Source organism: Perognathus longimembris, chromosome 17 (assembly GCF_023159225.1).
Source record: "Perognathus longimembris pacificus isolate PPM17 chromosome 17, ASM2315922v1, whole genome shotgun sequence".
Taxonomy (NCBI): domain Eukaryota; kingdom Metazoa; phylum Chordata; class Mammalia; order Rodentia; family Heteromyidae; genus Perognathus; species Perognathus longimembris.
This window is the reverse complement of record NC_063177.1, coordinates 34,774,289-34,846,377: the sequence shown is the minus strand read 5'-3', so window position 1 is coordinate 34,846,377 and position 72,089 is coordinate 34,774,289. Positions and strand designations below refer to the sequence as shown.

Genomic DNA, 72,089 nt, shown 5'->3' with positions numbered 1-72,089 from the left:
AGTCCCTTCCTCATGTTCCTCACACTCTTCTTCCTTATTAAAATTGTTCTCAAATACCAATGGTTTTTGCAAAGCAGGGTGTGACTGCTCTGTTTTCTTTGGCAAAAAAAAAAAAAAGTCCATTCTGCCTGCCTGGAATCGCCATCTTGCTCCTGTCTCCACTGAATGCATTCCCCAGGGTTATATTTAGACATCACTTCATTTCCAGTCTTTATAGAGGGCTAATTTAGCCATTATCCAAACACACCATGGCATTATTTCAAACCACGCCAAGGAGGATCCTTTGCTGAAAAGTCCCACATCAAAAGTAGTTCTTCCTTGATCCTTGTTCTCCCTCCAACTCACCATCCTAAGAAGAAATAGCCTGTTGCCCCTGCTGTGGCAGATGGTAAACCCAGTACTGATGTAATGACCCTGAGAATATCTCATATCCCAGTGGAAGAGGAGCGGGATTACTCACTCCTCCCCACCTTGGGTCTGAGGGAGTCAATCACAGATCCTCCCTCCACTTACCAACCGAAGAAATGCCAGCTCACTGTCACAGTGTGACAGACCTCAAAATGCCTTCCATTCACTGATTTGCACTCAGCAAAGAAGTGCAATTAACCTCAGTCCTTTTTGCCCAACAGTCACTCACATACCCAAGTCCAAAGAGTCCATACCTAATTTCTTTCTTCTGAAGACTGTTTGTTTTTTTAAAATTTTTATTTATTAATTAAATTTTGTTGACAAGGTGTTGTGCAAAAGGGGTACAGTTACATAATAGGACAGTGTGTACATTTCTTGTGATATCTTACACCTTCGTTTTTCTTTCCCTTCCCTAGATCAGGTAGACATATATACAATACCCAGTGACCAAAAACATATACAGTAGCCACGTGGCATACGCCAAAGGAAATTCACGTAGAACTTTAAATATAACGTCAACAATAGAGTTTGCTTATCCTTGTCTTATATGATCATACATATACAGTTTTTGAGCTATTGTGATCCACTGAGAGGTCTATTTTAGACCTTTTTATGTTTAGTAGTTGTTTGGTTTTAGTTATATAATGTAAGGTAGCTAACCCAAACCTGTGGGAAAGAACATTTGACAAGAAGTTTTTTGTTTCGCAGACCTGGTCTCTGGTGTCCCCCCACCACACACACCTTAACAGTCATAAATCAGGGAGATCATGCCCCTTTGTTTTCTATGTTCTAGGCTTGTCTCGCTCATCATTGTTCAAGTTCTGACCATTTCCCTACGAATACCAATATTTTATCATTTCTAATCGCTATGTAGTATTCCACTGTGTATAGGTACCACATTTTTTGGATCCATTTATCTGTAGAGGGGCATCTGGGTTGTTTCCATATTTTGGCTATTGTGAATTGTGCAGCAATAAACATGGATGTGCAGATGTCTTTTTGATATCCTGAGACCTGTTGTTCAGGATAGATGCCTAGGAGTGGTATGGCTGGATCATAGGGTAGGTCTATGTTGAGCTTTTTGAGGAACCTCCATACTGTTCTCCAAAGTGGTTGTACTAATTTGCACTCCCACCAACAGTGGAGAAGGGTTCCTCTTTCTCTGCATCCCCTCCAGCATTTGTTGTTGCCTGAGTTCAGAGTACAGGCCATTCTAACTGTAGTGAGGTGGTATCTCAGGCTTGTTTTTATTTGCATTTCCTTCTCTGGAGACTATGTTGAGCACTTGGATGAAGGTTGTTTGGTTTGCAGGTTTAGGAATCCTAGGGCTTTTCACATGTCTGTGTCTCTCAGGCCTTATGGTCCAGGCTTGGAAGTGAGTTTGGGGTCATCACAGATTCTTACATAAGGAAGTGATCATTAAGATCACCAAGTTGGGGCTGGGAATATGGCCTAGTGGTAGAGTGCTTGCCTCATATGCATGAAGCCCTGGGTTCGATTCCTCAGTACCACATACATGGAAAAAGCCAGAAGTGATGCTGTGGCTCAAGGGGTAGAGTGCTAGCCTTGAGCAAAAACAAGCCAGGGAAAACTGGCCAAAAAAAAAATCACCCAGCTGTACTGGTGTAATGACTCAAACCTGTAACCCTAGCTAGTAGGGAGGCAGAGATTGCCAACCTAAGCAAAAAAGTTTGCAACATACCACTTAAACCAATAAAAGCTGAGCATGATATGCAGATATAGGATGAAAATCCAGGCTGGTCTAGGCAGAAACATGAGAGTTTTTTTTTTTTTTTCTTTCCAACTTGAGGCCTAGGCTCTGTCTCCGAGCTCTTGCACTCAAGCCTAATGCTCTACCACTTTGAGCCACAGCACCACTTGTGGTTTTCTGGTGCTTAATTGGATATAAGAGTTTCACAGTCTTTCCTGTGCTGGCTGGCTTTGAACCATGATCCTCAGATCTCAGCCTCCTGAGTAGTTAGGATAACAAGTGTGAGCCATGACACCCAATACAGATGGGTAATCTTTTTTTTGCCAGTCCTGGGGCTTGGACTCAGGGCCTGAACACTGTCCTTGGCTTCTTTTTGCTCAAGGCTAGCACTCTACCACTTGAGCCACAGCGCCACTTCTGGCCATTTTCTATATATGTGGTACTGAGGAATCGAACCCAGCCACATGCGATCTTTTTTTTTTTTTTTGCCAGTCCTGGGGCTTGGACTCAGGGCCTGAACACTGTCCCTGGCTTCTTCCTGCTCAAGCTAGCACTCTGCCACTTGAGCCACAGCGCCACTTCTGGCCATTTTCTATATATGTGGTGCTGAGGAATCGAACATAGGGCTTCATGTATACAAGACAAGCACTCTTGCCACTAGGCCATATTCCCAGCCCCACATGCGATCTTATTAGAAAAAGAAAGCTAAAGTTGGGAGAATGATGGAAGGGGTAATATTGATTAAGACACATTGTACTCATAAGGTGATATGTTGAATTGAAACTCTTTTGTATAACTACTAAAAGATAAACATTTATATACAGGTCTGGGATTATGGCCTAGTGGCAAGAGCACTTGCCTCGTATACATGAAGCCCTGGGTTCGATTCCTCAGCACTACATATATAGAAAAGGCCAGAAGAGGGCTGGGGATATGGCCTAGTGGCAAGAGTGCCTGCCTCATATACATGAGGCCCTGGGTTCGATTCCCCAGCACCACATATACAGAAAATGGCCAGAAGTGGTGCTGTGGCTCAAGTGGCAGAGTGCTAGCCTTGAGCAAAAAGAAGCCAGGGACAGTGCTCAGGCCCTGAGTCCAAGCACCAGGACAGGCAAAAAAAAAAAAAAAAAAAAACCAAAAATTTATATACAAAAAAGTAAAAAAGAGGCTAGGAGTGTGGCTCAAGTAATAGAGCATCTGCATGTATGAATAAGGTCCTTAGATCAAATCTCAGTACCATTAACCACCCCCCCCCAAAAAAAAGCCCACTAGGCTTTGCCCTCCTGTTTTTGAGAGCCGATCCTATATTATTATTTTGTACTTATTGAATGACTATGTTACCCCTCGAAAGGGATGATTCTCTTCTCATGAGGCGCTCACAGAACTAAGAAAAACTCGAGTTTGCAACTAATGTTAAATGGGATAAGAACTGTGATGTCATGTGCAGAGTGCAGGAGTGACAGTGGACAGCCATATTTGTTTGGGAAAGAATCATTCATATGGCTGGGAATGTGGCTTAGTGGTAGAGTGCTTGGCCTAGCATGCATGAAGCCCTGGGTTCCATTCCTCAGTACCACATAAACAGAAAAAGCTACAAGTGGTATTGTGGCTCAAGTGGTAGAGTACAAGCCTTGAGCAAAAGAGGCTCAGGGACAGTGCCCAGGCTGATATCAAGCCCCAGGACTGGCAAAAATAAAAACCATTCACAGTTGATGGAGGTGGGTTGAAGGATGAATGGTTGGCTCAGGAAGATGCACTGGGATACAGGACTAGAACCGCCTTTTCTTAGCCTGTCGCTTTTTCTGTATCTTGAGATGATGTGCTGGGGAGCTGGCATCCTGAATTCTCAGCTGCCTGAAGGAGCAAGGGACTTGAATTGGGCATCAACACAGAAGCCTGGGAAAGGCCATTATGTTTTTCAAGCTTTGTTCCCATAGCCATCCTCAGGACCAGACTTGCTGTGGGATGGGAGAATGCCAGGAAAGATAGGAGGAAGAAATGAGAGACAATCTCCCATGTAGACAGAACACAGTAAACAGCAGCAGGAAGACTGGAATCTTTGTAGTATTGGCATAGGGAAACAAAGTCTAGGCGGTTTCATTGTTCCATTTCTCCTGGGTGAAGAGGAGGAGAGGTCGTTTCCATTTCCCTTTCCATTTCCATGCACCCTGCGGTAGAGCCTGCTGAATATGAACAATTGCTTCTTGACTGTGTGTGGCTCAGACACAGCTTACCAGACTGCCTGGTCTCTGCCATCTGGCATAGGTGCTCAGAAAAAGCAAACATCTTAGCACAAGACAAACCTAACTTGGGAGGAAAGCTGGCAGAGTTCAAAATACAATTATAAAACGAGTAACCAATAAAAAGAACTTGGGCTAGCTGTCAGTGGCGCATGCCTGTAATCCTAGCAACTCAGGTGGCTGAGCTAGAAGGTTCATGGTTTAGTCAGACCTGGCAGGAAAGTCTGTGAGACTCTCATCTCCAATAAATTATATGTATATGCCAGAGTACTAGCCCTGAGCACAGATGCTCAGGGCTGGGAATATGGCTTAATGATACAGTACTTGCCTTGCATGCATGAAGCCCTGGATTCCATTCCTTAGTACCACACAAAGAGAAAAAGCTGGAAGTGGTGCTGTGGCTCAAGTGGTAGAGTATTAGCCCTGAGCAAAAAGAAGCCAGGGACAGTACAGTGCTCAGGCCCTGGAGTCCAAGCTCCAGGTCTGGCAAAAAAAAAAAAAAAAAGTTCAGGGACAGCACCCAGGTCCTTTTGTGTTCAAGTCGGGGGGGGGGGGGGGGAAGGAAGATACCAACATGAACGAGCAAGCATTGAACAAGGGCTGGCCTCAGCTCTGCCTTGAACTTGAACTTGCGGTATGGTGTGGTGGTCATTTGTCTCCAGAGATTATGCAACATGGACTTTGGACTTGGGGTTTTGTCTGCTGACTCTAGGCTGCATATCAGTGTATAACACAGGAGTGAAAGGCCAAAGCTGAGCCCAGGACTGCCTGAACACTTAGGGAGATGCTTGTGTGGTATGAACTCATGATAGGCAGAGGAGCCATCTGGTGAGGCCAGGCTGGTTTGGGACAGGCAGAGGAGACAGAAGGTTCTGTACATGGCTCTGATCACTACACTTAATGAGGCTCATTGTTTTTCTGTGTCTATGTTTGTGTCTGTCTGTCTGTCTCCCTCCCCCCTCTCCCACCATGTGTATCTTGGTACTGGGACTTGAATCAGGACCCAGGCATCAACCCTTAGCCTTTTCTGCTCAAGACTGGTTATCTACTATTTGACCTATCTGAGCCACATCTCCACTTCTGGCTTTTTTGGTGATTAATTGCCAATAAGAGTCTCACAAATTTTCCTGTCCAGGCTGGCTTCGCACCATGCTCCTCAGATCTCAGCCTCCTGAGTAGCTAAGATTTCCTGTTGTTTGTCCTCTCGTGGTTCCACTCAGCCCACCCATACGGTGGAGCTTTCAGACTCTAAGCAACTGGCTACCTGAGCTCAAGTCCTCAGTTCTTCCTTTGACCTTTTCTTGGATCGTAAAGAGGTGGAAAAAGCCACTTCTCACTCAGGACAGTGGGTGTGGGTCTCAACAGACCCAACCCAAACATATCCCATGCATACTTCTATTCATTCTCTTTGCCTTGGCGACCCCTGCAGAAAGAGGAGGTAGTCCCTACTGTGGGTAAGGAAGATAAATAGAGGAGTCTTAATTTGTAACTAGCTGATGTTTGAAGTTCTAATTTTGTAGCTTTCCAGGCTGAGTACTATTTTGTGGTCTGAGATTGTCTGGGTCGTTATTTGCTCACCCAAGCCACATGGCTCACCCCAGCTTGCCTCCAGTCCTGCTCTGGAAAAGTCCCACTGCCTCAAGTCCTCAGCAGGCTGGCCTTCTTCCAAGACATAGCTGGCCTCTCGTCCATGCGGGGCCTGCCGGCACTAACGAACACCCAGGAGCACCCTCTCACCTGAGCCCCGAGGGAGAGGGAGAGAAACCTTCGCTTTGAATCAGTGCAGCAATCAAAACAGCTCAATGGCTTCCTAAAATGATTTTTCAAAAATAGGGCTGGGATGTAGCTCAGTGGCAAAGCGCTTGCCTAGTAAGTGCAACGTCCTGGAACGTCCTGGGTTCAATCTCCAGTACCAAAAAAGAAAAGACAAAAAAATACAGTTAAAAAACAACAAACCAAAAACAAATTCACAAAAAGGCAGAGAGATGGATGGGTGTGAGGGGGGGAGGGGGAGGCAGAGAAGTCATTTCCACCCTGCTGAATGCTGAGTATTCTCTTAGTTGTTCAATAGTCTCAACTCCAAGGAACCATTCCTCATTCCTCTCACGGCTTTCTCTAGCATTTTTCGGCTTGTGATCCTTCTCGGGGCTTGACCTGGGTATTTCACACCTGGGAGGCTGCAGGGGATGGGGGACACAGACCCCATCCTAGACATCACATGTCCGTGTATTCAATAGGGAGAGCTCACAGGCACTGTCATTGGGTTCATCGGTGGTATCTGTCCCCCACCTCACCCCACCCCACCCCCAGTGATGCCCACATCTTATGGTTACTACTCTTCTCATCAGCTGACAACATGCAAGATGTGATTTGCCATCATCTGTGGCAATTAACTCTCCCTGGGCATCAAGAGGGTAGTACTGCTCACCTGTCCTGAGAATTAAACCCCAAATACACTTTTCTCATTTTGGAGTTTTGTCCAGATGAATGAGTGCAGCCTTGGGGGACCCTAGTCCTGAGGTCAGTCCTCAGGAAACAGGTGCTTTGGAAGTGGGGGTTTGCTGGCCACTGTCCCTGTACGGCTTCAGTAGTGCCTCAGTCTCTTTGTTCCCCCCCCCCCCGGCCCCGCCCCGCCACGCAGGCCTGGGGCTTGGGACGTAGGGCCTGAGCACCGTCCCTGGCTTCTTTTTGCTCAAGGCTAGCACTCTACCTCTTGAGCCACAGCGCCACTTCCGGTCTATTCTGTGTATGTGGTGCGGAGGAATCGAAGCCGGGGCTTCCTGTGTGCTAGGCAAGCACTCTACCACTAGGCCATATTCCCAGCCCCCTTAGGGTTGTTATAACAAAATATCTTAGGCTGGATATTTTATAAAGAAAAGTCCATGCCAGGTGTTGGTGGCTCACGACTGCAATCTTTGCTACACAGGAGGCTGAGATCCGAGGAAGCCAGCCCAGGCAAGAAAGTCTGCGAGACTCTTATCTCCAACTAATCGCCAGAACACCGGATGTGGCACTGTGACTCAAAGTGGTGAAGTGCTAGCCTTGAGCAAAAAGTTGTTCAGGGACAGTGCCCAGGCCCTGAGTTCAAGCCCCAGGACTGGTCAAGAAAAAAAGTCACCTGCTTCTCACATTTCTGGAGGCTGGTAGGTCCACAGGACTAAGGCCCTAGTGGAGTTGGTGGCTGGGGAGGGCTGCCTGTTGCTTGCTGTGCACAGTTGGTGCTAGGTGCAGTGGCTAGCAGCCGCAGCTGCACCGGCCTGGGCTGGCCTCTGAGGCCTCGGGTTCTCAGGCTCTGGGTCCCAGCCCCACTTCCATGAGTCACATGAAACAGATGAGGAATTCCATGCTCACTGGGTGATGTACTTCCACAAGCCAGATAGAGGCGAATCACGTGAAGGGATGAGCACACTTCCCTGGGGATGATCTGGTTCCAGAATCCAAAATCATGGATGCTACTTTGCAGCCACGCAGACAGTTGAAATGTTCGCTAGTGCTGCTCTCATCCTAGAAGTTGTTAAGGAGGAAGCAGGATCTCATAAAGAATGACTCCCATGCCATTCAGAAAAAGACCACCTTTAAATGAACTAGGAATCTCCACTAGAGGCCTTGGGCCTGCACACTGTGTAAAGATGGGATACCCACAGTTTTATCGGAACTGCACTTGATTGTCAACAGTCACCTGGAAATGCATGCAGATGATCTTATCTGAATGAAGTTTCCTTTATTTAGTATCAAACCACATAATGGCAACTTGGGACTATTCATTATTTATTTTGGTGTACGTATTGGGGCTTAAACTCAAGCTCTGGGCTTTTATTTTTCCCCTCAAGGCTAGTGCTCTACCAGCTGAACACAGCTGAGCCACAGCTCCATTGCTAGCTTTTTGGTGGTAATTTGAGTCAAAAGTCTCACAACTTTCCTGCCTGGGTTGGCTTTGGACAATCTCAAATCCCCAAAGTCAGCCAGCAGGCTGGAACTCTTGGGCAGGAGCTGATGCTGCTATTTAGGGCAGAATTTCTTCTTGGGCGGAGGAAATGGTTCAAGCTGTAAAGCACCTTTTTGTCCAGAAAGTACAAGGCCAGAAGTTCAAACCTGAGTACTGCCCCATCAAAAAGAAAAAGTAATTCTTCTCAAGAACCCATAGAGTTGATATGACTTTCCAACGGAATTGATGAGGTCCACCCAATTATCCAGGATAATCTCTTTACTTAAAGCTAGGTATAGATGGTAATCACATGAACTAAATAGCACCCCAATAGCTCCTAGATTAGTATTTGAGTAAGGGCATTATTGTCTGGGCAAGCTGACAGAAGCTTAGCTTAGGTCCAGTGGCTGGAAAAGCACTCTCATACCCAGAGTGGGTGTCAGCTCTTTTCACGGGAAATTGTTGCCTCATCCAGAGGGGTGACATGCAACCACCTTTGTTGACATACAACTCTCAAGAAGATAAGAAAAGCATTTATTCTGAGCCAAACAAGAGTGACCACGCTCCAGGAAATGGATTCAAGTTACTCTGAGTAACTTGCTCAACCACAAATGAGGTTATATGAGTCTTTCCTCCCATTTTTGGGAGGTGCAGGTACTAGGGCTTGAACTCAGGACTTTGTACTCTTGGTTGGCTTTTTTCTTTCCAAGCTTAGAGCAACGACTGGAGGCACATCTCTACATCCATTTCCCCCTGATTAAGTTTCACAGACTTTCCTTCCTGGGCTGGCTTTAAACCAAGATCCTCACATCTTAGCCTCTTTGTAGTTGTTGTTGGTTGTGGGGATTGAACTCTGGGCCTGGGCACTCTCCTTGAGCGCTTCAGCTCAAGGCTAATGCTCTACCACGTAAGCCACAGTGCCACGTCTGGTTTTCTGGTGGTTAATTGAAGATAAGAGTCTCACTGACTTTCCTGCCTGGGCTGGCTTTGAACTGTGATCCTCAGATCTCAGCCTCCTGAGTAGCTAGGATTACAGCTTGAGCCACCTGTGCCCAGCCATTCCAGGAATTTTATCTACAAGTTTTACCTTAATGTTTGGCCAGATATAGACATAGGTAGTAAAAGGCTATTTAAAAGGATTAAAGGTAGCCCAAAATAAAATTTTAGCTCTTGACCAACATTTCATCTCCATACTCGGAATGTTCTTCTCAGTCAAGTCTATAGGATTTGCTTTTTGTTGTTTTTGGACTGGACTTTGAATTCAAGCTTGGCTTTTTTCCCTCAAAGCTGCTGCTCTACTATTGAGTCACTGCTCCACCTCTGGCTTTTCACTGGTTAATTAGATTTGAGTTTCTCAGGTTTTCCTGCCTGGGGCTGTTTTTTAACTACCATCCTCATATCTAGCCTCCAGAGTAGTTAGGATTACAGTCATGAACCTCTTTAATACAGATGCAGCTTCTTCAGAGAATTTGTTCACCCTTTACCTACCACGTGCTCTTTGATCTCACAGGAGTGTTGGAGCCTTATCTGGGCGGCATGTAGCTTTTGCTCTTTGTTACCAGCTGCTGGTTGGCAGTAGCAAGATGAGTCTTGGTGAGTGAGTCCATGCTATTGGGCCCAGTTAAAGCTTTTATTCCCTACTTCTGCTGATCTCTATTTACCTACTCTGTGGCTAGTAACACAAAAAGTACAGACTGTAAGTTCTAAAAAAAAAAAAAAGATCTATTTTGGCACATGATTTTGGAGATCCTACATCAGGTGACTGTAAAACTGGTGATAGCCTCACCGCTGGCCAAGTCCCAAGGCAGAGCAAGAGATCACATATCAAGAGACAGTGAGAGAGAGAGAGAGAGAGAGAGAGAGAGAGAGAGAGAGAGAGAGAGAGAGTGTGTGTGTGTGTTCTGGTTTCTCTTTTAGTGTAGCCAAGAGGACTCAATTTTAATGACTACATCTAGTCTCCTAAAGCCCCTCCCCTTCATTGTCAGATTAAATTCCAATGTTATTTTATTTCATTGTGCTGGGGCTTGAATTAAGGGCCTCATGCATCTTGTTGGACTCTTGTTCACAGCTAGGATCCTACCACTTGAGCTGTGCTTTCAGTTTTGGATTTTTGCTGACTAATTGAGGATAAGAGTCTCAAGGATTGATGTCTACCTGAGCTTGCTTTAAACAAATCTTTAGGCCTCAGTTTCCTGAGTAGCTAGCTTTCCCATTGTTTTGTTTTTGGTGCCAGTACTTGTGCTTGAACTCAGGGCCTGGGCACTGTCCCTGAGCTTTTTTTGTTCAAAGTTAGCACTCTACCACTTGAGTCACAGCTCCACTTCTGGCTTTTTCTGTGTATGTGGTACTGAAGAATTGAATCCAGGGCTTCATGCATGCTAGGCAAGCACTCTACCACTAAACCACCTTCCCAGCTCCAGTGGTGCCCTTCTTAATACCCCATAATGCTGGTTAAACTTTAACTTGAGTTTCAGAGGATGCAACCATAGTTACACCATAGCATGCATGACTCAGGAGCCAGAGGCAGAAAAGTAGTGAATCTGAGGCTAGACCTGGTCTGTACAGTAACTTCAAGACCAGCCCAGGGTACGCAGAGACCTTATCTCCAAACAAAAGAAAGCACAGCTCCAGTGGATCACGCCTATAATCCCAGTTTGTGACACTTCATTATGGTAGTCCTAGGAAATTGATATAGCCCTTACTCTTTTGTGACCAACACTTTGATTTTTTTCTGAGATTTCTGCAAGTTTATACGTTTCCACACTTGGAATTTTCCCTGTGCCAATTTGGCCAGCCATTACAAACAGGTGAGGCTGAGAATTTCCCTGGTCAGCAAGTTCTGTGTTTTTTTTTTTTTTAAACAGATTTTTCCTCAGTTTATTTCTCTTCTTTATATTGTTCCGAGTAGTAAAAAGACATTAGGATTTCCCCAAGTACTTTTTGCCTAAGTTATTTTTTTTAATAGAGTCTTATATTTTTGTTTGAGTTGGCCTGAACTGCAATCCTAATTTAGCTTCCTTACACAGCTGGCTTGACAGACATGAGCCATCACACCCAATTTTTATTGATTGTGATGGGGTCTTGCTTTTTTAAAAAAAATCAGGCTGTCCTCAAACTGAAATCCTCCTAATTTCCACCTCTCGAGTAGCTAGGTTGCATGTGTGAGGAACCATACCCAGCTCTGTAAGTTCTGTTTTCCAACGAGCAGCTACACAATTCTGCTAGGCTGGCTGCCACCACCTAACAAGGAACTCCTTTCTTCCAGCTCCCATTAGCCCTTTCCTCCCTCCTGAGCTCTCACTGGGGGTGTTAACGCTGGCTTCTACTAACTAGTCTCTCTGTGGAGATAAAGGTTTCTCTAAGGCAATTGATGATTTCTGCAAATTTTACAGAAATGATAATTCTGACCAGCAGTGTCTTACCCAGGGCCCTCTTCACGCCAGACAAGCCTTCTCCATTGGGTTCCAGTCCCTTGTGTCTGTATGTTGGTTTGTTCAAGTCAATCTAGGCATTTTCGTATCAAGATTCTCAAGTCTTCCAGCCCTCTGCCCACTGCCCAATTCCAAAGCCATTCCCACGTCCTTAGCTATGTTGGGTGCCCACTTTCATGTTCCCACATCTGTTGTTGTTGTTTTTTTCCAGACACTACAAGGCTTTAAAACAACCCAAGGCCCTGTGATTTGCACACTTGCCTTCAGTTGGTAGCTAAACACAGCCTTTCATTGTCTTCTTCTCATGTATCAGTGGTGACTACCCAGAGCCTGTTGTCTTCTGAATTCCTATTTCCCAGCACTCAAAACCCCGTGATCATGTACTTTCAGGGCAGTTCCTCCTGCAAGCTCCCCACCAGTGTGAATAGTCACACCACTTTAGTACCCTAAGGCTAATCAAGAGTTCAGTTCCCACTGGTGATGGGGTCCTCATTACCAACTGCCAGGGAGTGAGCCAGATCTAGAATCCCATGTTAGAGCCATTCCCAGTACCAATCACTCCTGATGGCCCTAAGCACTGATTCCAGCACTGTGAAGGAAGAGGCCTGGACAGGGGATTCCGGGCTGAGCTGTGAAGGTCACAATAAACCATTGTGATCTCACAGTTCAGAAGGTGGGGGGGGGGGTCTTCAAAGCAGCCCCAACCCATCACTGGATGTGGGCTGGTATTGGGGAAGGGAGGCTGCTCTCTTTCACTGAAAGCAATTCCTAGGGGTGACAAGGTAGAGAGAGCTGCTTGTGGCAATACTCAGGAGCCGCTGGATGGGTGTCTTCATCACATTCCTGGGCATCACTACTATGCCTGCAGCAGAGTACAGCAGAGTATGTACAGTACACAGGACCACCTCCTAGTGACTCATATCTGTTCTTTTCTACAGGTGAACAATAAATTACCACCCAAACATAGTCAAATACTATAGTTGCTGTTGGTCACCAATCTGAGCCCAGAGTACGTATGCGTTTAGCATTGGGGCTTTCATCAAGCTCCTGGCCCAGAAGCACCTCAGGGTTCTGCCATGGCTGGAAAGCCCACTTCCAGCCTCACTCGTGGACTGCTGGCAGGCCTCAGCAAGTCTTCCAAGTTCACTCATATGCCTGCTGGCAGCCTTCAGTTCCCGGCACATCTGCCACAGACTCCTCCTAAATGTCCTCATGACATGGAAGCTGCTGCTTGGAGAATGAGGCATGCAAGAACTTTATTTTATTTTTTATCAGTCATGGGGCTTGGACTTGGCCTGGGTGCTGTCCCTGAGCTCTTCAGCTCAAGTCTAAGTGTTTACCACTTGAGCCACAGCGCCACTTGTTTTCTGGTGGTTATTTGGAGATAAGAGCTTCACAGACCTTCCTGCCTGGGCTGGCTTTGAACCTAGGTCCTCCAATCTCAGCCTCCCGAGTAGGATTACAGGCGTGAGCCACCCCACCGATGTCCCCCTCCCCCAAGAGTTTTATTTTAAAGTTTGAGATAGATTTTTTTTTTCTGGTCCTGGGGCTTGAACTCAGGACCTGGGCTCTGTTTCTGAGCCTCTCTGTGCTTACAGCTAGTGCTCTATCACTTGTGCCACAGTGCTACTTCCAGCTTTTTCTGAGTAGTTTATTGAAGATAAGGCTCTCAGATTTTCCTGCCTGGCCTGGTTTTGAACCAAGATCCTCAGATCTCAGACTCCTAAGTAGCTAGGATGACAGGCATGAGCCACTGACTCCTGGCTAAGATAGTTTCTTTCTTTCTTTTTTTTTTTAAATATAGCCCAGGCTGTCCTTGAATTTGAGATCTTCCTGACTTAACCTCCCAAATGCTAAGAATTATAGACATTTACCAAGAGTATTTTTGCAACTTAACATTGCAAATGATGTCTCATGCTTTCTGCCATTTTGTATCCGTCAGAAGCACGTCACTGAGTTCAGTTCACGTCAAGGATGTGAATACCAGGAGATTAGGACAACTGGGAAGATTGTTGAGAAGCACCATTATAATGAAAGTGTCTGTCTAAAATCTTACTGCCAAACACTAAGCAGAACCTTTTAGCTGCATTCTTTGAGCCTCATAATGACTTTAGGGTAGGTGCTATTAATATTCTCTTTTATAGACATGGTGTGTTTAAATTGTCTAAGTGTTTAGATTGCTTGCAGACATGGCTGCAAGGCTTAACCCAGATTTGTCTGTGAATAAGCTTGTAGATTTCAGATCATTTTGCCAAACTATCTCCTTCAATCCTATCTTGGGAAAGATCATTTGAATAGAGCAGGGAAGATAAACTTGTTCTCAGGGCAAACTGTACTAGAGTGCTATAATGCCAGGCATTTCCTAACCCAAGAGTTCAGGAACAAAGTTGGGAACGTAGAAGAACAGGCATGAAAGGAACCTTGAAATGGTTGTGTTGCCTGTGAAACCTGTTGTGGCTATGTGAAAGTCCTTTTTCCAGTCCACAGCCACTACCTATGGGCAGAAAATAGAGAAAGCAGCAACCTAGAAATGAACAACTAATAGGCCAAAATGTTTAGTTTCTGGTACAAGGGACTGAGTAAAGGTATAATAAGCTTTTAGCAACTGTTAGACCTAAATGTGAAGGCTATTTCAAGGTATCTATTGTTGTGTAACAAACTGCCCCATTTTGGTGGCTTAAAATATGAATGGATTTCTCCTGATCCCGTGGGTGGGCTGGGCAGTTGGTTATTCTGTGGGTCTCAGCTGGGCTCCTAAGCATGAAATTAGCTGTTGGGTCAGTTGAACTGGAGGGTCTAAGATATCCTTACATAGGTCTGGGGCTTGACAGGGACAGCTGGGAACTCTCCCTGCATACTTCCTCTCCTTCAGTGGTCTAGCCTGGGCTTCTTGGCTATCATGTTCCAGGAGAATAAAAATGGAAGTTTCCAGGTGTCTTGGCAGACAGACTCCAACATTCTATTGGTCAAAGCAGTCACAAAACCAGTCCAGTAAAGGGAAGAAAGAATGGCTACTTGTCTTACTAAGAAATTGATGGAAAGGACAAGGATATAAAATGGTGTGGACCAAGGAAGTGTTTCATCTAAATCATTACTGTCATGACTTGCCATGGAAACCTGGAAAAGAGTGGTTTATGCTTGAATTGCAAACAAGTAGTTGCAGCGGTCTTCCGTGATGCTAGCAGCAGGCTAGTGAGGAGGATTTGAACTATCTCCCCTGCGGGGCACTGAGCTGAGCAATGGCCATCTGTGCAGGAGCCTTGGAAATCTTGGATGCATTCAGAAATAGTGTTGAGGCTTAACATATTGGAAAATCCAAGCCTGGTGCTGCATTACATCCCTGTAATGCAGGGTTACTTTGGTGGCAGAGAACAAGAGGATTGTGGTTCAAAGTCAGCCTGGGCAGAAAAGTTTACAAGAGCTGTTCTTACCCCATATCTGGGTACAGCTGGGTTGCCTGTCATCCTAGCCATGTGGGAGGTTTCAGATAGGTAGGATTACAGTTTCAAGCCAGCACGAGCCCAGAAGTGTGTGAGACTCCATCTGAATGGAAGAAGCTGGTCATGGTGGCAGGGCATGTACATGTCATCTCAGTTGTATCAGAAGTCTAAAGTAGCTTAAAATAGCCAGACTGAAGTCTAGGAATGTTCCTGGGCAGGAAGAGACACCTTAACCCCTCCCCCCACCCATAAGAAGAAGAACACTTGCCCAGCAAGTACAAGGTCCTGAGTTCAAACTCCAGAACATATATGTCTAAAGTTTGAAAGCTGCTGATTTAGTGTGTCCTGGAATAAGAGTAGGGATCTATTTCGTACCAGTGGAATAAAAAAAAAAAAAACGTGGGGCTGGGGATATAGCCTAGTGGCAAGAGTGCCTGCCTCGGATACACGAGGCCCTAGGTTCGATTCCCCAGCACCACATATACAGAAAACGGCCAGAAGCGGCGCTGTGGCTCAAGTGGCAGAGTGCTAGCCTTGAGCGGGAAGAAGCCAGGGACAGTGCTCAGGCCCTGAGTCCAAGGCCCAGGACTGGCCAAAAAAAAAAAAAAAAAAAAGTGCTAACATTTATCTCTAGTCAGAGATACAAGATGATAGAGAATAAAAATGGCAATACTATGACCTGGTCAGTTTTGTTCCAGTCTAAGAGGTTTCAAACAAAGAGAAACTTGAACAATAAGGTTTCCTTCCTCTAGGCTCAACTCCCTAATTGGAATCCTTAGCAGGAATAAACCAGGGTAGATGTGAGCTGGAAAGGCTTGCGAAAGAAACAAGTTTATCTTCCAGTTGGCACAGCTCTTGCTCAGAGGCCAAGCTTCACACTGCAAGGGATCACAGCACCTGACACTGTTAGAGGATTGCTGCCTCGTCTCTTACTCAGTTTCCTCCACTGGCAAGCATGCTCTATGAGAGGAAGCGCACTGCCTCATTCACTGAAGAATCCCCACTTGTTACGTCAGTCTTAGCTACTTAATACACATGTGTGGAAGAACTGAATGAAGGATGAGGTGAGGTAGGTGGGAGCAGGAGTGGAGCCCCCTCCCCAATACTTACAAGCATTGCCACTTACTGCTGTATTATAGCCATCTGTGTTTTTCTTCACATCAGTTTAGAACCTAGCTCTGATGCTTTCCCCTTGTGCTCTCCTCAAGCTTATTTTCCGACCATTCATCTGGGCTGAAAGGTGTCACTGCAAGCAATCAGTGTAGACCCAGCAGCACTGCAAAGGCCCAAATTAGTCTAACTGTGATATTCATAAAGGATCGAGCAAAGTTTTGGGGGTTCAAGTAGCCTGTTATCATTGCGAGAGACCCCAACCAATAATACTGGTGATGTTTGTACAATTGTTCAGCTTTACATAAAAAGAACATTTCATGAAGCAAAGAAACCTTAAAATGTGAACAAGATGAGAGAAATAAAGACACACAAGGATATGGCTTCTTCTTTTTTTTTTTACTTTGAACATTAGCATTAAGTTGGTTACCGTACACATCCAAAGGCCCAGCATCTCAGAAAAAAAAAATCATTAAGCGGCACACCTTGTACCAGAGTCTCACAAGAATAAAATATACAATGCTACATTGAGTGGTTAAAAATACACAAAAAATAAGTTTTAACAATCTATAAATTTTTCATACTTAAAATCATGATTGAGTTGAAATTAAAAAAGTGCATTTCAATTGCTAAGAAAAAGTAATATTGTTATAGTTAACACAGAAGGGGAAATCAGCACATGGAGGGATCTGACAGGATGCTGGAAAAGTGATTCAGGGAAGCCAGGCAGCGTGGGCAGGCGCAGAGCCTGAGTCTGCTCAGTTCCCTGGGGCCAAGAAGCCCTCTCTCCCGGGTCTTGCCCACCTGCCTACCTACCTGTCACCTCCCCAACCCAAACTCCTCTAAACGTCTTTGCAGCATGACAGATACCTGCCCTACACTGAGTCCAACGTGACCTTCGCTTGCATCTCCGCTTGCAGAGAGGTAGGATAGGGATGCTGCCCCGTTCTGGACTTGAGATAAGTTGCCCCACCACCTGGCCTTAATCTTTATGACCTAGCAGACAGGGACCAAGCAGCTTCTGTTTTGTCAAACTCCTTTGGACAAATATTCAACATTCAATGACAAGCTTTGTAAACCTAATGCTAAACAAGCAGACTGTATTTTCTTATAAGAAATGAGGGAAAGTGCAAGTGATCTCAGTACTGTTGGGGAAAACAAAAACAAGTTGCACCTGACCACCTGTTATCTAAAGGGGTCACAGCTTCTGTTTTTTCCTCTGTTGAGTGTTGGAGTTATAGGGGAGATACCACTTGTGTGTCTGGTATTGCTCAGGGTGACTCTTGCTAGAGGGAAAGGGGCCTGGCAGGAACCAGTTAGGGAGGACCTTCCAGGTGTAAGTGGTCCTGAGGCTTCCACTTGCTGTTTGCCTTTAGTTGATGACTGATCTATACACACTATGCTGCAATAAATGAACAAAACTCAGGGTTCTGAGAGCTGATGGAGGCTAGGAGGCCAAAGACAAGAAATTGGTGGAGAGGGAACACCCTGGTCTCTGTTCTTCCTAGCCTGAGGAGTGCCAGGCATGGGGACCTCTCTGGCCAGACTGGAAGGACTTGCTCTCTAGTGACTTCTGCACAGGAAGCAGACAGGGTGAGAGCAGTCCCTCCCACCCACCCCCTCCCCCAGGTCTTCCCTCCCTTCAGACCTGGGGATGAGGAAATAGGGTCACCTTTCTGCTCTGCATTTAGCACACAAGGCATCCCTGGAGGCAAGGTCCTGGCTTTTAGTCTAAGTCATCAATGTTAACAAAGGCTAGTTAATTAAGCTGCCTGACCCTTAAGGACACCAGGCTTTCATATCAATCTTTGCTTGAGTCATGATGACTGAACAATCCCTAGACTTAGTAATTAGAGAAAATTAGGTGATCAACACACACAAATGCACATTGCATCATCGAATAATGGTAGAGATGAAGAAGAGAGGGAAAAAGCAGATCTTTCTTTACCAAGTAATGGCTTCTAAGGTTACTGACTACAAAATGAACTAGAAAGAAAAAATAAAGTATGAGTGACCTTGGTAAAGAGATCAGGGCTGGAAACCTGGATTAGGCTATCTGAGTTTAAGTTCTGAGATTGAAAGAATTCTGTGAGACTTAAAAAGAGAAATACAGGGCTGGGGATATGGCCTAGTGGCAAGAGTGCTTGCATCCTATACATGAAGCCCTGGGTTCGATTCCCAAGCACCACATATATAGAAAATGTCCAGAAGTGGTGCTGTGGCTCAAGTGGCAGAGTGCTAGCCTTGAGCAAAAAGAAGCCAGGGACAGTGCTCAGGCCCTGAGTCCAAGGCCCAGGACTGGCAGAGAGAGAGAGAGAGAGAGAGAGAGAGAGAGAGAGAGAGAGAGAGAGAGAGAGAGAGAGAGAGAGAGAGAGAAAGAAATACAGGACTGGGGGCTTAGCTCAAATGGTAGAACACTTACCTAGCAAGTATGATACCCTGGGTTTGATCATCAATACTACAAGAAAAAAAAAACTGGAAGGAAGGAAGGAAAGAAAGAGAGAAAGAAAGAAAGAAAGAAAGAAAGAAAGAAAGAAAGAAAGAAAGAAAGAAAGAAAGAGCCAATATTAAGCTCAAGGGGCTGCTGGTTAGAAATGAAAAGAGCCTGGAGTAACTTGCAAGGCATGATCAGTTAGCAGCTGCTGTGGAGAAACAAAGCAGGAAAGGACTTAGAAAAGTTTCTGATAACATTGTAGGATCAAAAGTCATATTTTAGTATAAAAGAAACACTAAGTGATGGAAAGAGATCTGTAGATGAGACTACATAGTAAAGAATATTAGAGTCCAGGGCTTGGAGGAATGGCTTAAGTGGTACAGTGCTTGCCTAAATAAGAAAGCATGAGCCCCTGAGTTCAGTACTCAGTACAGCCAAGGGATAAAATATATTGATTCTACTGGAACAGTAGAAACAGAATGATACAAAGCCACTAGAATCAGGTGATGTTATGTTTTTGTGTATTAAAGAGAAATGGGTAACAGCAAAGGAAAAACCCGGAAGTCTCAGGAGAATGATCAGAGAGGGTGAGAATATGTTTTTCATCCCAAGGTCAGATGAAGCTCAAAAATGCAAAGGGAATCTTCTGAAAAATGTCTTACTAAAATAGGATTTAGCTGCATGCTGGTGGCTCATGCCTGTAATTCTAGCTACTCAGGGGGCTGAGATCTGAGAATTACAGTTTGAAGCCTGCCTAGGCAAGAAATAAAAGCCGAAGTGGAGCTGTGGCTCAAGTGGTAGAGCATCAGCCTTGAGTGAAAAAGCCAAAGGACAGTGTCCAGGCCCTGAGTTGAAGCCCCAGTACTGACACTGACACACACACACATACACTATTTATAGGCACTCTTTAAAAAATACTTCACTAATACTTACACGAGAGAACTTCTATTTATTATTTTTATTTTTTGCCAGAAATGGAGGTTTAAATTCAGGATCTCGAACTTGCCAGGCTGGCACTCTACTACTTGCTTTTTGCTGGTTAACTTGAGATGCAATCTTTTGGACATTTCTTCTTGGATTGGCTTTGAGCCTAAATCCTCCAGGTTTTAACCTCCTGAGTTTCTACGATAACAGGGGTTAGCCATTAATGCCTGCCTAAATTTTCTATTTTTGTTTTGTAAGATTGAGATTCGAGCACAGTATGCCCATTGGCTTGCTCTCTACCAAATGAGCTACATCTCCGGCCTCTAAAATGATTATTTGTAACAAATAAATTTTGGCAATTTAAATTGCAGAAAATATAATTATAAAAGTGTAAGTGAATTTGAGGTGCTCAAGGAAAGTCATAGCCCAGCAAGGTAACACTGGCCTGTAATCCCAGCACTCTGGAGGCTCAGACAGGAGGATCACATATTTAAGGCCTGCTTGGGCTACACAATGAGCCCCTGTCTCATTCTCCTCTTTCTCTCCCCTCAAATTAATTACTTTTGAAGTCTATTCTTATTGGTGACAGGTTTATAAAATGTATTTACAAACCTAAGAACATATAATAATTTAGGACCTCACAAGAGAAAAAAGAAGAGTGAATTTTCTTAAAAATATTTTCTTTAATTTTAAGTCTAAAGATGACAAGGAACAACTAAACTCATTGAGTTAAAACCATCTTTGGAATATATCTTAGAAAAAAAGAAAAAAGATGAATTAGAAAAAAAATCCAGCTGGGTAATAGTTTAGTATTTCAAATCTTTTCAACTTGATTTAATTAACTGAAATTTTATAAACCCTAAGTACAAATTGATTTTGTAAAAGAAAAACACATTATGTCTTTACAAGTGAGAATAAAGACCAGAAGTTCTTTACTGCTCTCTTGTGGCCAAAGCAAGTACTGCAGATAGAATAGATGTACAGCCCATGTCAAGTGAATAAAATGCACGTTAAAACTTTTGGAAGAGCTGGGAGAGCTGGCTCATGCCTGTAATCCTAGCTACTTAGGAGGATGATTTCTGAAAATTGCAGTTCAAAGCCAACCCAAGCAGGAAAGTCTGTGGGATTCTTATCTCTAATTAACCACCAAAAAGCTTGAAGTGGAACTGTGGCTCAAACGGTAGAGCAAAAAACTAAGGGATAACCCCAGGCCCTGAGTTCAAGCCACAGTACACGTATTACCGAAAACAAAACAACAACAAAAAAATCCTCACCAATTTCTGTAACAGAAGTCTACCTTTCACATTTTGGAAACTGGTCTTCACATTACAGAGAGCCAGTGAAGCCTTCAAATGGCTTGAATATACTCAATCAATCATATCCAGTCTCAGATTTGCACTGTCCCATATACTACTTGTTGCCAGACAAAACAATTAAGAATTTATTAACAAATGCCTTCTTAGACTCTCACCTTGTGTGGTTACTAGTTTTAAAAACCTGAGTAGTAATAGCTTTAAGGGCAGAGGCTGAGATTTTTAAGACTAAAAGCAAAGATTTTGACTATGGTCAAAATACTTAATAGCATCCACTATGCCTATAGAAGATGGAGTCCAATTTCTTCATTGGAAAGCATTCATTTGCTCTTGCTTCTGGAGAACTTAGGAATAGTTCAACTGTCCACAGCACCAACTTTAATTTTGACTGTAAAAGATTACTTAATTGCTAAAGTAAACCTCACCAGTGTGGTGCGCATGCAAAACACACTTCAACCTCCTTTGATAATATCCTTCGTACATTATCTATCAGCCATACTGTGAATAAGATGAGAACACTAGAAAAGCAAGTAAACAGAGGTTTTCTTGAGGGGCAGGGGATGGATAAGACAAGCAGATAAAAAATAAACAAACCAAATTTTGTTAAACCCAGAGGGTGCTTTAAAAAAATCACTTGGCTGGGCTGGGAATGTGGCTTAGAAGTAGAGTGCTTGCCTTGCATGCATGAAGCCTTGGATTCAATTCTACAGCATCACATAAACAGTGGCGCTGTGGCTTAAGTGGTAGAGTGCTAGCCTTGAGCACAAAGAAGCCAGGGACAGTGCTCAGGCCCTGAGTTCAAGCCCCAGGACTGGCAAAAAAATCACTTGGCTAAGATGAAAGTATGGGTACAACCTTGAAAAATGTTTCTGGAAGGATGACATACAGCAGCAGCATTTGAGAGGCTTAATGGAGAAGGGCAGGCAGCCGGAAGACTTCAGATGAGAAAAAGGGTGTTCAAAAGACTCACACAATGAATTTTCATTTTTAAAGGAATGGCTAATTCCTGGTAAAAGAAAACAAGTATAAGAGTCAGATAAGGATAGAATCAACTCTAGAGATCCAATATGTGAAGAAATAAGATATAAATAAAAATGAAAATGTAATATAAAAGTTACATGGAGGGCCAGGCGCTGGTGGCTCACACTGTAACCTAAACTACTCAGGATTGCCACCTGAAGCCAGCCTGGACAGGAAAGCCCATCAGACTCTTATCTCCAATTAACCACCAAAAAGCTGGAAGTGGAGCTATGGCTTAAGTGGTAGTGTGCTAGCCTTGATCAAAAAAGCGCAGGGACAGTATCTGGGCCCTGAGTTCAAGCCCAAGGATTGATACACACTGACACACACATCGACACACACATGATTACAGAAAGGGACGAATCATGTTCAAAATTCTTGTCCAAGGTTGTAGCTAGTCTGTGGAGTTAAACCAATTGGAATGAGGGTGAATTCCTATATTATGTAGAATAAAGCAGCCAGAGGTAGGATAGAACCCAGGGAAAGAATGTTGCCCGATGCTGGCTTTTTGAAGGCACTCAGAGACAGAGTGAGAGACTGTAGCTGCAGTGAGAAAGCAGATTATGAGACAAAGGTGATTTCTCACTTCCCTGTCCTAAAGAACTAAAAGTGACTCCAGGAACATTGTGACAACAAATGTATCATCAAGTAATACATAGAATCAATATGGTAGAAAGAAACCTACTTGGTAAGTGATTTCTTATAATAACATAGCTTCTAGGAGACAAGGTAAATTTGCTTTCAAGATACGCAATTCTGTAAAGTAGCTCTGGCTTAAATATAGAATTAGGTAAGTGGTGCATTATCTGGTTCTTAAAACAAATTTGCTGAAGCTAAAACTTCAAAGTTGGGACAATTAAGGAGTTTAATTTCCCTTTGGGTCTTGCAAAACCTATCTTCTAAGACAAAAATCTGATTAGAAAGTCTATAAAAATTCTAGAGTAAAAAAGTATAGAAGTGTGAAAGTGGATCTAGTGATGACAACTCTATGGCTTCCGTTGAGAGTGCAGAGTATCTGTTTGCTTTTTGAGGTAGTGCCCAGGGTTGGGAGGTCAGCTTTATTTCTCATGAATGCTACAGATGAGGAGAGCAGGTTAGGTAGGGCACTGTTATTGCATAATAACACCACTGTCCCTAATGGCTTACGGCCTTTCTCCTGATAAACAATGATCTTTTGGGGAAATTTCCTATCTTGGTTTAAGCAATGGAAAAATTAAAACCCAGTATTTACTTAGTCAACTTTATAGATGGAAGAGTCCAAGTGAGCTGATGACTTTTAAAAGGTAGCTAGCTGATAAGATGCTTCATGTAACTCTTAACTAGTCCTTACATGGTCGGCACCAGCATGGAGAAATTCACCATGTGGATCTGCAATGCAGTACAAGTTTATCTTTTTTCCCCTCAGTAGCTCAAACAGAAGGGCTTTTCTTACCATAGCTTTTATTTATTTTTAACACATAAAAGCTCACCTACCCAGAGTGTTTACTAACCCAATCTGAAAATGTGGTAATGCAAATAAGATATCTGCAAATGTGGTTAAAACAATTTTTTTGGTGGTACTGAGTATTGGATTCAGTGCCTCTAACTTGCTAGGCAGGCACTTAACACTTGAGCCTCCTGCTCTAGCAAAAGGATTTCTAACTCTGCTTTCTAATCTCAAATTTAAAACTTCCAGTGAAATAAAAAATGTAACTAAATATCCATATCAACAAAAAAGAAAAATTGAAATAGAAATTCAAGAAAGTAAAAAAACTCGAAAGTTTTACAAATATCTCTTCAGAGCACTTTGCTTGGGTTTAATGTGCTAGGGACAATTAAATTCTAACCATAACATAAAGTTACTACCAACAAAGGGAGTTTTTAAAAAGATGACATGACCACAGAAACATGGTCAGCCTCTGATTCAGAACAGGTAATGTGTAGAATAGATTATAAAAGAATAAGGAAATGATTTCCAAAAGTTTCTTTGAACATATTAAAGTTTTATGTGGCAATCTCCCTCCTCTCTAAAAATATAAGTCAAATCATAAATATATGTAGATATGAAGCCCCATGTTCTAAACTTTGTTTTCTTCGTTCAAATTTTAAAACATAACTCACTATGAACCTATCTAACTCAATTTGAGAGAGCAACAGTCTTGCATTAAGGCCAAACAGCTTATATTTGAATGACACAGCTATGAGAAAAGAACCGAAGATTTAAAAACAAACCAACCAACAAAATGTAAATCAACTCTCTAGAAAGCCCTTGGGAGAATTTTTCTCAACTAAGGAATTTCAGCATTAATACAAGCCTTTGAAGACAATATAAAATGAAGTAATGAGAGACAGCTTCAATTTACTATTCTACATAATGCTGAAATGTGGCCTTTATTGTCTTTCAAAGACGTAAGTACAGAAAAAAGCTGAGAACTCAAACTCATCTATAACTCATTCTCCCCAACCCCCAATAAACACATATGTAGGCTCTGAAGGATTCATGGGTGCTGTAGTATATGTGGGGAAATATACACCACACAAAGCAACTTTTCTTAATAGAGCACCCCAACCAAATTTTCAACCCTGAGTTTGAGTCTTCAGCATGTTAAACCTGATATACATACATATTTAAGGCTTAATCCTCTAGCTCTTACATTTAGAAGCATTGCTGTTCTGACTATTCATAATGTGTTTCACTTTTCATTATATTATGACACTGTCCAGGAGTCATAATCTGAGCAGCTTTCCTGAAGACCACAAATCCCAAGTTAGGGAAGGTATAGTAATCCAGGAAAAATAAAATAAAAGGAAGTTTCTAGATTGTTCCACAATATGTTTCATCAAGAATTACACTGTGTGACAATGGACAATGCTCATTAAAAAAAATTCCTTTCTCCTTTGCTTCTCTTAAGAATGGTGGTTATAATTTGCTTAATAATGCTTTTCCTGTGAAGCAGATATTTTCTTATGGCTATAGTTACTTGAGTAAAAAAAGAAATCAAAGATGTCTACCTGAATTTTCCAGTGTATAATTATATTACACCTCACAAATGGTTGATATAATGGCCTCAACTCTAGAATCCAGAATTCTACCCAGTATTATAAATTTATTTAGAACAAAATAAGGTATAACCAATTAACTAAATTATAATTTCCATCTTTTAAAAATTGTTTTAATATTGCAAGCCTGACCAGGAAATAACGATATGTCAACATGAAAGTGTGGATTTACAACTTGTTATAGAATGCAAAGGAGATCGTGGAGGTAAGGGGAGGCAACCTTGAAAGTTATAACGGTCCTAAGTAAGGAATTAACTTCCTATCAGGTACATGGGGCTCAAAGGATGTATACAAATATTTAAAATGCCATTCATTAAAACTTACACTCAAGACCAGGAAGAAGGGCTGCGGATATGGCCTAGTGGCAAGAGTGCTTGCCTCTAATACATGAAGCCCTGGGTTCGATTCCCCAGCACCACATATACAGAAAACGGCCAGAAGTGGCGCTGTGGCTCAAGTGGCAGAGTGCTAGCCTTGAGCGGGAAGAAGCCAGGGGAAGAAGCCAGGGACAGTGCTCAGGCCCTGAGTCCAAGGCCCAGGACTGGCAAAAAAAAAAAAAGACCAGGAAGAAAAGTTTATCCTGAGATACTTTTCTGCCTTGCTGCATTTTTTCCTAGGCATTAGGGAAGACGACAGCAAAATTAGGAAGAAATCTGGAATCATTAAACTAAAAAGTTAAAGAGAGTGTGGTACTTACACAAAGGGACCCTATCCTCAGTTGAGAGAGTGTCACTTCCCCTGCTAGAGTTAATCAGTAAGAAAGTACTTAATGTGAATCCTAATTTGTTACTTTGAGAAGCCAGGGTTCTCATTTAGGCAATGATTCTAAGAGTCTGGGAAAAGCTGGGCAACCGGTGGCACACACCTGTAGCTACTCAGGAGGCTGAGATCTGAGGATCAAGGTTCAACACCAGCCCAGGCAGGAAAGCCCATGAGACTCTCATCTCCAATTAACCACCTAAAAGCTGGGAGTGGAGCTATGGCTAAAAGTGGCAGAAAGCTAGACTTGAGCACAAAAATCCAGGGTCAGCGCCTAGACCCTGAATTCAAGTCCTAGTACTGGCACACACCACACACACATTAAAAAAAAGTCTGAAGAAAGAGAAGCTAAAGAATTTGAATATTCAAAAAGAGGGGCTGGGATGAGGAGATAAGTGACCTCATCTTAGAACTTAGTTCTCTGAGGTGAAGAAATAGAAAATTTGTAGCTATATTGAGTCTGGATAAATTTGGTTATCTATAGGTCACCGTTATGTTAGTCCTTCCATTTAGCCTTCTGATGATCAATTCCTACTTGCTCCTGGTGATGTCTGGAAGTTCCCCAAACTTGAACAGTAAGCAGCCTAGAGGTATGGGTGGTGCTGCTCTCTTTCTCACCACAAGTACTGGTGTCCTGTTAACTATCTGCAGGGACAGGGCAACAAAACAGGAGCTTTCCTTCACTATAATTTAGCTGCATTAAAATAGCTCAAAATTGTGGATATTACCCATATTTTATATACTACAGACCTTTTACAATGCATAACCAATTTGTCTTCTCATCTAAATGTCTCAGCCACTGCCAGCTTAAATCATGTTTGTGATTTCAGTCTGCCATGTTAACTTCTTGTAGTAATTCTAGGAAAATAACGCAACCTCAACACAAGAGACTCCAATCTTTCTTTCCTAACAGTTAAACATGAACACAGTTCCTAAGGGAAGTAAGAAGCAGATGTGACTGAAAGGAAAACATCTCCACTACTTCCTTCTTCAGTGAACTACTTCACACAGATTCAAACCAGCCAAGCCTTAGGTGGCTTTCCCAAAGGGGCCCAACTCCCTGTCAATCAGTCCACTTAATGCACGAGCAGAGCCAAAGGGAACCCAGAGGGTAGCAGCACATCAGTGAGCCTGACCAACATCTGAGTGCTGAGCAGAGATCTTTACATGACTGAGTACTCACACCAAGTCCTAAAAGCAAAACTTCATTTCTGCAGTAACCTGGTCTGGAGACCCTCTTAGATACACCTAGCCTCTGAAGCACCTTTGAGTTGTACGGATTTAAGAATAACTTTGAATTATAGAAGTTATTATATGCATCTTTAAGAATCACATTTTGATGATTATAAAATTTTTTCCTATTTTACAACATAGGTTCAGCTACACTGAAAAAAATTACACTGCTTATTGAAATACATTTCATTTTAGAAACAGACTACTAATGAAGTCTATTCAAAAACTCTAAAATAATTTCTGTAGTAAAATAAAGAGTGTGTTAAGAGAGCTACACAAAGAAGAAAACTTCCAGCTTTCTCTATAATGCTTGATATACTGTGAAACATGGCCAGCTCAACTCTGTAGCCAGCACCAAAGCTGAAAAGAATTAGTTACAATACACAGTGATACAATTAATGCTCTGGATTAATCTCACAGCCTTCCCGATTAGTACAAAGGAAAACCAGGCCTATCCCCTCTTTGAGGAGAAGTCCGGGATATAAAAGCAAGCATATCTCATCAGCTGATATGAAATTATAAAACCCCACAAGTCTGAGTATCTAAAATTTATAAAAGTCATCAGAAAATGCAAGCAAATTGGGCTTTAGTGCCATGGTTCCCCTGGATTCGAGGACAGTTCCCCTAAGAGTTACAAGGTCATCTTCTGGTTCATTTCCTTGGGTCTGTTGACGCACCAAGGCGATGGCAAAGCCCTGAAGGAGTTGGAGGAGCGCCTGAGAACCGTGGCTGCTCACCAGCCCCCTCTCGGCCAGGAGACTCACCGTGGGAACGCTGGGAGACTGCACTTAAGGAGGTGGTGTTAGTGGTGCTGTGCTGAACTGTTCTTCTCGGCCAGGTGCCGCAGAAAGCTGTCCTCACTCTGGCCTCTGTGGTTTAAAGGCTCACTCTTGAAGAGAGCTGGCGGTGGGGGCAGGTGGGGGACTGGAGGGATAGGAAGGTGGTGCGGGTGGTGAGGGTGAGGGTGGATGTGCAGGTGTGAGAAGGGGTGGGGGACAGGCCGAGGGGGAAGAGAGCCCACCGGGTTCACACTGGCCGGAGGGGCTGGGCTTGGTGGCGTGCTCACTGTGGAAGGGACGGAAGGGACAGGAGCAGCTGGGGCAGAGGTAAGTGGGATCTGGGCCGCAGGCGGCACGTTCACGGGACTGGTTACCCGAAAGCACTTCTCCTTGTGTGCCTTGAGCATGTTGGAGAAGCGGAAGCGCTGGCCACACACATCACAAGGGTAGGGCTTCTCGCCTGTGTGAGTTCTGCGGTGCCTCTTCATGTTGGGGCGGCTGGTGAAGCTTTTGCCACATATTTCACAGATAAAAGGCTTCTCTCCTGAGATGAGTGAGCACAGATACAAAAACCCATTGACATACTGGGAGATAAGTATGCTTTCCTGCCATCCTGGTGTTAACAAAAAGGTTACAGATACTCTTCCCCACAGAATTTTTTTTTTTTTTTTGTCAGTCCTGGGGCTTGGACTCAGGGCCTGAACACTGTCCCTGGCTTCTTTTTGCTCAAGGCTTGCACTCTGCCACTTGAGCCACAGTACCACTTCCAGCTTTTTCTGCTTATGTAGTGCTGAGGAATCAAGCCCAGGGCTTCATGCATGCTAGGCAAGCACTACCACTAAGCCACATTCCCATCTCCTCCCCACAGAATTTTATATTCCAGTCAGGAGCTCCTCCAACTTGGGAACTAACAGGTCAGAGTAGACACAAGCACTACTTGATACCATCTACCATCTTGATTTGATTCAAAGGAGGGAGGGAGGGATGAGGGGAAGAAGAGGGGGTGGGGGTGGCTAGTGTGGCTTGCTTAATGTACAGCTTGTCCCAACACTAACACCTGCTGCTGAGAGTTGTTCCTATCACCTCAAAGGCTGCTCCCTTTCCTTCTAATAGGTGTGCTTGCTCCACTGTGTATGGAGTCTTACTGTGCACCAGGCTCAAGGCTAACCACTTTACATCTATATTAATGTTGGTGAACCTCACAGATGGGGAAGTCAGGAGATTTGCTCAAAGCTACCTGCTAGCAGAGAGAGAGAGAACTGAAAACTCTGAAGTCTAGTGCTGACATGTAAACCACAGCAAAGAACAGTCTAGGTCTTGCATATAATTTAATTTATAATACAATTTTGTTGAGGAAAGGAATACACTGACCAGAGGATTAAGTGTCGGAACTAGGATTGCTCCTGCTGCGATCCTAGCTACTCGGGAGGCTGAGATCTGAGGATTGTGGTTCAAAGCCAGCCTAGGTAGGAAAGTCTGTAAGATTTTTATCTCTAACCACCAAAAAGCCAGAAGTGGAACAGTAGCTCAATTAATTGGTAGATGGTCAGCTTTGAGCAAAAACAAAACCTCAGGGAACAGTAGGTAGGCCTCGAGTTTAAGAACCACCTCCAGTTTAAGACCATGTACTGTTTTGTAGAGTTTTAAATTATCTTTCATTAATAAAGAACTGGTAATCTTCTCACCTATCAGTTCCTTTCCTTGAGATCTACCTGGTTGAATACAGTGACAAACCTGGAAACTGACAACCAGGTCCTAGAATGTTGCTTCTTACACTTACAATGTCTGGTAGGTCCTATTATTTTATTACTTGCTACATTAAGTATGCAGTCTGGAGTCAGACTGCTTAGCAAGTTATTTTAATATGAGCTGCGGTTCTTTGTCTGAAAAATAACCCACCCAACAGTTTGTTGGGACAGAAAACACAATTGCTTAGAACAGTACCTAACATAATAGACACTCACTGTGTTTTAGCTGCCGTTCCTCTCATTATCACTTTTGTTATTTATTGGACCGGTGGCTCTGTGAGGACAGAAACCAGGTCTTCATTCATCCTTGTGTTAAGACACCTGGCACTGTGCCTGATACAAGTATCCAGGAAGTATTCTGCTTTGAATTCACCCTGTGTCCATACCATCCTAAGAACCCTGCCTGATGCTTGGTCAGCTTCCCTAGATAGGACATGTCTCACTTCTCTTTAACTGCAAGAGAACAGCTCAATCAATGTCAGTTCCCACAATGACTTTACTTCTCATCCAAACACATTGCTGTCTCTAAATGTTACTTTAACCAATCTGAAGGGACCTCCCTTTTCTTTTCTAAAGCTAACTCCTCTCCTGTATTTCTCACATACTACTACCAGAGGCTAGACAATTCTGCTAGTAAGTGGCACAGCCAGATTTATCTAAACTCACCACCCAACGGCTTTCCAAAGGTTTGACATTACAAAGAGTATTAAAAAACAGATGAGGCTAAGAATGTGGTTTCGTGGTAGAGTGCTTGCCTAGTATGCATGAAGCCCTGGGTTCCATTCCTCAGTACTACATAAACAGAAAAAAACAGAAGTGGTGCTGTGACTCAAGTGGTAGAGTACTAGCCTTGAGCAAAAGAAGCTCAGGGATAGTGCCTAGGCCCTGAGTTCAAGCCCTAGGACTGACAATAAATAAATAAATAAAATAAATAAATAAAATAAATAAAACAACAGATAACACACCAGGAAGAAGTATTTCAACACTGATGTTAAAGAAGGTCCAGTAGCCAGGTGCTGGTGGCTCACGCCTATAATTCTAGCTACTCAGGAGGCTGAGATCTGAGGATCACAGTTCAAAGCCAGCCCAGGCAGGAAAGTCTGTGACACTCTTATCTCCAATTAACCACCAGAAAACCAGAAGTGGCACTGTGGCTCAAAGTGGTAGAGCACTAGCCTTGAGCTAAAGAGCTCAGGGACAGCAGCTAGGCCCAGAGTTAAAGTCCCACGACCAACAACAACAAAAAAAGGTCCAGTATACTCAATGTACTAAGAACTACTATAGACTAGCTGTCAGGGGCTCAAACATATTATTCTAGATACTCAGGAAGCTAAGATCTGAGGATTGCTGTTCAAAGCCAGCCCAGGCAAGAAAGTTCATAAGACTCTTATCTCCAATTAACCACCAGAATGCTGGATGTGGAGACGTGGCTCAAGTGGTACAGTACTACCAATAAGCAAAAGAAGTTCAGGAACAGCACCCAGGACCTGAAGCCCCAGAACTGGCAAAAACAAAAACAAAAACAAAAACAAAAACCAACTTCTATACATAGTAAGCAAAGCTGGCATCAGTGACTCATGCCTAGCTATTTAGGAGGCTGAGATCTGAGGATCACAGTTCAAAGTCAGCCCGGGCAGAAAAGTTTGTGACTCTTATCTTCAGTTAACTACCAAAAATGTTGAAAGAGGAGCTGTGGCTCAAGTGGCAGAGTGCTAGCCTTGAGCAACAAGAAGCCAGGGACAGTGCTCAGGCCCTGAGTTCAAGCCCTAGGATTGGCAAAAAAAAAAAAAAAAAAAAAAAAAGCAGCAGCAGCAGCAGCTCAGGGACAGTGCCCAGGCCTGAGTTCAAGCCCCAGCACTGACCAAAAAAAAATTAGTTAAGTGAAAATTTTCAAAATTGTAATTTTCACTGTGTATGTATATATGTATATAATCCATACATATATATGTATGGATTATATACACATATAAATATACATATTTGTATATACACAGATGTATATACACATATACATTATATAATATTAAGTTATATGTTTTATTTTAGATAACATACAATAATATATTATATATGTATATATTTCACTTAGAAAGCACACTTGTGGTTTATGTTTTACGCAGACCTACAGATGATTACCAACAAGTGCCTGAGACAAAGCTGTACCTTTCCCAATAAATCCTTACCAGTGTGTGTTTTCATGTGTTCGTCAAAGTACTGCTTCATGTTGAAGTCCTTGCCACACCACTGACACATGAACTGCTTGTGCCCAATGTGGATGCTCATGTGGGAGCGGAGCTGGTACTTGTACTGAAACCTCTCATCACAGTTCTGCATTAGACACAGTGGAGATACTTGAATGCCAAGTACAGACACTTTACCACTCTCTAACAGAGTTTATTTTTCATACTCAAAACGTAATCTGCTTCAGTCAACTATTTTGGCTTTGCTGTTTCTGCAGTTAAGTTATAAATAAAAGGGAAAATTTCTCATATAATTATCATTTTTTAAAGCATGTTCCACTTCTCTCAGTCACTGAGAAAAGAAAGATAAGTTATTAGATGATATCCCCAAGTTAACCTAAGAGAGTTAGGTGTGTGGTAAATAGAATGTTTGTCTTCCTAGCAGTGAGAGTGCATGAGGAGTTTAAGTGGCAGGCAGCCTTGTGTGTTGTGTCCTAGAACCTTGCTCTCACTGCTGCACTATCTATTTACAGGTTGCTGATTCTGTTTCTACTCTGTGTGTGACATGTTCCTTACCTCACATCTGAAGGGCTTCTCTCCAGAATGCTGCAAGGAATGCACCTTGAGCGACATGCTACGTTTGAATGACTTTCCACAGGTTTCACATGTAAATGGCATGTCTTTCGTGTGTGCTGTAACATAAAAGACACTTGTACTCAAAATCTCAAACTGGAAAACACATATGTCATGTTGTAAGGCATTATGCCATGTTAAGCTTCTCTTCCCTGATCTGTGACACTTTAATAGCAATGTTCTGAAGGGAAAAATAAATAGCAATCTTGAAAAGAAATCTGGGTGAGGAAGATTAAACCATTCAATTTTGTGATGCCTAACAAAGACATGCTGTATTTAGTCTCAACATGTCAAAACTAAGTATTGCAATTCTTCATTTCTTGCCCAAGCTAGAGCATACCAAACACCAAAGAGAAAGGGAAAACTATAGGTGTGAGAGAAGCAGAAAAAACTTACCAACCATGTGTTTCCGTACGTGGGCCATGGTGTAGAATTTCTTCTCACAGATTTCACAGGCAAATTTCTTTTCTGCATATCCATGGACAATCTTGATATGTTCATGAAGGGACCAGAGTTTCTTGAATGATTTGTTACAGGAAACACACTAAGCAGGATAAACAGAAATAATCTTTATTTGCTAAGGCTTGCATAGAGCCATACTGACCTCATGTCAGATGAAATGGGTTTATTTTAGATTCATGTCACAAGGCCAGAATCCCAACAAATGTTATCCATCCACGGAGTCCAGATTCCAACACCAATATATGTGTTCTAGTTTCCAAGATACACTTTTAGACACCCTTTAGGAGTATGAAAACAATAGCAAAAACTAAAACAAGATAAAAGGGAAAATTCTACTGATATCAAAGAAATGCTTTCTATTTATTAAGTTAGTACTGAACCTGCAAAAACAATCAAATTTATTCAGTATGTGGATTACCACATATGGCTACCTCATAAATATACATCACTATGCAGTTAACAGGTATTTGTCAGAGAACAAAAAGTAGTTTTAAATTAGCATAAATAAAAATAAAGTGAAACAATATATATGTACACACACATATAATGCTTATCTAAAGGAGTATAAAATGTTTTCATTCCTTAGAAAATGCATTTGGAGACTTCATTAAAAAATGTATATGTAATCAAAATGTACTTTATCTTCCTAAATTTAATTTACTCTGGCAGCAGATTATATACCATAAACTATTAGCCTCATTCTCCTTTTCCCCTATACCTCAGCTATAGATCTCTGTTACATAAATGAGTGGGAAATATAGTCACACTGCTTACTCCCTTGTGAATTATTATGGATCATTAATGTTGAGCATAAGGTTGATTAAAACATAACATTTCTGATTAAAATAAAGCAATACCAAGAATTCTTGGTAACCCTCCAGACACTGGAGTCCTTAGGGGATGGATCAGTATTCTTTGTAAGTGAAGCTCTCTGATTGCCACCATCGTTGTAGAAAACAGAACTCTGAGAACAGTTGAAAAGCAAGGCTCTGGTTGGACACTGCTTCAGAAAAGGATAAATTAGTTCTATGAAGCATCTTTATTTTTGTGTGTGTGTTGGTCCTGGGGCTTGAGCTCAGGGCCTGGCCACTGCCCATGAGCTTTTAGGCTCAAGGCTAGAGTTCTACTACTTGAGCCATAGCTCCATGTCTGGATTTTTGGTGGTTAACTGGAGACAGGAGTCTCATGGACTTTCCTGCCTGGGCTGGCTTTGACCCTTGATCAGATTGCAGATCCGAACTCAGATCTCTGCCTCTTGAGTTGCTAGGATTATATATTTGAATCATCAGCATCAGATTATAAGCCATATTTTAGGAAGATTTTTGATTTTTGTTAATAATCAGAATTATTGGGATCTATATACAAAAACAAAGCAAATGTTTTTTTGTTTTTTTTAGGGTTTTCATTTAGCAGAACCTCAGAACCTAAGCACCAAGTTTAGACATATGACAAGGAACAGCAAAGAGGTCACTTTAAAAAAGGGGATTTGTTAAATGTTTTTATAACTCAAAGCAAATTCAAGTTAAAAAATGAAAGAAAAAAAAAAAAAACCCCAAACAAAAAAATCACCAATAGCTACAGATCAGGAAGACCTTTTCAGTTAGGAGTCATCACGGAATCCAAATGTGACCCCTAGGGCGCAGCATTGCATCATGCTCCTGTTGGCTTGCCGGGCTGCAACAATTCATGCTCAGAGCAAGGGCGCTGGAGAACATGGGTGCCAGATTCAGTCTTCTTTTATTTACTTGGTGAGTGGAGATCAAGTCACAATTGACAAGTAAAATTAGCAAATGTAGTTTGTTTAGAAAATCTTTTTAATATAAGGAGTTTGTCTTAAAAGCAATAGAAGATTAAAGATGACTACCAATATTAGCAACAAACACTCCAAAAAACAAAAGTAAAACAATTTATCCTTTAGAAAGTTAGCTTAAAAATGTACAAACATTCCTATGGTACATATTTTAAGGAGATATTAACAGGTTTACCTTTTGTGAACATTCGTGACTATGAAACCGTAAGTGCAAACCAATACAGCCATAATCCACTTAGCATAATGTAATTAGTCCATTTCTTACCCTATCACAATACAGTTCATTCAAGACACCAGCCTGGTTTGAATACCATGGTTCTTTACCTCAACAACACTGTGCAGTAGCATTATAAAACCCTACTGCCAGGTGAGCAACATTTTCAACCAGCTCAGCCTCTGTTTAAAGTCGGAATATTCCCATGGGCTCAGCCTCTTGACCAATTTAGGGTTGCCATCTCTCCACTGGTGACAGCAAACTCACTCCTGGAGATCTTCCATTTCCACCGGTCTGAGTCATTACGGTTTGTGTCCGTAATCAGCTGCACTCTATAGAACCTCATATCCTTTTAAATAGAAAGGGGCCTTTCTCTACTCCTGACCTTTACTTAACATCTCCCATTTTGACAGAGAAGATGCCAGAATGAATAATCCTGTGTGTCCTACAACACTGAATTTCAGTGCAAAGTTGGTGCTGACTTTACGTCCTGGTCAATAACTTTCACAGCTCCCCCTTTCAGTGTGCCTGGATTCCCACTAGTCCAGCGTCAGTTAAGTATAATGCTTTTGAAATACAATGTTAAGCCTTGGTTTTGAAAAGACCCAAGCAGCAGCTTCTAAAATGAGAAATTGGTGAAATCTGTCCCTTCCGCCTCTATCGTATTTATTCTCTTGGCAGACACCAGGTGAATCTGAACAGCCAGGTTCTATCCTGGAAAGTTTGCCCTCTCGGTGGTGAGACCTACCTGAATGTTTTTTTCACAGTCTGTTTGCTGGTGAAGGGCCAGCTCACTTTCCAGGACAAACTTCTTGCCACATTTATCACAGATCTGCATGCGCCTGTGAGTTACGTTCATGTGCTTCTCCAGGTACCAGCGAGTATTAAACACCCTGGGGCACTTCTCACAGGTCAGAGTCTCTTTCTCTTCACACTTAGCTTTCTGGACTGGTGCTTTGGGCTCCTTTGTGGCCCGCTTCTTACGCTTGGGTGGCTCTACACTCTTCCTACGCCCCCTTGTAGTTCTGGGAGTAGGGGAAGTGGCAGCTGCTGCAACAGAGGCAGCTCTCCGTGTTCGCCTTTGTGTAACGCTGGCTTTCTCTACTAGCTTCTCCTTTTTCTTCTGCCTTTCGTTCTCTCCATAGTCATTGCTGTCATCAGTGGCCTCTTCCTCACTCTCTTCCTCTTCCTCCTCGCTGCTCGTCTTAAGAACAGGAGTCTCTTTGGACTGAGAAGAGACACCCTTTTCCCCTTTAGATACATTTAATGTTTGATTATTAAGGTTTACCTCCACTATGATCTGCTCCCTTTTGTAAGAGACTTCCTCCTCCTCCTCCTCCTCCTCCTCCTCTTCTTCCTCTTCTCCTTCTGTGTCATCAGAATTCTCCTGGTCTTCTTTGACAGCACGCACATCAGACACTGCTCTTGTCTCCCTGAAATATGGCTGTTCTTCTGTCTCGTGGAGATGTGGTTTGCTCATCTTGGTGTCCACTAACACAGAATAAGGGCTACCTGATTCCCTTTTATACACTTTGGTGGACAGGTCAAGTTCTTGGTTGGCACCATGATAAAAAGTAGACGGGATCTGACCACGATGGCTATCTTCTTGTGCCATCCCTGCTACATGCACAGCACAGTTTTCAACCAGCTCCTGAGAGGAACTGGCCGTGTGGCTCATTGGTAAGCAGCCCCAAGCAGTTCAGACTATAGAGAAATAGCTTTAAAACAAGGTAATTATTAAGACTCAAATCTCTTTCCATCCACAGAACTTAAGTGAAAAAACAAAACAAAACAAAACACTCCCGGAGCCTGTGTGCAATTCTTGAAGTGTCACAGCACCAAAGCATGTCAAACAGGATTGGTATCACGATAAGAACAGAGCACGGCTAATTTTCTTCTGAAGAGCACTGCAAGGGACTTGAAATATCTTATCTACAAAGAGAAACAAAGAGAAAACAATATCAGATACCTTCTGATATTTTCCTCCTGAGTTCATACATTTGTCACAATGTAGCTTAAAATGATTAAAATCCTTACATATAAACACTTTATGCTACATAAAGAGTTCAGCATTTTCTGTTAAGATGTGAATTCTATGACAGGAAGAGCCACATCTGTCCAGTTCACCAAAGTATCCTCAGAGCTAAGCATACTGACTACCATATAGTATTTATATGACAAATTATCTACTGTGACATGACATTCATTATCCTAGATGCTACAGGATATAGAGATATGGCAGAATATATGGTCTCTGCCCACAAGGCATGTATAGTCTCATACAAGATGCCATGTACCACATCAGAGCTACATAGGGGCGGCATTCTTTCGGCATCAGTCACCACCATGCCTACCACAGTCCATGAATCAAGGTGATGAGACCAGTACTGCAGACCATGGAAGCAAAGCAATTCATTGCCATAACCAATGAAGAATAAGAAAACATCCCTGGCCTTGAATTGAATAATTTTAAAACTTAGGTGTATATATAATTGTTTTCAGGTATACGAGTGATTTTAAAGTTGGTAAACATTTTAAAACCCATTGTAGGGGCTGGGGATATGGCCTAGTGGCAAGAGTGCCTGCCTCATATACATGAGGCCCTGGGTTTGATTCCCCAGCACCACATATACAGAAAATGGCCAGAAGTGGCGCTGTGGCTCAAGTGGCAGAGTGCTAGCCTTGAGCAAAAAGAAGCCAGGGACAGTGCTCAGGCCCAGAGTCCAAGCCCCAGGACTGGCCAAAAAAAAAAAAAAAAAAAAATTAAATAAATAAATAAATAAATAAATAAAACCCATTGTAGCCGGTGCAGGTGGCTCACGCCTGTAATCCTAGCTACTCAGAAGGCTGAGATCTGAAGATCACAGTTCAAAACCAGCCTGGGAAGGAAAGTCCATAAGACTCATCTCCAATTAGCCACCAGAAAATCAGAAGTGGCACTTTGGCCCAAAGTGGTAGAGCATTAGCCTTGAGCAAAAGAAGCTCAGGGATAATGCCCAGGCCCTGAGTTCAAACACCAAGACTGACAAAATATAAAAAAAAATTTTTTTAAATGTAAGCCATTGTATCATAATTCACTAGGTTCCCTCAATAACTGGGTGACTCTTCATCAGTTCATGTGCTGAAGTCTCAGTTCTGAGAAACCATAACCATCAGGTTGATATAGTTCCAAGAAAAATAAAATCATCCATTAGAAAAAAAAGATTAGGACACACCATTTGTTTTGTGACAAGCCTCACATTGCTGCTAAGCCAACCACTTAACTGTTGAGTCACATGAGTACTACTGCAAACATGGACCCTGAGTAGCTGAAAAAAGGAGACTGGAGTTCACTGAGTGCCCGCCACATGCATGGGCCCTGTAAAAATCCTATTATTTATTTTTTTCTATTTAATATTCCACTATAAAACTTTGAGGTTGATTTTCATTTTAATCAATTTATTAAATTTTTTTGGTACTGGTCCTGGGGCTTGAACTCAGGGCCAGGGCACTGTCCCTGAGCTTTTAGCAATCAGTATTTATTGTTTACATTACCACTGTGTGTGATAACTATTCTTTGCTATTCCTTTAACTTTTAACTATTCTTTAACTATGCCTTTGCTATGCTATTCTCTTCCTTTGTCCTTACAAACTGATTCTTCTTTTACTAGACGAGTACTTTACCACTAGGCCACATTCCCAGCCCCTGATTCTTCTTTTAAAAAAATTTACTTTTGTGTTAATCAAAAGCGCATGGTAATAAATGCCATCATGTTTACTTGACATCTGTATAGATATATTTAATAGGTTCTTGTATTTATAAATGAAGAAATTACAGCTCAATTTTGTAGAATGTGAGACTTTTGGAAAGTCATACATACATAATATTATAACAAAGACATCTATATTCAAAATCAAGTGAAAATAAATCTGAGACCAATAAAGCAGAGCTATGTAATAAATATCAGGAGGATCATTAGAAAAGAGCTGTGGATTTGGCTAGGGCACATGGAGGGGACTAGAAAGCAGTAAAAGGAGACAGAAAGCCAGACACAGTTGGGCATGCTTCTGATGCCAGCTACGTAAGAAGCTTGAGTGGGAGAACTGTGAAACAGAGGCCAGCCTGGGCAAACAGACCTGTAAAAGAAAGAAGGAAAGAGAGAAAGAAAAAAAAAGGAAGGAAGGAGAAATTATACTTCCAAAAGAAACTATGATATAAGCTAGATGCCAGTGGCTCATGCCTGTAATCCTAACTACTCAGAAGGCTGAGATCTAAAGACTGTAGTCTGAAGCCACACTAAGTAGGGAAGCCTGTGCAACTCATCCATAATTAGCCACCAAAAGGCGAGAGGTAGAGCTTTATGGTTCAAGTGGTAGAGTGCTAGCCTTAAGCACAAAAGCTCAGGGACAACACCCAGGCCCTGAGGTAAAGCCCCAGGATCCATTAAAAAAAAAAAAAAAGTAAAGAAAGAAAAAGGAACTGCAACATTGACCTCTGGGTTTCCAAATATCTTTGTCATGAAACAGACTAAGAAAGGTCTTCATTTTCCTAAGGAAGTATAATCCTCATTGTCCATTTTTGGTAAGCAAATGATGACAACTGGAAAAAAAGATCAAGAGGATGAAGCTAGTGATCATGGGAAAACAGAGGAGTAAGCAGCTTAAGAAACAAAATCAGGGCAGATGCCAATGGCTCATGGTTTGAAGCCAGCCTGGGCAGAAAAATACAAGAGACTCTATATCCAATTAGTCAGCAAAATACAACCCTGGAGACACATGGCACAAGTGGGAGAGCAATCAAGCCAAGTAAGAAAGAGATCCTGTGTTTAAGCCATATTACTGGAGCACATACATATATAAAGGGGGGGAAAAAAAAGAGAAACAAAGTCAGTTCTATTCAAGAACATCTCTGTTCTTGCAAGTGCCTTCTTAATGGCTGATCTGAGAAGCTTCAGAACTTGCTACAGTCCATTGGCAGCTATTATGGTTCCAGTTCCTACTCCTTTCAAATGAGTGTGTAAGGTCTTGTTGCTATTCATTAGCATTGGGAACAGCCAGTCATGTACTAATTTCTTTCTTAACTCTCTAGATTAAGAAAGAAGAGCAACATTTAAACTGGGCATTGGTTATGTGTGTCTGTAATCCCAGCTATTTGGAAGGCGTGGGCAGAAGAATTGCAAATTCAAAGCCAGTCTGGGCAAAGGTAGAGGTGAAGCTCTGTCTCAAAAACAAACAAAATAAGCTGGGTGCCAGTGGCTTATGCCTATAATCCTAGCTACTTAGGAAGCAATGATTGTGGTTTTTGGCTAGCCAAGGCAGAAAAGTTTATTAGACTAATGGGTGGGTGCAGTGTTGTGTGCCTGTAATTCTAAACTATGTGGGAAGTTTAGGTGGAAGGATTATAGTTCCAGGCCAGCTGAAATGAAGATGTCCCCGAGACTCCATCTCAACAGAAAGATGTTAAGTGTGGTTGTACATGCTTGTCATCCTAGTTACACTGGGGACACTTAAAACAGACATATCATGGTATGCCTAGGCAGGAAGCAAGACCTTATTTTAAAAATAAAAAGGACTGGAAGCATGGCTCAGTAATACAGTGTCTGCCTAGTGGCTTGAGGTCTTGAGTTCAAACCCTAGGACCACAAAAAATTGAATTTTTAAAAAAGCGACTGGGTGGTATAGCCCAATTGGTAAAGTACTTACTTACCTAGCACACACAAGGCCCTGGAATAATCTTCAGTACTGAAAGCAATCTTTTAAACATTAATTATGCATCTATTCTTTTTATTTTTTGTGCCAGTCCTGGGGCTTGAACCCAGGGCTTAGGTGCTGTCTTTGTGCTTTTTCGCTCAAGGCTAGTGCTTTACTACTCTACCACTTGAGCTGTACTTTCACTTCTGGTTTTTCTGATGGTTAACTGGAGATAAGAGTCTCACAGACTCCTGCCCAGGCTGGCTTTGAACTGCAATTCTCAGATTTCAGCTTCCTGAGTAGCTAGGATTATAGGCGTGAGCCACCAGAGCCCAGCTTATACATCATCTCTTTATGAGTAGATCACCAACCATCATATTTTTCCATAACTTGTACATTCTGGACTTTAAGCTCAAAAGTACAATCTTCCCATCCTCAGCTTCCCAAGTATCAAGGATTACAGGCATGAGTCACTGGTGTCTGGCTTATTCTGGCTGTTTTTAAGGGCACTAGATTTTATTTGAACCAAGACTTTGACATATTTTGATGGAAAAGATCACAGTAATACACAAAACAATTTTTATTTTTATAGAAGCTTTGCCTAAGACTGAAGGTGATAGGCATGTCTCAATTTCATTGCACTCAGAGAACAGATTAGACAGGCTTAGAAATAAATAACTGAAAGATAAACTATAAAGTTAGCTCTGCTTTCAACGATATAAAAATATAGGGGTGTGAGAATAATATATAATGCTTATCTAAAATATAGTCCAGTGACATATGTCATTTTCAGTTTGCTTGTTGTAAAGTAGATGCTTGCAAGTTGGTGCTGGTAGCTTTGCTAGTGTATTTAGGTTAATATTGTGAATATCATTGGCAATGAAAGACACTGTTCTTGTTTTGGCTTCAATTTTGTTTTCTGTTGTTGGATTCTGCTGTTGTTGTTTGAGATAGGGTCTCACTATGCAGCTCAGGCTGCCTTGGAATGCTCTACCCTCCCAAATTCTGAAATCACAGGCATAGGCCACCACCCCTGGCTCTGGGATTGAAGAAGATTTATAAGTATGCTGCTGATCTTGTGTCATAGAACCTGTTTTTGCTGTAAATTCTGTTTCTGTAACCTTTAAACAAATCATTTAGCTGAGTTTATTTAGGTGAAATACAACCCTTTAAATTTTGAGTCTTAGTTTGTCAAAAGTGGTTACTGCAACCAAAACTTTGAAGCCAGAGTTGGGTGCTGGTGAATCACACCTGGAATCCTAGCTACTCAGAAGGCTGAGATCTGAGGATTGTGGTTTAAAGATACCCCAGGCAGAAAAGTCCCTGTGAGACTTTTACCCTCAATTAACCACTCAAAAACCAGAAGTGGCACTGTGACTCAAGTGGTAGAGTGCTGGCCTTGAGCCCAAAGAGGCTAAATGACAGTACCCAGGCCCTGAATTCAAGTCCCACAACTGACTGGAAAAAAAAGTTCGAAGCCAGCCTGACCTAGACAGTAAGTTCTTGTTTAGAAAAAAAAAGGCTGTACACCAAAGAACACTGTCAAGAAAGTGAAGACAATATAGAGAATAAGGGTCTAGTACCCAGAATACAATTCAAATAAAAAGACAAATTAACCAAGAAAAAAATGGGAAGGAATTTGAATAGGAATTTCTTCCAAGAAGAAATATAAAGAACCAACAGGTACAGGAAGAGATCTCAACATCATTAGTCATGAAAGAAAAGTAAGTCAAAACCACAATGAGACACTACTTTGTAACTACTAGGATGGCTATAATAAAAAAAATGTATAATAACAAGTGTTAACAAGAATATGGAAGAATTGGAAGCTTCACATATTATTGTTAGGAATACAAATGGTACACTTTGGAAAACTGTTTGGCAGTTCACCAAAAAGCTAAACAAAGTAGTAACATATAACCCAGCAATTCCAATTCTAGGCCTGAAAATATAACAGTATGTTTATGCAAAAACTCAATCACAAATGTTCCCAACAATAATTTTCATAACACCCAAAAGGTGAACACAATGCAAACATATGTCAACGAGTGAATACATATATAAAATGTACAAGTATACAAACTAAGTCAACCACAAAAAAAACAAGTACTAATACATGGCACCAGGTGGGTATTCTTAAAACATGATGCTAAATAAATGAAAGAAGCCAGACCTAGATCTCACAACTGAATGCTCCTTTTTAGAGGAAAGATCCTATCTATTTATTTATTTATTTATTTATTTATTTATTTATTTATTTATTTATTTATTGCTTGCCAGTCCTGGGGCTTGCGCTCAGGGCCTGAGCACTGTTCCTGGCTTCAATTGCTCAAGTCTAGCACTCTGCCAATTTGAGCCACAGCGCCAGTTTTGGCTTTTTGTGTATATGTGGTGCTGAGGAATCAAACCTTAGGGCTTCAGGTATACGAGGCAAGCACTCTTGCCACTAGGCCATATTCCCAGCCTGAGAGATCCTTTTTAGATGAAATGGCCAGAATAAACAAATCCATAGACAGAAAGCAACTACCGGAGCTGGGATAGGAAAGTATGTTAGTTAGTGCTAATGGATTCCAGGTTTCCTTTGGGACAATAAAAATATTTGGGAATTGCTGGGTGCTGGTGGCTCACACCTGTAATCCTAGCTACTCTGGAGGTTGAGATCTGAGGATCAGTGGTTCAAAGTCTGTGAGACTCTTATCTCCAATTAACCACCAGAAAAACAGGAAGTGGTGCAGTGGCTCAAGTGGTAGAGCACTAGCCTCAAGCTGAAGAGCTCAGGGACAGCACCTAGGCCCAGAGAGTTCAAGCCTCATGACCAACCAAAAAAAAAAAAAAAGAAAAGAAAAAAAAAAAAAGGAAAAGGACAGAAAGAAAAAAGAAAAGTTTGAGAATTAAGTCCTGGTGATGGTAATATAACTACAAATGTAGTAATAACTTCTAGGCACCAGTGGCTTACACCTGTAATCCTAGTTACTTAGGAGGTTGAGAACTGAAGATTGCAGTTCAAAGCCAGCTGGGGCAGAAAAGCCTGTGAGATTCTTAGCTCCAATTAACCACCAGAAAAACCAAAGTGGAACTGTGGCTCAAGTGCTAACCTAAAGCACAAAAGTTCAGGGACAGCACCCAGGACCAGAGTTCAAGCCTAAGAACCAGAAAAGAAAAGAAAAGAAAAGGCATTCTTGCTAGGTACTGGTGGTTCATCCCTATAATCAGGAGGCTGAGATTCTGAAGGAGGAAGCTGGCTTAAAGCCAGTATGGGCAAGAAAGTCCTTGAGCCAGCCATGCTTAGCTTCTCTTGTTTGTTTTGTTTTGCCAGGCTTGGGGCTTGAAGTCAGGGCCTGAGCACTGTTCCTGGCTTCTTTTGGTAGCACTCTACCATTAGAGCCACAGCACAACTTCTGGCTTTTTCTATATATGTGGTGCTGAGGAATTGAACCCAGGGTTTCATGTATATGAGGTGAGCACTTTACCACTAGGCCATATTCCCAGTCCCAGTGCTTAGCTTCTATTTGACTCTTTGAATGTAAATATAGCCTAGAAATCTAATAGCCTATAAAACATTTCAATAAACAGACTAAAAGTTTAATACCCCAAATATACCAACACTTTAAAAAAAAAAACAACAACAATAAAGCTGAATGTGGTGGTATGTACCTGAAATTCCAGTATTTAGGAATCTGAAGCAAGAGGATATAAAGTTTGAGCCCAGCCTGGGCTACCTATCAAGACTGTGTCTAAAAAAGTAAATTTAAGAGCAGGATGCTGGTGGCTCATACCTGTATTCCTAGCTACTCAGGAGGCTGAGATCTGAGGACTGTAGTTCAAAGCCAGCCCAGGAAGGAAAAGTCCCCATGAGACGCTCATCTCCAATTAACCACTCAAAGCTCAGAAGTGGCATTGTGGTTCAAAGCGGATGAGGACTAGCCTTGAGCAAAAGAGCTCAGGGATAGCACCCAGGCCCTGAGTTCAAGCTCCACAAATGACCAGAAAAACAACAACAACAGTAAACTTCAGAAATAATAAAGTAAAAGTACTTAATCTTTTCTTGGTTATATTACAAAGGAGATGACAAAAACAACACACAAACTCAGTACTAAACCAGATATATTTTTAAAGCCAAGGAATTCTGTAGCCTAGCTATACAAAAATATTTGTTATGACCTTCTAAAACACCTTTGGTCTGTAATACTTTCTCAAATCTGGAATATTTCCCCCCTTTGGTCTTATTGAAGAATTATGTTGCCTTAAGATAAGCTTTCTATACAACCTGCATGTAACAACCACATAAAAAATATTAAAACATATTGGTTCACTTTGGGAAATTCTCAAATTTTAAAACCACTCCCAATTAATACATGACCACTTCAAAGAGAAGGTGATCATTTTACAGATAAGAACGAAACAGCTTTTGATACAAACCACTGTATGTTGCAGAAACAGTAACCTAGTTTCATTCTGAATGTGGTAGGTGTTGGCTGTCCTCAAGAGATCTGCAACTTTCAAGCAAGGTTCTTTCATTGTATGCCAGATAACAGGTAAAGTCTGTGTGTGTGCGCGCGCGCGGGCACACACATGAGTGTGAAATTGATACACTTTCATGCTACAACATAACTCTTCCATTTAAGAAAAGAACTCTTCTTAGACATACATATATATATTATATTGAGAAGCCTCAGTTACTGGTGATATACACTAAAATTTTAACCCAAGGTTAAACACAAAACATGGAGCAATTTAATGATTCGCTGGTAGGAAGAATAAAACCCTTCCTGACACGACATTATTCTTGGCTATTTGCTTCATGGCACACTTCCTCAGTAATAACCTGACCCAGGAATGAAAGAGGTTCAAATATACAAGTGCTTTTTCCGTATGGAATATTCTCTTTATCCTCCTTCCCCATCCTCTGTCTTTTGCCCATTCTTCTTTCCCATCCTTTGTGTACTGGGGAGCAAGCCCAGGATATCATGTGCTAGGCAGGTACTCTACTGTTGAGCTACATCCCTAGCCCTCCACACAGAATTCTTAACCACCTCTCCCCAAAACACTGTTCTTTACACTGAACTGGGAATGACCATGCAAATTTCAGTAACATAAAAGTCCCAAACACTCATAATTCTAACTGAACAACTTGTTCATGCCATGGTTTTACCAATAACTCCAAAGAAGTTACTTTTAGGATGTAAAAGAAATTAACTGATAGCACATTTATATTTTAGATATTTGTATTTTAATGGCACAGAAATATCTGAAAGTAAGCATCAGAAGTGTCAAGCACAAAAGAAGTGAAAAGACTTCTGGCCTGCAGAATAGGTAGAGAAATGGAGATGAATTTTACATAAGCCTCTATTAATCTAAAGAAAGTCACATTTCTTCACCATGTATGTGTTACAAATTGATGCAATCAGGAAAAAACTAATAAATGTTTTGTTGGCCTGTGTGTGTGTGTGTGTGTGTGTGTGTGTGTGTGTTCTGGGGCTTGAACTTGGGGTGTGGGGCACTGTCCCTGAGCTTTTTTATTCATGTCTGGAGCTCTGCCACTTGAACCACACTTCTACTTCCAGCTTTTTCTTGATGGGTGGGTGGTAACTGGAGATGAGAGGCAGGTTTCTTTTGGGCATCTCACAATCACAATGTTGAGGCTGGCCTCAAATTCCTGAGTACAACTGCATACAGTTTGGAAATTTTCTTTTCTTTGTCCTTTTTGGGGGGCAGTTGGGGGGAACACAGGGTGTCGTTGTCGTCTCCCTCCTTCCCTCCCCCTCCCCCTCCCCCCTCCTCTTCCTCCTCCTCTTTGGACAGTTGTGGGGCTTGAACTCAGGGCCTGGGTGCTATCCCTGAGCTCTTTTTGCTCAAGACTAGTGCACTGCCACTTTGAGCCACAGCACCAATTCCAGTTTTCTGGTAGTTAGAGATAAGAATCTCATGGACTTTCCTGCCCAGATTGGCTTTGAACCTCAATCCTCAGATTCACAGCCTCCTGAGTAGCTAGGATTACAGGCATGAACCACCAACACCCAGCTTAGAATTTTCTTTTTATAGATATTCAGAAAATAATGAAAGAAGAAATGATAGAATTAGATATTATTTTATAACCTCAAAGGAATAGATCTAAGCAAAGATCATCAATGGCTGGTAATAATGTCAAAAAATAAACAATGTCTCTGGATAGTAGATGGTGCCCTGTGACCTGCAAAAAGAATTAAGCCATAAATTAATCAAGCCTGGAGAGCTAAAAAACCAATGTATGAGAAATAAAAGAAACTGAAGGGGTTGGAGGATGGCTCTAGCCAATGAGTGAAAGCAGTAGGTATCTAGTTTGAGTCGATCTTGGATGAGAGGGTGGGGGGAGGAGAAAGGAAGGAAGGAAAGGAAAGAAAAGAAAGAAGGCTAGCAAAAGAAACAAAGGATGTGTCAAATGATACCACATATATGCAACCAGCAAACCTCAGAACATGGTCTGAAAATCAGATTATATGCCAAATAATCTGGAAAGTACAAAAAGGGTAGAGAGGAAGCATACCACCAGCTTATACCTCTAGAGACATACTAGCCAATCACTTTTGTGTGTGTGTGCTGGTTTTGGTACTTCAAATTAGGACCTATGCACTGTACATGAACTTTTGTGCTCAACCTAGCATTCTATCACTTGAGCCACAGCTCCACTTCCAGCTTTCTGGTGGTTCACTGAAGATAAGAATCTTAGGGACTTTCCTGGCCCATCTGGCTTCAAACTGAGATCTTCTTAGGTCAGTCTCCTGAGTAGCTCATATTATTACAGGTGTGAGACACCAGTGCCTGGCCCAATCACTATTCTTTAGACCCCAAGTCAAATAAACGAAAAAAAAAAAAACATGAGTGAACTGAGAAATACAAGCACTAACTGAATATTCAATGACATTCAGAAGATTCTTAGTACAATAATGGTAGTTCTCTCTTTTTTTTTGTAGCTGGGATCTGTACATTACTGTACATGTGCTCTATCACTTTAGCCATACCCTAGCTCAGTAGTTATGTTCTTGCTTGTTTGCCAGTCCTGGGACTTGAACTCAAGGCCTGCGCACTGTCCATGAGCTTCTTTTGCTCAAGGCTCGCGCTCTACCACTTGAGCCACAGCACCATTTCTAGTTTTTTCTGTTTATGTAGTACTGAGGGCTTCATGCATGCTAAGCAAGCACTCTACCACTAAGCCACATTACCAACCCCCGTATGTTCTTAAATGAGAATGTTTAAGCCAGGTGCTGGTGGCTCTGGCCTATAATTCTAGCTACTCAGGAGACTGAAATCAGAGGACTGAGTTTGGAAGCCAGCCTAAGCAGGAAAGTCCATGAGACTCTTATCTCTAATGAATCGCCAACCTCTCCCATCCCCCCCCCCAAACAAACAAACAAACACCTCACACCAAACAAACCAGGAGTGGACCTGTGGCACAAAGGTAGAGCACTAGCCTTGAGGGAAAAAAAAAAGTTCAGAGACAGCACCCGGGCCTTAATAAGTTCAAGCCCCAGGACCAAGAAAACAAAATTATGTTTATACTGATAAATAATATGATATGTAAAGTTGCTTCAAATTAATGGCAGGGACAGGGTTGGTAAGGAAGTAAAGTGGACCTATACATAAATATCAATCTTTTTTTTTTTTTTTTTTTGGCCAGTCCTGGGCCTTGGACTTAGGGCCTGAGCACTGTCCCTGGCTTCTTCCCGCTCAAGGCTAGCACTCTGCCACTTGAGCCACAGCGCCGCTTCTGGCCGTTTTCTGTATATGTGGTGCTGGGGAATCGAACCTAGGGCCTCGTGTATCCGAGGCAGGCACTCTTGCCACTAGGCTATATCCCCAGCCCATAAATATCAATCTTGGGGTTGTGAATGTGGCTTAGTGGTAGAGTACTTGCCTTGCGTGCATGAAGCCCTGGGTTTGATTCCCTAGTAACACATAACCAGAAAAGGCTAGAAATGGCACTGTGACTCAAGTGGTAGAGTGCTCGCCTTAAGCAAAAGAAGTTCAGGGACAGTGCCCAGGCCCTGAGTTCAAGCCCCAGGACTGGCAAGGAAAAAAAAAAAGATCAGCCCTATGTATTGATAGGATATGTGTATATAAAGTTTACACTTTTTGCCAGGTGCCAGTGGCTCACACCTGTAATCCTAGCTACTCAGGAGGCTGAAATCTGAGGATCGAGGTTCAAAGGGCAGGAAAGTTGGTGAGACTCTTATCTCCAATTAACCACCAGAAAAGTGACGCTATGGCTCAAATGGTAGAGGGCTAGCCTTGAGCTGAAGAGCTCAGGGACAGCGCCCAGGCCCATAGTTCAAGCCTCATGACCAACAAAATAAATAAATATTGAACTTTTGTATTTGAGAATTTCTACAATGCAAAAACCAACAAACAATGTTTTTTGGTTGGTTGTTTTCTTTTTAGAGATAGCCCAAACCAGTCTCAAACTTACTATGTAGCTCAGGCAGGCCCTGAACTCACAATCATCCTGCTTTAGCCTCCTAAATTCAAAGATTTACAAGCATGTACCAACATGTCAGCTAAATGTTATTTCAAAAGCAAAGCTACCTCATCTGAAATTCTCAAAATAACATAATTTAAGAACATATAAGGGTCTGGGAATGTGGCTTAGTGGTAGAATGCTTGCCTAGCATGCATGAAGCCCTGGGTTCGATACCACATAAACAGAAAAAACTGGAAATGATGCTGTGGCTCAAGTGGTAGAGCACTACCCTTGAGCAAAAAGAAGCTCAGTGTTCAGGCCCTGAGTTCAGGTACCAAGACCGGCAAAAAACAACAACCAAAAAGAATATGTAAGTACTAATGATCTAATAATAATGAGATTATAACCACAAATGGAATTTAAAGTAATCTTTTTTATCTGACTAAAGGATTAAATAAGTAAATTTTACTGTGAAAATTTCCCCATACTTTGCCTATTTAATTTTGTTTATTACAACTTGGATTTCACATCTCTAAAAACTATAAGCACATGAATAAAAGAAATAATAGTATGTCTCAGACTTTATTTGTTTTTTGTTGCCAGTCCTGGAGCATGGACTCAGGGCCTGAGCACTGTCCCTGATTTCTTTTTGCTCAAGGCTAGCTTCTACCTCTTGAGCCACAGCGATGTGGTGCTGAGGAATCGAATCCAGGGCTTCATGTATATGAGGTGAGCACTTTACCACTAGGCCATATTCCCAGCCCTGTCTCAGACTTTAAAAAACTTTAATCCTAAATCTACTGACCCATAATGGTTTAAAAAAATACTAAACATGTCAGAAGTAAAACAACTTGCCTAGTAAGACCATCACCCAGAAGAGTCCACCCTTCCAAGAGTAGCTTCTACCATTACATTAACTAATCAGTAATTAAAGTTTCAAGAATAGACCAATGAAACAGCCAAAATTTCTTGTCTTCATGTGGCACCATGAGGGCAAAGTTGTAGGGGTCTATATAGCTCAAGTGTACAGCCAATGTTTTACTAGCAATCGGTATTAAAGCTGAGTTCCCAAGTGCTACCTTACACACTAGGGGATCTATACATCTCTAGCAGTGAAGAGACCATTATGCAAACAAAATGCATGTATGTTTCTGGTGTCATTTAAGACTGGAGAAGATGGTTTCAGACTGTTTTCTAACTCTGCTAACAAGGATGCTCTTCTTATTCAGTCAATGAGTGTTGAGCTGTTATTACTCAGTACAATGGTCTGAAGCATTTTACTGAGTAAAAATCAGAGAGAGCATTGCTCTGGCTGTTAAATAAAAAGTCTCCTTCCTCTCACAATTAATACACTCCACTCTGAATTAATAGTACATATCCTCAGTTTTAAACCGAAAGTTTTGTTATTTCTAAAATAAGAATGCAGGATATTTTTCCTCTGTTCTGGTTTTAAGTTTTACGTTTTTATTTTCTGACCGAGTCTATGGAAGAACGTGGCAGTCATCTCTGAGGCTCAGGTACTCAGACCTTTCTAGCTCTCAAGTGTATTTTGGCTGCTATCTTTCCCTTTCCTTAATATCTACTCAACTAAAAAGCTAAGCTGTATGTACTGAAACTGATCTGTCCTTCCCATTCAAATTGACAACACCCCCTCCCCTTCAGGGCCTCAATGCCTCATACCCAGTCTTTTTACCTCCCTCTTTCAGACCACCCACCACCCTTCACAGTAGTCTTCAGAATTTGGATCATGTAACATCCTAGCTACAAAATATTCAGTGGTTTCTAAAGCCACTGAATAGAGAACAACATCTTGGCAAACCATTCAAAAGCCCTCTACTACCAGAACCCAACTCACTCAATCTTGCCTTCTGCCTAACATTCTCATGGTATTTTTCAAACATGCCTAACTTCTCTACCTCTAACACCATATGCCACTATTTCCTTGCCATCTTTCAAGATCTATATCCATGTGCTTTGAACCTTTTCATGACCACCAAGGTACAAGGATTATTTCCTTGTTCTAAATATATACCCTGAGTTGCAATTGTCTTTCTATTAATATTTTCTTTCTCACTATAAGTTCTTAGAGGGAAAAGAAGAGAAATGGGCACCATTTGCTCACACTTGTAATCCTAGCTACTCAGGAGGCTGAGATCTGAGGATTGCCATTCCGAGACAGCCTGGGCAAGAAAGTCCATGAGAACCTTATCTCTATTAACTACCAAAAAACAAAAACAACCAGGCAACAAAAAACATCCCCAAAAGCCAGAAGTAGAGCTGTGGCTCAAGTGGTAGAGTGCCAGCCTTAAGTGAAAAAGTCAAGGGACAGCTCCCAGGTCTTAAGTTCAAGCCCAAGTACTGACACACTGACACACACACAAAATTATTTTCTAATTTCAGTTTTTTCATTGTTATGAAGATAATGTACAAAGGAGCTACCTTTACCTGACATGTTAGGTAACGAGTGCATTTCTTTAAAAAAAAAAAAACTGGAATTTATTTTTGTTGGTCGTAGGGCTTGGACCTTGGGCCTGGGCACTGTCCCTGAGCTCTTCAGCCACAACACCACATCTGCTTTTCTGGTGGTTAATTGGAGAGTCTCAAGGGCTTTCCTGTTGGGGCTGGATTTGAACTAAGATCCTCATATTTCAGCCTCCTGAGTAGGTAGGATTAAAGGCATGAGCCACCAGCACCCGGCTCATTTTATTTTTAATATTTTAACTGTTATTATAAAGGTGATGTACAGAGAGTTTATAGTTCTGTAAGTCAAATACATTTCTTTTTGGATAATGTCACCTCTTCCCTCGCTCTCTCCCAGTTTTCCCCTCCTATCCTCAGAAAAATTTATTTGTAACTAAGACACCAAATGTGATGCTCTGTCCAGAGGCACTCACAAGACACACATACAAATTAGGTACATGACTTAATTAGTTCATGACAGATACCTGCTTCTTCTATTCTCATTGCCTCAGCAAAAGGAAGATGTACTTCAGATTTAGTTAGTCTATGTTTTCTCCTGAAACTGCCAAGGTATCATGAGTTATTGCTGTTTTCTAGAATGCTTAAGAGAATTTTTTCTCTTAGAAAAAAAAAAGGTGGGTATATGCAAATGGAAAGAATACTTAATCATTCCCTTTAAGTTGGGAAGAAAAATGACTTTTAAAAAATCCTTACCTAGGGGGCTGGGGATATGGCCTAGTGGCAAGAGCGCTTGCCTCATATACATGAGGCCCTGGGTTTAATTCCTCAGCATCACATATACAGAAAATGGCCAGAGGTGGCGCTGTGGCTCAAGTGGCAGAGTGCTAGCCTTGAGCAAAAAGAAGCCAGGGACAGTGCTCAGGCCCCTGAGTCCAAGCCCCAGGACTGGCCAAAAAAAAAAAACCAAAAAACAAAAAACAAAATCCTTACCTACTTGATGTTGCCAATTCCTTCCTCCTCTCTATAAGCCAGACTGTCTAAAGGAATGATTCAAATTAACGTAGTGAGTTTGGATGGCCTCAGGAGGAATTTTTGAATTTCAAGTGTGGAGTGAAAGATATCAAACTAGTACCCTATCTACGGTGGCATTCTGCCTCAAGGCCAGCACCTTTTGCTCCTTCAAGTATCACAAGATAGGGCTGGAGCTAGATTCAGTGGTGGCATGTGTGCCTGGCATGCACACATCCTGAAGCCCTGAGTTTCTTTGATCCTCAACACTGAAACTAAACAGGGTGAGAGGGAAGGGGAGCCAGGCTGGGATGACTCATGTTTTACTACTCAGGAGGCTGAGATCTGAGGATCACAGTTCAAAACCAACCTAATCAGGAAACTCTCATTTCCAATTAACCACCAAAAAAGCAGTAAGTGGAGCTGTGACTCAAGTGGTAGAGTGCTAACTTTGAGCACAAAAGCTGAGGGACAGCACCTAGAATCTGAACTCAAGCCCAGGACTGTGCACACACACAAAAATATCTTGGTGGCTCAAACGTGTAATCCTAGCTATTCAGGAGGATGAGATCTGCGGATCCAGCTCAAAGCCTGGCAGCAAAGTCCATGAAAACTCTTATCTCCAATTAATCATCAGAAAAACCAAAAGTGGAGCTATGATATAAAGTGGGAGAGCAGTAGGCCTTGAGCAGGAAAGCTCAGGGACAGCTCCCAGACCCTGAGTTCAAGCCCTGTGACTGACAAAAAGAAAAAGCTCAAAGAGAGCACCCAGGCCTTTAAGCACTAGGACTGGCACAAAATAAATAAGTAAAAATAAGTTTAAAAATGAAAGTGTGTTAACTGCAGCATTAGTACATGTACACATACACACACCATCACTATAGTTACAAATACCAAGTTATTTCAAATGGACTTTATATATAAAGACATATTATACATATACAGGGTTAGTAAGGAAGTAAAGTGGACATATACATAAAGAGTATCAGCCCTATGTATTGATAAGATACGGGTATATAAAGCTTACACTTTTTGTTTGTATTTACCAGTCCTGAGGCTTGAACTCAGGGCCTGAGCACTGTCCCTGGCTTATTTTTTGCTCAAGGCTAGCACTCTACTCTCCACTTGAGCCACAGCACCACTTCTGGTTTTTTCTATAGATGTGGTGCTCGAGGAGGTGAACCCAGGGCTTTCATGTACATGAGGGCTCTACCACTAGGTCATATGCCCAGTCCCCTAGTTTACACTTTTAACTTTTGTATTTGAGAATTTCTATAATACAAAAAAAAACAACATTGTTTTTTTAATTATTAATATTTTTGTACTGGGGAGCAAACCCAGGGTCTCATGTGGTAGGCAGATGCTCTACTGCTGAGCTACATCCCTAGCCCTCCACACAGCCCTGCTACTGTTTTTAGTTTAACTAAGTCAATAACTTTGTACAAACACAAAATTCTCTTCCTTTACCAAGAACTTATCTTTCAATATTAATAAAAGTAGAAGATGACAAATTTGTCATCCCCTAAAATGAGAGGCCCATTAAAGTTAAATGGTCAGAAGCTTAGTTAATGGCAAAGCTGTGCCTAGAACCCAGATTCTGACCCAAGGGTTCAAAATGAGTATATCTATCTACCTATTTAAAACTGGCTAAAATTTAAAAAATTAACAATATTAACTGTTGACAAAGATGCAGAACATCTGGAATTTTTCATGTGGCTGTGGTGAAGGTACAAAATGCTACATCCACTGGCAGACAATTTGGCAGCTTTTTGTAAAGTTTAAACTTACACACACACACACACACACACACACACACACACACAACACACACCACACACACACACACACTGGACCCAACAATCTCACTCCTGGGTATTTACCTATGAGAAATGAAAACTTATATTTATCCCCCAAATCTGTGAATGTTTACAATAGCTCTGTTTATAGTTACTAAAAACTAGAACCATTCCAAATGTCCTTCAAATGGTGAATAAAGTGATATGTTCATAGATGGAAGATTACCTGGTAATAAAAAAGAACAAACTGATGGAAGTATGGCTCAGTGGTAGAACACCTACCTAGTAAGTGCAAGGCCTTCAGTTCAAACCCCAGTGCCACTGCTACCAAAAAATAAAGGAAAAAAATCTAGGTAAATCTCAAAGGGATTACTCTGAATAAAAAAAGTCCATTTCTTGTGGCTGGGGATATGGCCTAGTGGCAAGAGAGCTTGCCTCATATACATGAGGCCCTGGGTTCGATTCCCCAGTACCACATATACAGAAAACGGCCAGAAGTGGCGCTGTGGCTCAAGTGGCAGAGTACTAGCCTTGAGCAAAAAGAAGCCAGGGACAGTGCTCAGGCCCTGAGTCCAAGGCCCAGGACTAGCCAAACAAAAAAAAAAGTCCATTTCTATAAGCTATATACATAACATTCTCGAAAAGACAAAAACGTAGGTATGGAGTGTCAGAGTGGGTGAATGAAGTAAGATAGCAGGAGGGAGTGTTTGGGGGATAGAACTGCTTTGCATCTTAAGTAGTTACTCTATACATATATACTTGGTATAAGCAAAATTGTATGCATACCAGGATGTTAACTTTACTGTATGTTAATTTAAAATTAGTTTACCTCGTTTCTGGTTCCTAAAATCCAGACATATTGATGGATTTTACTTTTTCAGGTTGTATAATAAAATAATTTAAAGGACCTTTTTCCTTAAAAACAAACAAAAAACATACAAAGTCAGGCACTGGTGGCTCACATCTGAAACCTAGCTACTCAGGAGCTGAGATTTGAGGATCATGGTTTAAAGCCACCTGAGCAGGAAAGTCTGTGAGACTCTTATCTCCAATAAACTACTCAGAAAAAGCTGGAAGAAAGAGGCTCAGGGACAGTGCCTAGGCCCTGAGTTCAAGCCCCAGGACTGGGGGAGAAAAAAAAAGATACAAAGATGCACTGTACTCATAAAGTGACATATTGCATTAGAATTCCTTTTTACAATTACTTAAAAATAATAAAATAATAGTTTTCTAAAATCCCACAACTCAATGCTAAGAAAGGAAAACATCAACTGGCTGAAATTCAACAGAAACTCACTCTGTTTCAAATTTCTTGTTGGTAAATAGGGATGGTACCAATACTATCTCAAGGGGTTATACTGATTAAACAGTAACAGTTAGGCAAAAGTTAAATATATATAGTAAAGTTAAATATATATACACACAAATACACACAGTAACACAATTTCAGATACAGAATTGGAAGGCCATTCTAACCAAGCAACTTAGAAATTTTGTCCTTCTGGGGTACAAGGTTCTGATCATGGGTTGGCTTTGTAAAAGCACTGTCTGGGCTGGGAATGTGGCTTAGTGGCAAAGTGTTTGCCCATCATACATGAAGTCTGGGTTCTATTCCTCAGTGCCACATAAACAGAAAAAGCTGGGAGTGGTGCTGTGGCTCAAGTGGTAGAGCTCTAGCTTTGAGCAAGAGAAATGCAGGGACAGTGCCCAGACCCTGGGTTCAATCCCCATGACTGGCAAAAATTTAAATAAAAAATAAATAAAAGCACTGTCTTCCAAAGTTCACAGACTGATTTTCAACACAGAGGTAAATGTTTGCAACTGAGTCCTTATTATAGTTTTATTCCATAATTTTTTTGTTTTATCTTTATATTTACATTATATATATTTTTTTATTTTTTTTTGCCAGTCCCGGGGCTTGAACTCAGGGTCTGAGCACTGTCTCTGCTTTCTTTTTGCTCAAGGCTAGCATTCTACCTCTTGAGCCACAGCGCTACTTCTAGCTTTTTCTGTTTATGTGGTGCTGAGGAATTGAACCCAGGGCTTTGTGCATGCTAGGCAAGCATTCTACTGCTAAGCCACATTCCCAGCCCTGCATTCTTATTTTTGAAACATGGTCTCTCTAGCTTTGCCTGGACTAGTCCAGAAACCCGAATCCTTCTGTAGTTGCCTCTGGAGTAGCTGAGATTACAGGTGTGCATCATCCACACCCAGCAACATAGATAGTTTAAATAGGACCTGTGTTAAAGAAGGATAGACTATGGAACTTAGGATTTTCTGTCTACATACTCATTAGTCCTTTCACTTTTACCAGATAGTGAACAGCAGCCATGCATGTGTGAGTGTACGTGTTAGGCAAAGTCAGTGCACTATGCTTTAGAAGACTATAGCTTTAAATGTTAGGCAAATTGGGATCCAAGCAGAACCTTTTCCAGATTTTCAGGGGGAGGGAGGATGACTGTTTTATTTTTTATTTATTTATTTATTTTTTTTGCCAGTCCTGGGCCTTGGACTCAGGGCCCTGAGCACTGTCCCTGGCTTCTTTTTGCTCAAGGCTAGCACTCTGCCACTTGAGTCACAGCACCACTTCTGGCCATTTTCTGTATATGTGGTGCTGGGGAATCGAACCCAGGGCTTCAAGTATACGAGGCAAGCGCTCTTGCCACTAGGCTATATCCCCAGCCTGACTGTTTTATTTTTATGTGGTGCTGAGGACCAAGCCCAGGGTCTCATACATGCTAGGCAGTGATCTATCACTGTGCTATACTTCCAACCTCCAGATTATCAGGTTTTTTTTTTTTTAAGAAGTAGCCTATTACATGGAATAGGTAATAAATATAATGATTTTTATCACCTCCTTCACTGCATTAATCCAGTAAGTATTTATTTATCATCTACTTCAAGAAGACACCTTTTGTTAAACACTACAGAAACTATCCATCCCAAGCTAATTTCTCTAAACAGAGTTGATTAAAAACAAATGGACCCTTCTACAGATAGTAAGGTTGTAAATAAAGACTGTGACATAAAGATTATTCAGTTATGGGTGTGGGTAGAAATGTGGGTAGAGTGAATAGATGTGTATACACATGCTCTGCTTCTTATCATGAATCATGGGCCAAAAGTTTGAAAAATGCTACTAGATGGATTAAACATCAGTCTAGATCTAGTGCAATCCCATCTGGCTTTTGTAGACGTGTCTCTGGGTACTTAGGATACCAACTGGACTTCCAAGAAATATAATTTAAAAAATCTAACTTTCCAGGCTGGGAATATGGCCTAGTGGCAAGAGTGCTTGCCTCCTACACATGAAGCTCTTGGTTCGATTCCCCAGCACCACATATATGGAAAACGGCCAGAAGGGGTGCTGTGGCTCAGGTGGCAGAGTGCTAGCCTTGAGCGGGAAGAAGCCAGGGACAGTGCTCAGGCCCTGAGTCCAAGGCCCAGGACTGGCCAAAAAAAAAAAAAAAAAAAAAAAAAATCTAACTTTCCATGTGCAATGACAAGTGGTGTGAAGAGAGACAGCTATACTTCCAGTGCTTTGCTTTTGTTTTAGAGACAGGATCTCCTTGCCTACATTTGTCCCTCAATTAAATAATTCCTGCCTTAGGCTTCCAAGTAGTTGGAACTGTAGGTGTATGCCACCAAACATGGCTGCAAACAACCTTTAAGATGAAGGTATTTCCCAAAACAGTTTAGCTTTATGCATGAGGAAACTACAGCCTATTAAAAAAAAGAAAAAGATGACTCATTTGCTAAAACTTAAGGTCTTTGTACTTAAGATTCTATTCCTATTTAGAATCACTTATTTTTCCTCTAAAACAGATAATTTAAATGAGTTTTATGTACTAAATCTAACACAGTCAATGCTAAAATTGTTACCTGTCTATTAGCATCAGTTTAGTTATTAGTTGTTCTACTGAAGGGTTTCTCAACTTTGAGCTACACCCCCAGTGTGTTCAGAACAGATACAGAATAATTTGAAATCATCTACATTACTAAATATTTTGATATTTAAAATAGGACTGATTTTTTCCGCATATGAAATCAATTAATCTGGATTTCAACCTCCTGAGTAGCTAGATTATAGCAGTGAGCCACCAGTGCCTGGTGAAAGTATTTTTGCTAAAGAAGAAAGAAAGAAAGAAAGAAAGAAAGAAAGAAAGAAAGAAAGAAAGAAAGAAAGAAAGAAAGAAAGAAAGAAGAGAAAGAAAGAAAGAAAGAAAGAAAGAAAGAAAGAAAGAAAGAAAGAAAGAAAGAAAGAAAGAAAGAAAGAAAGAAAGAAAGGAAAGAAAAGAAGAAAGAAAGAAAGAAAGAAAGAAAGAAAGAAAGAAAGAAGAAAGAAAGAAAGAAAGAAAGAAAGAAAGAAAGAAAGAAAGAAAGAAAGAAAGAAAGAAAGAAAGAAAGAAAGAAAGAAAGAAAGAAAGAAGGAAGGAAAAGAAAGAAAGAAGAAAAGAAAGAAAGGAAGGAAGGAAGGAAGGAAGGAAGGAAGGAAGGAAGGAAGGAAAGAAGGAAGGGAGGATAGAGGGAGGGAGGAAGGGACAAACTTTGGGGTTGGAGATGTAGCTCAGGTAGTAGTACAAGCCAGTGAGCACAAGTGTCAGATACAAAGTTAGAGTCCAGGTCTTAGACAAAAAAAGAAAAAAGAAAGAAGAAAGAAAATTGCTTTGTTGTGTTGCTTTTTGTTTTGTTTTGAAACAGCTGAAACAATGTCTCACTATTTAACCCATACTTGCCTCTAACTGACTATATAGTTCAAGCTGGTGGCACAATTCTCTTGCCTCTGCCTCCAAAGCACTGGGATTATAGCTCTACCTCACCATACCAAGTCATGAGTTTCACAAGAAAACTAGTAATTATATTGGTTGTTTATATGAGACTAGGTTATTACTGTTGCAAACTATATGGATAAATCCCAAGTTTTGAGCTAACAAAGTTGGAGCCAAGCAAATACTAATATCTTCTTATATAAAGCTATGAGAGGATCAGAGTATAACTCACTGGAAGAGTACAAGCTCAGCATGTCATGTCCTGAGTTAATCCTAGCACCAAAGGTTCCTAAAACCAGGCAAAATTATGGAATTGAGAACAGTGAAAACTTTCAAGAAATCAGTAACTGAAAAAGGATTAGGATTCTAACAGTTGGTTTCTTAGCTGGTAGTGGCAACATCTGTATGAGGAGGCTCATTTGAGCTCAGGCATTGGAAAGCAGCTTGGGCAACAGTGAGATCTACATTTTTTTTTTTTAAATCTTGTTCCAGTTGTAGATTACACAGTGAAAATTCATTAAATTGAACACTCGTGATTTCCCTATTTTTATGTATGAACTTTGGTTAAAATTTTACTTTAAATATAAAATATGCAGTGAGGCATCTGCCTCCAACCCAGTCCCCCATCACCCAGTTTAATCCTCAACCATCAATATGATTGGCTTTATAGGAAACTAAGATTTTAGAGTTGTTTATCACTATATCCACTTTCCCTTAACATAAGCATAAACAGTACGCCTTATTTCTACACACTGTTCTGTGCCTTTTTCACTAGCAGACTTCAGCATAAACATTCCCACAGCCACATGCTATACCATCACTCTATTTGCAGCTATAATAGTTATCTCACTGACTGCATGAACAAATGCTAGCTTATTTAACTAATTCTATACTGATGGACATTTAGATTTCAAATTTGTGCTGCATTAGTTTCAATTTAAATGATTTGGTATGCTAAAAAGAAAACTATGAAGCTCCTTATAATCAGGAACCTCTAGTCAAGGTAAGTTCAAAGTCCCTGGCCATTCTGGTCAGTTTTAAGAAGTAAACATACATAAAATTTACACATAAAATTGAGATCACAAATACTTTTCCCTGTAGTAAAAAATAAAAAGCCAAGTTTACCTTGGGTTTTAATGTCCATATAATAAATGTCCATATGTTTAAATGATATGCTTGAAACAGTTAAAAACTATTAATTAGGGTCTTATTTTGTAGGCACCGGTATAAGTAAAAAGTCATGTTTCATTGAATACCAAGAAATAGATAGATAGATAGATAAACACACATACATACATACACACACTTTTTAATTGTTCTTCAAATAATGTCTTCCATTTTCACCCATGGTAGGTCTCAGATGTCAATCTTCCTATGTCTTCCTCATAGCCCAGATAACAGATATGTACCAACACGGTGGCTTAATTGTTGGGATGACAGTCTCAATAACATGCCCTAGCTGGCCTGGAACCATGATCCTCCTCAAATCTTCCTCTCAAGTAGATGAGATTACAGGCATGAACCACAGCATCCAGCTTAAAGACTATTCTGTTCTGGGTACCTGTGGCTCATACTATAATCCTAGCTACTCAAATGGCAGAGATTTGAGGATTATGGTTTGAAGCCTGCCATGGGAGGAAAGTCTGTGAGACTCTTATCTCCAGTTAACCATTAAAAAAGCCAGAAGTGGGGTTGTGGCTCAAGTGGTAGGGCACCAGCTTTGAGTAAAAAAAAAATTCAAGGATAGTACCCAGGCCCTAAATTCAAGCCTCAGGATTGGTGCATGTATGCATGTACACACATACACATACACATACACACACACACACACACACACACACACACACACACAGATAGAATCTACCCTGCACTTGTATTAAAGATGAGGAATTAAGCCAGAGCTGGTAGCTCACATTTATAATCCTAGCTACTCAGGAGGCTGAGATCTGAGGATCATGATTTGACCCCAACACAGACAGGAAAGACCATGAGACTCATATTTCCAATTAACTACCAAAAAGCCAAAAGTGGAACTGTGACTCAAGCAGTAGAGCACCAAACTTGAACAGAGCAGCGAAGAAACAGTGTCTAGGTCCTGAGTCAAGTCTAATATTAACACACACACATACAAGGATGAGAAGTTGCCAGACACCTCATGTGTTTGTTAAACCCTCTGATGTCACATGCATAGCACGCACCAAGAAATTGGGCTATAGATCCATTATTTTCCATTTCCCTTTCTCCCAACAATCCCTTCTCACTACATACTCATTGCTTTGTCAAAAACACTAACAGAGCCAGGGACAGTGCTCAGGCCCTGAGTCCAAGGCCCAGGACTGGCAAAAAAAAAAAAAAAAAAAAAAAAAAACACTAACAGAAACAACCAGCTCTGCTACTATTTGATTTTAGTGAATCAGGGGAAAGTAATAGTTAAAAACAACACTGCTCCAAGAAAAAGTTTACTCAGCAAAATGTAGCACAGTTGAGGAAAAAATATGTAATCCAATTACATTTTTTTTCTCACTTTGGGCTCACACCATGCTAGTGCTATTATTATTACTATACATTTTGGTCAAGATGAAGTTTTTTCAAGTGTATCACAAAATCTGAAGTTCTAAGACCATTATTTACCAATCCCCTTATCAGCAATCCAATACTGACTGATTCCCTTGACAGGCAAGCCCCCAGGTAGCTCAATAATAAATGAAAATAAGGGCTAGAAGATTCCCTTGAAGAAAATTCTAATGCATTTCTGGTGTGTCTACCTTATCTGAAAAGTCTCTATGTAACTCTTTGAATTCACAGAGTCAATGCTATCCTTAAAAATGACAGAATAATTTCTTTCTATAATACAGAATCTACAATAACCACAAGAAGTTCTATTTTTAAAGTTTCGTGTAGGACTGGGAATGTGGCTTGGTGGTAGAGTGCTTGCCTAGCATGAATGAAGCCCTGAGTTTGATTCCTGAGTATCACATAAACATTAAATTTTTTTTTAAAAAGTTGCATATAGCTGGGCATACCTGTAATCCTAGCTACTCAGGAGGCTGAGATCTGAGGATAGCTGTTCAAAGCCAGCCTGAGCAGGAAAGTCCAAAAGACTCTTATCTCCAATTAACCACCAGAAAACTGGAAGTAGAGCTGTGGCTCAAAGTGGGTAAAGAGCAAGCATTGAACAAAAAAGCTCAGGAACAGTGCCTAGGCTCTGGTTTCAAGCACCATGACACAGACAGACAGACACACACACACACACGTTGCATATACTGAATAAAACTGAATACATGGCCTTAATTGAAACTACTTTTCAAAGTACTTAGTCTCTCAAAACTGTATTTTAAAAAGAAATAAGATGTTATAGTTTACTATCAAAATATTTTTTAATAAACAAGGGTATACAATTTAAAGACCTAAAACAGAGAGTTGATCAAATTTAACAGGTTAAGGAAGCTTTTACTTCCCCCAACCTCATCAAGTAAAAATAAATAAGGGCTATTCAAACTTATAACTGCAATAACCAGTTTAATATCAAAGCCTCAGAAGAGTGATGGGAATTCTATGAGAAACATTTGTAAGCATTTCATAAAGTCAAACATAAACTGCTATATAAATAAACAGATTAACTAAAATAAGCAATTGATGTCTCCACTAATTCTACCAAGCCCTTCATCGTCTGCTCTAACCATGACAATTTACACAAGGTTTTGCACGTGATTCAACTGAACACATAACTCACTGAGATATGTTAAGGTCCTAAAACACCCCTTTCATCACATAAGCTCTGAATAAGTTTAAAAGAACACCCTGTGGGTAGTAACATTATAGAATTTGGAGCTAGATTTTATTGTCTCTGCCAAGCTGAACCAGCCATAGAGTAACAAATCAAAATTCCAATAAGCGCACTGTACCTGAAAGACTTAGGTATGCTCCAAGTCAAATATTTGCATTTTTCAACCCCAAATCTGCACAAATGAAAGAATAGCAGTAGACGTCTAAATCTTGTCATAAGCTGAAATGATCCTCATTCTAGTTTTCATTCTGACATGTCCCATATCCTACCATTTTTGAGATCCTAATGTGAACATGTAACAGGAATTAACTGTGCTAGTTGCTTGCATACATTATCTCTAATCCTCATAACAACTCCCATTTTGCCAACAAGAAAACTGAGGCCAGAGAGGTCAAGGTGATTTGTCCAATGCCAGAAAGCCATTAAATAATGGAGCTGGAATACAAAACTGCTTTGCCTGACTCCAAAGAATTGTTTCCCTTTAGTTAAAGTCACTAACTGTACCAGTTCACCTCCATCGAAGTTAATTCAAGTGACAACTGTCTGAAATGATGACAAGAGCTGAGAAAAACATACCTAAACAACAGTATGAGAGCCACAAGCTGCCAACCAGAATGAGTGCCAAAGGCTATTTGGTTCAATATACAAGACAATCTCTTCCCTTTCTCTCTCTACTCCTTCTTCTTTTATTTATTTATTTGCTTCCTCTGGTTGTCTCACAACAGACTTTTTACAACAAGAAAAATGAAACTCAAAAGAATATTCAATATTCACATTTTAGGGGTAAAATTTTTTTTAAACCCTTGAGAAAGTTGTGGGTTTTTTTGGGTTTTTTGTTTTTTTTTTTTGCCAGTCATGGAGCTTGAACTCAGGGCCTGGGCACTGTCCCTGAATCTCTACGTGCTCAAGGCTAGCACTCTATCACGTTAGCCACAGCACCACTCCCAGCTTTTTCTGTTTATGTGGTACTGAGGATTCAAACCCAGGGCTTCATGCATGCTAGGCAAGCACTCTATCACTAAGCCATATTTCCAGCCAAGAAAGTTTTAACATTTCAAATTATACTTTACTTCTCCGATAGCCTTCAGACATTCAAAAACACAATCATATCCACATCTCTAATTACCTTTGTTCTTACAGACTTGAAAAGTATTTTCTTACCACACTACAAGCCTACATCCCATATACTGAGAACAGAAATGGAAACGGCTCGAATCAGATCTGGAGGCCAGAGCTGCGGATAGTAGGTGCTGCTTCCCTGGAGTGAAAGCTGCTGCTCTAACTTCCTGAGGAAAGGGTGTCTGAAGAACAGTGTTGAAGGAACTGAAGCAAGCAGTTGGCATTAGTGAGGGTGAGCTGCTGGCACTGCTACTGCTTAAATGTCTCACAGCTTTGCAATTGTTTTCCAGCTCCCAAGCTCTGAAACTGGAAGGGAGAGAAAGCTGCTCTCACAGCCATAGGTGTTATATGATCAGCTGCTCTATGGGGTGTGGGGTGTTTAACTAGGTAAGTGGCAGGTTAGAAGTTCCAAAAAACTAAACTAAGGAAGCTCATGGTCATTTTTAGTGACCTTCCCTTGAGACTACCTTGACAAAGAAAAGTTACATATTTGCAACTTTGAAATGGTTTGGGTTTAGGACAGGCAAATAATTCCAGATTGTAAAACTTTTTAAAAAAATGTAGCTTGTAATATAAACCACTTCAAGCATGTATATTAGGTAATGAAAGTGCAATATATGCAACTTCAGCATGCTTTCAAACTTCATACAGTACACTGCATAATTAGAATAAATACTACTCTCGAGGTGTATGGAACAGGTTCCAAGATTCCAAGCCTCCCTTGTTTCCCAAAATGCTAGTTAAGTTAACATCATGAGTTCCTTTATGGCTCATACCTGAAAAAAGAAAGAGAGAAAGGGAAGAGAAGAAAAGAAAAAGAAAAGGGAAATAAATTTAAAGGAAGCAAACTGACTTCAAGAAATTCTTTAAATGAAAACTATGGCCAAGATTGAAAGTTCCTTGAGAGCTCCCGGCTGTACTTATCTATTATCACTGCCCATCACAACATTATCACCAGCCATACTAAATGTTCCGTGATAGAAATATGGCCAAAAGACAAAAACTGAGTGTCTAGTAATTTAAACCAAAATAGCTGACAATTCATCACCTGCTTATTGATAGAATAGTGCAAAGTTCATTCCTAGCTCTAGGGTCTAAATGTGACTGAATTCCCTAATTATGATTAAAATTTTCCTAGTATATCAAAATTCTGAAATAGATGATTTTGGTGGTACCATCACCCTTAATAAAGAAATGTGATATCATATTTAGCAAAGTTAAAAAAAACAACAACAACAGGTGCTCTACTATGGGAATGATAAAATCTTTTAGGAGAGCAGATCAACTTCAACCAACACATAGATTCCATACAGGCGTTATAAAAAGACCACAGATTTCCCGGGTGAAATTTGCTGCATTTAGAATATGCCAGGAACATAACAAATCAAGTTTAAATAAATTATTTTGACTCCACTTTTAACTTTTTCTGAGAGACTCCTATAATATCTCCTTTTTACAGGAAGATGGGAAAATGATACCTTGTAAATCAAAGAACAATGATACATATACATGCTACTTTGTTGTTTATTGCTTAGGACTAAACTAGTCCTCGAGAAAAACAGAACAACACACAAAACTCAAACTCCTTTCACTTTTGCTGATTATTAAGCTTATCCTGAGATCCCAGAACAAGCTTCAAGACGACGGCAGTTGAATACAAATTTATGTATTTATTTCACTAAGAGGGCCCTGAAAGCTCCCACGGGCCCCAAAGAAAGGTTAGGAAGGAGTGAAGGAAACATATCCAGGATCGCTACAATTGAGCAGTGAACTTTTAAACAAAATGACACTGACGGTAGCATCTATCTGAATACTTGTGCACAGTGGTTTTGCAAATAAGCTGCCTGCCAGCACCCACAATCTCACAACACAGTGTACCACTCAGAGAATAGCACCTGCCTTCTTCACATGGCAGAACAGCAGCTTTCCTTTCCTAACTACACAAGGGCTGTCAACAAAGCATGTGCTCCTTTATTATTCCCAGAACAATACCGGCCAGGCCATTCTTTGCAAAAAAAAAAAAAAAGTACACAAACCTTCATCCAAAATATTAATCTACTTGTATACTATGCTTTGACCATAGATTAAACATCACAACCCAAAGGATGAAATTCCTGCATGTCATTTGTATCCAACTGGGGAGAAATATCACTCAGGTGTTACTGAGGGTCCACTGTAGAAACAGAAGGGAAATATGATAATGATGCTTGAACATGGGGATAATCTAGGAGCAATCAAAAGCCAGGCAGGAACATTTCTATAATACGGTTGTGCAAAGCACCCTCCTCCACAGGCAAAGGCACATTCCTTTGATTGGCACCAGCCATTTATTTCTGACAATGGATCTGAGATGACAGGGGCTGCTTGGCAATCAGGAAGTGTGTGTTTGCGAGGGGGGGGGAGGAGAAGGAATGTACTAGATTGTGATCAAAGACTGGCCTGCTTCAAAGAAGAGCATATGAGAATTTTAAATCGTGAAGACTGACTTCGAGGTGAGGCCCAGTATTTATCATTTCTACCGGAGACATCTCTCAACAATGAACAAGTGAAGTGGCAACGTAACGGGGTGGGGGGGTGGGGGTGGGGGGTATCACTACCTTTAGTATCTTCTATCTGCGACTCCCCGGTAGAGCCTGATTGGAGGGGAGGAGGCGGTGGGGGTGGAGAAAGGTCTGTATCACCCACTGGGGTGAGTGTGGGGCTGCTGGTGGCGGGTGTACAACAGATGCATGTTATCTCCCGGTGGCACAATACTCCCGGGGGCTGGAGGTTTGGGCGCCACCGGAGGGCGGGGGAGGCAGTGGGTTGCAGGCTACCAGCTGCAGGACCGGCTCTCGAACGCTCGCCGGAGGGCCGGTGCAAACCTCCCCTCTGGCCCGCTAACCCGAGCCACCCCCAGCCTCCTCAGGCCTCGAGGCGAGCGGACTCGCTGCAAAACTGCAGCCAAGCTGGGGCCCCGGAGAGAGGGGGCCCAAGGACCGGAGCGGGGTACCCGCAGCCCCAGCTCGGCTCTCCGGAGCGCCGAGCGCGCGGGGGGCCTCCCCGCCGGACGGGGGCTGCTCCGGCCTAGTGCACGCAGCTGCCTCGGCGCAGGCTAAGCCGGCCCCCGGGAGCCCGGCCCTGCGCGGCGGGCGGCGGAGAGGAAGGGCTGCTGCCGGGGGCGCCGCCGCGGCGGTGGCGAGTGCGCGGGGAGGGGGCCCCTACTCACCCGGGCCGACCGCCTCCACCTCCGCCTCCGCCGCCCCGACCGCCGCCTCGGCGGTCCATCCCAGCGGCGGGGGGCCTGCAGCCGCGGCGCTCGAGTAACCACCGCCGGCCGGCCGGCCGGGCCCCTCCCCCTGACCAACGTCTAGGCTCCGGGCCGCTCCTCAGACCCGGCCTCGGCCGCCGCCGCCGCCGCCGCCGCCGCCGTCGCCGCAGCGCTACGTGGCCGCTGCTCCGACGTCTCGCGACTCCCTTCAGAGCGCGCGAGGGCGAGCGGGGCCGCGGGGCGGGCGGCAGGGGAGGGGGTGTGCGCGTGTGGATGTGTGTGTGTGCGAGTGTGTGGATGTGTGTGTGTGTGTGAGGGGGCAGGGAAGGAGGCGGGAGCGCGCGCGCACCCCCGCTCACAGAACAACCCCCCCCCTTCTCTCAGCCAGCAAGGATCCCGACACCTCCCTCCGCCCGCAACCCCCCCCCATCCTAGCCTCTGGGAGCGACGCGCATGCGCAGCCCTCGGCCCGGCCCGGACGCACCTTTTCTCCCTCCCGCCTCATTGTAAGCGTTCAGCCGCGCAGATAACCGCCGTCTCTCTGCTCCACCCCCGCCCTCGCCCACTCCACCCACTCCCTAGCGCCCAGGTAAAGGCGTGGGTTGCGCATGCGCACTGGCCCCCTTGGATCGGCGGGGTCGGCGGAGGGAGGGGAGCGGGGTGGAGGGGGGCGTGGTTGCTGAAAGGAAGGCCAAATGCAGAGTAGGAGGTTATGGGCAGAGGATCTGGGATTCCACGAAATGGGAGCTATGTGGGGGAGTGGGTAGCATTTAGGAAAGGTGAAAATGAAGAAGAGGAATGAAAGTAGAAAGGTGGGCCGAAGGGATATTTGGAAGTAAACGAGTATTTTTATTTTTGGCCTATTGGAATAAGTTAAAAAATCTGGACTGCTGACCACTTTATTGAAAGACAGCGAGTGACAGAAAACAAAAGAAGAACTACCAGCCATAATGGTCATTCACCAGATGAATGGGCCAGCTAATAAAAACTAGGGCAATTTAGAGATTGTCAAGGTGGTCAGAAAAACAAACTTAGAGCCACACTTGTCCTATAGTCAGGAACTGGGAAAGGGGATGGGATGTGTGTGGGGTGCCAAAAGCCCACAGCTGCTATAAGAAAGGAAAGCTCCATTAAGTATTACAGCATTATGACTAATTAACTATTAATCATTAATATAATTAATGGTATTATTAGCTAACAAGGTAGCATTTATCCAAGTTCAGAGCCAAGAGAGAGTGTCTGCAATTGAAAGTACTTAGGATACAGGAAGAGGATATGACTTGGCAAGGTGAAGACCCAGAGTGGAGAAGATCCAAGGTCAGGATGACCCCCCCCCCCCACCATAGGTTGTCCAAGACTTAGTATAAATTGGAACTCCTCCTATTGTTAATGGCCACCCTTTCAGACTCTGGTTGGTCATGCCTGTAATCCTAGCTACCCTGGAGGCTGAGATCTGTGGTTCAAAGCCAGCCTAAGCACAAAAGTCTCGGTGAGACTCTTATCTCCAGTTAACCAGCAAAGAGCTGGAAGTGGCACCGTGGCTCAAGTGGTAGAGTGCTAGCCTTGAGCAAAAAAAGCTCAGGGACAGTACCCAGGCCCTGAGTTCAAATCCTAGGACTAGAAACAAAACAAAAGCTCAGGGACAGCACCCAAGTCCTGAGTTCAAGCCCCAGGACTTGTTATTACACTAAAGCTGACCTCAACAGTACATGACAGTTTTCAATACAGATATAGCCACCTACTCCTGCAAAAAAACCAAAAATCAAAACCAAAGCTGTCTGACTTTTTGTGAGTAGTTTATTGGATATAAGAGTCTTGTGGACTTTCATGTCTGGGCTGGCTTTGAACTGTGATCATCAAATCTTAGCTTCCTGAGTAGCTAAGATTGTAAGCGTGAGTGACCACCAGGTCTAGTGAGACTCTTATCCCCAATTAACCCCTCAAAAACTAGAAAAGGGGACTGGGAATATAGCCTAGTGGTAGAGTACTTGCCTCAGCCCTGAGTTCGATTCCTCAGCACCACATATATAGAAAAAGCCAGAATTGGTGCTGTGGCTCAGTGGTAGAGTACTAGCCTTGAGCAAAAAGAAGCCAGGGACCACGCTCAAGCCCTGAGTTCAAGCCCCAGGACTGGAAAAAAAAAAAAAAGATGGAACTGTGGCACAAAATGGTTGAATGCTAGCCTTGAGCAAAAGAGCTCAGGAACAGAACCCAGGGGCCTGAGTTCAAGCCCCACAACAAACAAAAAAGAAAGAAAAGAAATGTACTTTTTACCTGACTTGTATAACTGTAACCCCTTTGTACATCACCTTTATAATAACAACAAAAATAAAATTAAAAAACCCCACAAATCCTTCTTAGGACAAAGTTAAGGAAGAAACTGAGTCTTTATAAAAGTGTCCAAGGAGCTGGGAATGTGGCTTAGCAGTAGAGTGCTTGCCTAGCATGCATGAAGCCCTGGGTTTGATTCCTCAGCACCACGTAAACAGAAAAAGCTGGAAGTGGTGTTGTGACTCAAATGGTAGAGTGCTAGCCTTGAGCAAAGGTAAGCCAGGGACAGTGCTCAGGCCCAGAGTTCAAGTCCTAGGACTGGCAAAAAAGAAAAAGTAAAAGTGTCCAAGAACTAATCCTTGCCCCCTTCCAAAACCAGATGCTTCACTTTTATTACACTTAGACTTCAGGAGTCAAAGTCTTGGCAACTTTAGGTCATGTTCTTCAATAGTGAGTGCCTCAGTGGTTGAACACTTAAAAATGACATCATCTTCCAGCAGGTAGAAAGAAGATCTTCCAGTAGAACAAAATAGGTAAGTCATAAAAGTCAAGACTTAAATTCAGTTTACGAACTTGTCATTTCTGAGGGACAGTGAGTTCAGAATGGCTAATTGAAAGATCTTCTTGGATGCTTGATCCATTCCCTCACCCTTCCCTGGTCAAAGCTATTTTGTTTGAACAAGGGGTTATAGAGAAATAGCTAAAGAAAGAGGTGATTTTCCAAGTTGGGAGTTTCTGTCCACAGGCCAGCCTTCTGAAGAGCTTCTTTTAATTACAATAGTCACAACATGACTTTCCATTGAAGAGTGAGTTATGGTTTTTTGCCAGGAGGTTATGAACATTATCTCATCTGATCTTCCAACAACTCTGTAAGACAGACAAGTATTATTCCCAATTAGGGAAATTCAGGCCAAAGAATGTTTTAATGGCTCAGCCAGAGTCACCCACCCAGTAAGTCAAGACCCAGGTTCCTTGACTTTCCAGTGTTCTGGCTTTTCAGAGGTTTTGATAGGACACCTCTGGAATACCTCACTCTCCCCGATGAAGCTTTGGTGACTGATATTTTTTTAAGGCTTTGGGCCTTAAGGTTAGCTAGCAAGATTCAGTGGGAATTCCAGCTCCCCTGTTTTCCTTTAACTCTTCTCCCTCCACTTACCGGATGTGGGACTGCCAACTAGTGTTACTAATTCAACCAACTGTAAACTGGGTGTGATGATATAAATCTGTAATCCCTGCCCTCAGGAGATTAAGGCAGGAGGATCCTGAGTTTGAAGTCAGCATGAGTTATATAGCAAGTCCCATGCCAGTCTGGGATAGATTCTGAGACCTTGTCTGAAGAAAACAACAAAACAAATCACAAGAAGAGGGCTAATTCCAAGAGCTCCCTTGATCCTTGATCAGCTATTGGTACTGAAGCTTGGCATTCTTTTTTTTGGCCCATCCTAGGGCTGAACTCCTCTTTGTGCTCAAAGCTAGTGCTCTACCATTGAGCCACAGCAACACTCCTGACTTTTGAGTGGCTAATTGGAAATTAGAATCTTACAGGTACTTTTCTGTGCAGGGTGACTTCTAACCAAAATCCCCAGATCATAGTCTCCTGAGTAGCTAGGATTACAGGTGTGAGCCACTAGCACCTAGCCATAATGGCTTTGTTTGTTTGTTTCTTTGTTTTTCCTCTCTTGGGACTTGGATTCAGAGCCCTCAGGGCCTGCGCACTGTCCCTGAACCTCTCTGTGCTCAAGTCTAGCATTCTACCACTGAGCCACAGGGCCACTTCAGCTTTTTGCAAATAGTTTCTTGGAGATAAGAGTCTCATGTACTTTCCTTCCCAGCTGTCTTTGAACTGTAATCCTCATATCTCAGCCTTCTGAGTAGCTAGGATTGGCACAATGGCTTTTTTAAACTACTTTTTCTCCTGTCCCTGAGTGATGATGTCCAGAATCAGCTCAAAAGGCTAGACTCTGCCCCTGAGGATTTTTGATGCTCAAAGCTAGTGCACTACCTCTTGAGCTACAGCTCCACTTCTAGCTTTTTTTTTTTTTTTTTTTTGTGATTTACTGAAGATAAAAGTTTCGCAGACTTTCCATCCTGGGCTGGCTTTGAACTGTGATCCTCAGATCTCAGCCTCCTGAGTAGCTAGGATTATAGGCATGAGCCTCGAGAGCCTGGCATGTTGATAATTGTTTAGAACTATATTTATGGGCTGGTGTGATTTAGTGGTAGAGTGCTTGCCTAGCATACATGAAGCCCTGGGTTCAATTCCTTAGTACCACATAAACAGAAAAGGCCAGAAGTGACATTGTGGCTCAAGTGGTAGAGGGCTAACCTTGAGCAAAAGCTCAGGGATAGTGCCTAGACCCTGAGTTCAAGCCCTAGGACTGCCAAAAAACAAACCAAAACCAACCAACAAAACCCCCCAACTAATCAAACTATATTTATGTAACAATTTCTACAAGTTTTTCTTCTGCTTTACATCATTAAGTGCTTCTTTAAAGCTTGCAAGGTCAGGGCTGGGAATATGGCCTAGTGGCAAGAGCGCTTGCCTCCTACACATGAAGCTCTTGGTTCGATCCCCCAGCACCACATATATGGAAAACGGCCAGAAGGGGCCCTGTGGCTCAGGTGGCAGAGTGCTAGCCTTGAGTGGGAAGAAGCCAGGGATAGTGCTCAGGCCCTGAGTCCAAGGCCCAGGACTGGCCAAAAAAAAAAAAAAAAAGCTTGCAAGGTCAGAAGGACAGAAAATTATGTTCA

The 72,089-nt window shown here is 42.0% G+C and overlaps 1 protein-coding gene across 1 annotated transcript; it reads right to left on the bottom strand.

Annotated features, from left to right (window-relative positions):
- Nucleotides 1-19,568: 19,568 nt before the first annotated feature.
- Znf652 (zinc finger protein 652) lies at nt 19,569-67,351 on the bottom strand. Its single transcript, XM_048365219.1, has 7 exons — nt 67,026-67,351; nt 35,562-36,745; nt 32,724-32,871; nt 32,271-32,386; nt 31,698-31,842; nt 26,066-28,310; nt 19,569-19,589 (listed from the first exon to the last, which is right to left on the bottom strand). The coding sequence occupies exons 2-6, from the start codon at nt 36,489-36,491 to the stop codon at nt 27,790-27,792; spliced, it is 1,860 nt and encodes a 619-aa protein (XP_048221176.1). The 5' UTR covers nt 36,492-36,745; nt 67,026-67,351; the 3' UTR covers nt 19,569-19,589; nt 26,066-27,789.
- Between the last annotated feature and the right edge of the window lie 4,738 nt (nt 67,352-72,089).

What these genes read in the sequence shown, in the direction of transcription:
- Znf652 (XM_048365219.1), bottom strand. Translation starts at nt 36,491, where the DNA reads ATGAGCCACACGGCCAGTTCCTCTCAGGAGCTGGTTGAAAACTGTGCT. An exon ending in CGTACGGAAACACATGGTTG is followed by an intron (nt 32,387 to 32,723) that starts GTAAGTTTTTTC and finishes TTTATGTTACAG; the next exon opens with CACACACGAAAGACATGCCA. An exon ending in AGAAGCCCTTCAGATGTGAG is followed by an intron (nt 31,843 to 32,270) that starts GTAAGGAACATG and finishes TGTCTAATGCAG; the next exon opens with AACTGTGATGAGAGGTTTCA.